Here is a 72,089-nt window from a genome sequence, read left to right as displayed (position 1 = left end):
AAACCAGGGTACCAGACAGTAACCCAGGGTACCAGACAGTAAACCAGGGTACCAGACAGTAAACCAGGGTACCAGACAGTAACCCAGGGTACCAGACAGTAAACCAGGGTACCAGACAGTAAACCAGGGTACCAGACAGTAACCCAGGGTACCATGCAGTATCCCAGGGTACCAGACAGTAAACCAGGGTACCAGACAGTAACACAGGGTACCAGACAGTAACCCAGGGTACCAGAGAGTAAACCAGGGTGCCAGACAGTAACCCAGGGTACCAGACAGTAAACCAGGGTACCATGCAGTAACCCAGGGGTACCATGCAGTAACCCAGGGGTACCATGCAGTAACCCAGGGGTACCATGCAGTAACCCAGGGTACCATGCTGTAACTCAGGGTACCATGCAGTAACCCAGGGCACCATACAGTAACCCAGGGCACCACGCAGTAACCCAGGGTACCACGCAGTAATCCAGGGTACCACACAGTAACCCAGGGTACCACACAGTAACCCAGGGTCCCACACAGTATCCCAGGGTACCAGACAGTATCCCAGGGTACCAGACAGTACCCCAGGGTACCAGACAGTACCCTAGGGTACCAGACAGTAACCTAGGGTACCAGACAGTATCCCAGGGTACCAGACAGTAACCCAGGGTACCAGACAGTAACCCAGAGTACCAGACAGTAACCCAGGGTACATTGCAGTATCCCAGGGTACCAGACAGTACCCTAGGGTACCAGACAGTATCCTAGGGTACCAGACAGTAACCCAGGGTACCAGACAGTAACCCATGGTACCAGACAATACCCTAGGGTACCAGACAGTAACCCAGGGTACCAGACAGTAACCCAGGGTACCAGACAGTAACCCAGGGTACCAGACAGTAACCCAGTGTACCAGACAGTAACCCAGGGTACCAGACAGTAACCCAGGGTACCGGACAGTAACCCAGGGTACCGGACATTAACCCAGGGTACCAGACAGTAACCCAGGGTACCAGACAGTACCCCAGGGTACCAGACAGTAACCCAGGGTACCATACAGTAACCCAGGGTACCAGACAGTAAACCAGGGTACCAGACAGTAACCCAGGGTACCAGACAGTATCCCAGGGTACCAGACCGTACCCTAGGGTACAGACAGTACCCTAGGGTACCAGACAGTAACCCAGGGTACCAGACAGTAACCCAGGGTACCAGACAGTAACCCAGGGTACCAGATAGTAACCCAGGGTACCATGCAGTATCCCAGGGTACCAGACAGTACCCTAGGGTACCAGACAGTAACCCAGGGTACCAGACAGTAACCCAGGGTACCAGACAGTAACCCAGGGTACCAGACAGTAACCCAGCGTACCAGACAGTAACCCAGGGTACCAGACAGTAACCCAGGGTACCAGACAGTACCCCAGGGTACCAGACAGTAACCCAGGGTACCATACAGTAACCCAGGGTACCAGACTGTAAACCAGGGTACCAGACAGTAACCCAGTTTACCAGACAGTAACCCAGGGTACCAGACAATAAAGCAGGGTACCAGACAGTAACCCAGGGTACCAGACAGTAAACCAGGGTACCAGACAGTAACCCAGGGTACCAGACAGTAACCCAGGGTACCAGACAGTAAACCAGGGTACCAGACAGTAACCCAGGGTACCAGACAGTAAACCAGGGTACCAGACAGTAAACCAGGGTACCAGACAGTAACCCAGGGTACCAGACAGTAAACCAGGGTACCAGACAGTAAACCAGGGTACCAGACAGTAACCCAGGGTACCATGCAGTATCCCAGGGTACCAGACAGTAAACCAGGGTACCAGACAGTAACACAGGGTACCAGACAGTAACCCAGGGTACCAGAGAGTAAACCAGGGTACCAGACAGTAACCCAGGGTACCAGACAGTAAACCAGGGTACCATGCAGTAACCCAGGGGTACCATGCAGTAACCCAGGGGTACCATGCAGTAACCCAGGGGTACCATGCAGTAACCCAGGGTACCATGCTGTAACTCAGGGTACCATGCAGTAACCCAGGGCACCATACAGTAACCCAGGGCACCACGCAGTAACCCAGGGTACCACGCAGTAATCCAGGGTACCACACAGTAACCCAGGGTACCACACAGTATCCCAGGGTCCCACACAGTATCCCAGGGTACCAGACAGTATCCCAGGGTACCAGACAGTACCCCAGGGTACCAGACAGTACCCTAGGGTACCAGACAGTAACCTAGGGTACCAGACAGTATCCCAGGGTACCAGACAGTACCCCAGGGTACCAGACAGTACCCTAGGGTACCAGACAGTATCCCAGGGTACCAGACAGTACCCCAGGGTACCAGACAGTACCCTAGGGTACCAGACAGTAACCTAGGGTACCAGACAGTATCCCAGGGTACCAGACAGTAACCCAGGGTACCAGACAGTAACCCAGGGTACCAGACAGTAACCCAGGGTACATTGCAGTATCCCAGGGTACCAGACAGTACCCTAGGGTACCAGACAGTATCCTAGGGTACCAGACAGTAACCCAGGGTACCAGACAGTAACCCATGGTACCAGACAATACCCTAGGGTACCAGACAGTAACCCAGGGTACCAGACAGTAACCCAGGGTACCAGACAGTAACCCAGGGTACCAGACAGTAACCCAGTGTACCAGACAGTAACCCAGGGTACCAGACAGTAACCCAGGGTACCGGACAGTAACCCAGGGTACCGGACATTAACCCAGGGTACCAGACAGTAACCCAGGGTACCAGACAGTACCCCAGGGTACCAGACAGTAACCCAGGGTACCATACAGTAACCCAGGGTACCAGACAGTAAACCAGGGTACCAGACAGTAACCCAGGGTACCAGACAGTATCCCAGGGTACCAGACAGTACCCTAGGGTACAGACAGTACCCTAGGGTACCAGACAGTAACCCAGGGTACCAGACAGTAACCCAGGGTACCAGACAGTAACCCAGGGTACCAGACAGTAACCCAGGGTACCAGACAGTAACCCAGGGTACCAGACAGTAACCCAGGGTACCAGACAGTACCCCAGGGTACCAGACAGTAACCCAGGGTACCATACAGTAACCCAGGGTACCAGACTGTAAACCAGGGTACCAGACAGTAACCCAGTTTACCAGACAGTAACCCAGGGTACCAGACAATAAAGCAGGGTACCAGACAGTAACCCAGGGTACCAGACAGTAAATCAGGGTACCAGACAGTAACCCAGGGTACCAGACAGTAACCCAGGGTACCAGACAGTAAACCAGGGTACCAGACAGTAACCCAGGGTACCAGACAGTAACCCAGGGTACCAGACAGTAACCCAGGGTACCAGACAGTACCCCAGGGTACCAGACAGTAACCCAGGGTACCATACAGTAACCCAGGGTACCAGACTGTAAACCAGGGTACCAGACAGTAACCCAGTTTACCAGACAGTAACCCAGGGTACCAGACAATAAAGCAGGGTACCAGACAGTAACCCAGGGTACCAGACAGTAAATCAGGGTACCAGACAGTAACCCAGGGTACCAGACAGTAACCCAGGGTACCAGACAGTAAACCAGGGTACCAGACAGTAACCCAGGGTACCAGACAGTAAACCAGGGTACCAGACAGTAAACCAGGGTACCAGACAGTAACCCAGGGTACCAGACAGTAAACCAGGGTACCAGACAGTAAACCAGGGTACCAGACAGTAAACCAGGGTACCAGACAGTAACCCAGGGTACCATGCAGTATCCCAGGGTACCAGACAGTAAACCAGGGTACCAGACAGTAACACAGGGTACCAGACAGTAACCCAGGGTACCAGAGAGTAAACCAGGGTACCAGACAGTAACCCAGGGTACCAGACAGTAAACCAGGGTACCATGCAGTAACCCAGGGGTACCATGCAGTAACCCAGGGGTACCATGCAGTAACCCAGGGGTACCATGCAGTAACCCAGGGTACCATGCTGTAACTCAGGGTACCATGCAGTAACCCAGGGCACCATACAGTAACCCAGGGCACCACGCAGTAACCCAGGGTACCACGCAGTAATCCAGGGTACCACACAGTAACCCAGGGTACCACACAGTAACCCAGGGTCCCACACAGTATCCCAGGGTACCAGACAGTATCCCAGGGTACCAGACAGTACCCCAGGGTACCAGACAGTACCCTAGGGTACCAGACAGTAACCTAGGGTACCAGACAGTATCCCAGGGTACCAGACAGTAACCCAGGGTACCAGACAGTAACCCAGGGTACCAGACAGTAACCCAGGGTACATTGCAGTATCCCAGGGTACCAGACAGTACCCTAGGGTACCAGACAGTATCCTAGGGTACCAGACAGTAACCCAGGGTACCAGACAGTAACCCATGGTACCAGACAATACCCTAGGGTACCAGACAGTAACCCAGGGTACCAGACAGTAACCCAGGGTACCAGACAGTAACCCAGGGTACCAGACAGTAACCCAGTGTACCAGACAGTAACCCAGGGTACCAGACAGTAACCCAGGGTACCGGACAGTAACCCAGGGTACCGGACATTAACCCAGGGTACCAGACAGTAACCCAGGGTACCAGACAGTACCCCAGGGTACCAGACAGTAACCCAGGGTACCATACAGTAACCCAGGGTACCAGACAGTAAACCAGGGTACCAGACAGTAACCCAGGGTACCAGACAGTAACCCAGGGTACCAGACAGTAAACCAGGGTAACAGACAGTAACCCAGGGTACCAGACAGTAACCCAGGGTACCAGACAATAAACCAGGGTACCAGACAGTAACCCAGGGTACCAGACAGTAACCCAGGGTACCAGACAGTAAACCAGGGTACCAGACAGTAAACCAGGGTACCAGACAGTAACCCAGGGGACCATGCAGTATCCCAGGGTACCAGACAGTAAACCAGGGTACCAGACAGTACCCCAGGGTACCAGACAGTAACCCAGGGTACCAGACAGTAAACCAGGGTACCAGACAGTAACCCAGGGTACCTGACAGTAACCCAGGGTATCAGACAGTAAACCAGGGTACCACACAGTAACCCAGGGTACCAGACAGTAACCCAGGGTACCACACAGTAACCCAGGGTATCAGACAGTAAACCAGGGTACCAGACAGTAACCCAGGGTACCAGACAGTAAACTAGGGTACCAGACAGTAACCCAGGGTACCAGACAGTAACCCAGGGTACCAGACAGTAACCCAGGGTACCAGACAGTAAACCAGGGTACCAGACAGTAACCCAGGGTACCAGACAGTAACCCAGGGTACCAGACAGTAACCCAGGGTAGAATCCACTAAGTAGAAACTGCTAGAACCCACTCAGTAAAACACCTAAACTATTGGGACCGACTAAAGAGCCTAAATCTGTACTCCTTGAGCGCAGGCGGGAGAGATATATAATAATTTACACGTGGAAAATATTAGAGGGGCTGGTCTCAAACCTGCACACAGAAATAACATCACATGAGACCAGAAGACATGGCAGGATGTGCCGAATACCCCCGTTGAAAAGCGGAGGTGCAACAGGTACTCTGAGAGAGAACTCTATCAACATCAGAGGCCCGAGACTGTTCAACACGCTTCCGCTACACATAAGGGGCATAACTGGCCGACCCCTCACAGTGTTCAAGAGAGAACTATCAACATCAGAGGCCCGAGACTGTTCAACACGCTTCCGCTACACATAAGGGGCATAACTGGCCGACCCCTCACAGTGTTCAAGAGAGAGTAACCCAGGGTACCACACAGTAACCCAGGGTACCACACAGTAACCCAGGGTACCACACAGTAACCCAGGGTACCACACAGTAACATTTGGTACAAAACAGTAACCCAGGGTACCACACAGTAACCCAGGGTACCACACAGTAACCCAGGGTACCACACAGTAACCCAGGTACCACACAGTAACATTTGGTACAAAATAGTAACCCAGGGTACCACACAGTAGAACAGTATAGACTCATTCCTCTCAATGTTTGCTGACGACGCCAAAATTATGAGAAGGATTAAGACAGAGGATAACAGCTTGAGGCTTCAAGAAGACCTGGACAAGCTGCAGGAATGGTCGAACAAATGGCTGTTAGAGTTTAACCCTAGCAAATGTAATGTAATGAAGATAGGGGTAAGAACATAAGAACATAAGAACAAAGGTAACTGCAGAAGGCCTATTGGCCCATACGAGGCAGCTCCTATTCTATAACCACCCAATCCCACTCATATACTTGTCCAACCCGCGCTTGAAACAATCGAGGGACCCCACCTCCACCACGTTACGCGGCAATTGGTTCCACAAATCTACAACCCTGTTACTGAACCAGTATTTACCCAAGTCTTTCCTAAATCTAAACTTATCCAATTTATACCCATTGTTTCGTGTTCTGTCCTGTGTTGATACTTTTAATACCCTATTAATATCCCCCTTGTTATGTCCATTCACCCACTTGTAAACCTCTATCATGTCGCCCCTAACTCTTCGCCTTTCCAGTGAATGCAACTTAAGCTTTGTTAATCTTTCTTCATATGAAAGATTTCTAATTTGGGGAATTAACTTAGTCATCCTACGCTGGACACGTTCAAGTGAATTTATATCCATTCTATAATATGGCGACCAAAACTGAACTGCATAATCTAAATGGGGCCTAACTAGAGCAAGATATAGCTTGAGAACCACACCAGGTGTCTTGTTACTAACGCTGCGATTAATAAATCCAAGTGTCCGATTTGCCTTATTACGAACATTTATGCATTGATCCTTTTGTTTTAAATTCTTACTAATCATAACTCCCAGATCCCTTTCGCAATCCGACTTCGCAATCACAACACCATCTAGCTCGTATCTTGTAACTCTATCATCATTACCTAACCTCAGAACTTTACATTTATCAGCATTAAACTGCATCTGCCAATCCTTTGACCATTTCAAAACCCTATCTAGATCAACTTGAAGTGATAGTGAGTCCTCCTCCGAATTAATTTCCCTACCGATTTTCGTATCATCGGCAAATTTGCAAATGTTGCTACTCAAACCTGAATCTAAATCATTTATATATATTATAAACAACAGAGGTCCCAGGACAGAGCCTTGAGGCACTCCACTTACAACATTTTCCCACTCTGACTTGATTCCATTTATACTAACTCTCTGTTTCCTTTGGTATAGCCATGCCCTAATCCAGCTTAATATAGCACCCCCAATACCATGAGACTCTATTTTTTTAATCAGTCTTTCATGTGGGTAGGAAGCAGGAGACCAGATACAAGGTACCATTTGGGAGATGAAATACTTCAAGAGTCAGAGAGAGAGAAAGACCTGGGGGTTGATATCACGCCAGACCTGTCCCCTGAAGCTCATATCAAGAGGATAACAGCAGCAGCATATGCCAGGTTGGCTAACATAAGAACGGCCTTTAGAAACTTGTGTAAGGGATCTTTCAGAACATTATATACCACATATGTCAGGCCAATCCTAGAATATGCGGCTCCAGCATGGAGTCCATATCTAGTCAAGCATAAGACTAAACTGGAAAAGGTTCAAAGGTTTACCACCAGACTAGTACCCGAGCTGAGAGGTATGAGCTACGAGGAGAGACTACGGGAATTACACCTCACTTCCTTGGAAGACAGAAGAGTTAGGGGGGACATGATCACCACATTCAAGATTCTCAAGGGAATCGACAGGGTTGATAAAGACAGGCTGTTTAACACAAAGGGCACACACACTAGGGAACACAGGTGGAAACTGAGTGCCCAAATGAGCCACAGAGATATTAGAAAGGACTTTTTTAGTGTCAGAGTGGTTGACAAATGGAATGCATTAGGAAGCGATGTGCTGGAGGCTGACTCCATACGCAGTTTCAAGTGTTGATATGATAAGAGCCCAATAGGCTCAGGAACCTGTACACCTGTTGATTGACGGTTGAGAGGCGGGACCAAAGAGCCAGAGCTCAACCCCAGCAAGCACAACTAGGTGAGTACAGTAACCCAGGGTACCACACAGTAACCCAGGGTACCACACAGTAACTCCGGGTACCACACAGTAACCCAGGGTACCACACAGTAACCCAGGGTACCAAACAGTAACCCAGGGTACCACACAGTAACCCAGGGTACCATACAGTAACCCAGGAAAACCACACAGTAACCCAGGGGTACCACACAGTAACCCAGGGTACCACACACTAACCCAGGGTACCACACACTAACCCAAGGTACCACATAGTAACCCAGGGAACCACACAGTAACCCAGGGTACCACACAGTAACCCAGGGTACCACACAGTAACCCAGGGTACCACACAGTAACCCAGGGTACCTCACAGTAACCCAGGGGTACCACACACTAACCCAGGGTACCACACACTAACCCAGGGTACCACACACTAACCCAGGGTACCACACACTAACCCAAGGTACCACACAGTAACCCAGGGTACCACACACTAACCCAGGGTACCACACAGTAACCCAGGGTACCACACAGTACCCCAGGGTACCACACAGTACCCCAGGGTACCACACAGTAACCCAGGGTACCACACAGTAACCCAGGGTACCACACAGTAACCCAGGGTACCACACAGTAACCCAGGGTATATCTTGAGGTTATCTTCAGATGATTTCGGGGCTTTAGTGTCCCCGCGGCCCGGTCTTCGACCTGCCCTCCACCCCCATGAAGCATCCCGGGACAGCTGACTAACTCCCAGGTACCTATTTACTGCTAGGAAACAGGGACATCAGGGTGAAAGAAAGTCTGCCCATCATTTCTCCCCGGCGCCCGGGATCTAACCCGGGACCACAGGATCACGCGTCCAGTGTTCTGTCCGGTCAGTCACCGGCTCCCTCAACCCAGGGTTAAGGGAGCTGTGGTACTCTCCCGTGGTACCCTCCCTTTAGGGTACCACAGGACACTGGAACATCATGAAGACATATTACACTGCTGGATACTTGTGACCCAGACTATGTCTGTAGACAACAGGTCTCCAACAGTGACCTCTCGCCTACAACAGTGTCGCCTGCAACACTGTCGCCTACAACAGTGACCAGCACTGTTGGTCTTTCGTCCTGACGCGCGTCTAATGTGAAAATAACGAACCTAGTTACAAAAAAGTTTAACATGTAAAAAATATATTTTCTGAGGTATAACTGAATGTAGATATTCCTCCTTTATTTAAATGTAGATATTCTTCCACTACATATGTAATATCCTTCTGTTAATTTAAATCAGTTTTAAACACGAACTTCAGCAAATTTCCATTTACTTTCTACAATTAAAAAAGATGGGTCTTATTTAGAAAAATTAACACACTTTTACAATAATTACTTAGAAAAAAAAAGAATCCGCAAATACACGAGTTTTTCAACATTTTCGTAAAACATTCATATCTTCTACACACGACACCAATTGCGTTTGATAGAAGGAAAAATGCCATCATGCGATTTTGATGACTTTGAAGGAAAGGTAAACAAAGAACTTATGTTACAATTTTGGCAGGATTAATTTGGCATAAATGTGGATAAAACCTGTCATTCGGGTCTTACCTGGCGTAGTGGTGGCGAGGAAGAGGGCCAACAGAAGGGCATACATGATGCAAACACCAACAGTTGTTTTGCTCCACTTTTTTTTGTTTACGATCAAAGGATTTTCCGATGATGGACACTATAAAGCACTGTCTGCCTCCCGCCACTGACCCCTCTCTCTCTGCGTTAGGTCAACCTGGCCTGGGGTCAGAGAGGGGGTCGTCACTGCTTAGGGGGTCGTCACTGCTTAGGGGGTCGTCACTGCTTAGGGGGGTCAGAGAGGGGGTCGTCACTGCTTAGGGGGTCAGAGAAGGGGTCGTCACTGTTTAGGGGGTCAGAGAGGGAGTCGAGGCGGTCGGGGTTTTTACTATTTAAGGTCAGACTCTGAGTCCTTACTGGCTAGCCACTTTCAACAGGACTTGGTTTCAATAGGACTTGGTTACACCAGGACTGACCACCCACTCGCCGCACCACCTTAAGTAGGAGAAATTTCCTAAGATCCAAACACTCAGTTTTGATATCTAATTAAAGGTCACAATCACTCGCTCTCAAGGGTTTCAGTCGAGTTGATCAATTGTTTCAGAGATCACTATTACTCACGAGTAAACAGGTCAATTCTTGACTACGTAACTACAACAGTCTGTTTACTGAGTACAATAGACAAATACAACACCAGGTAATAAGCTGAGAATGATTATCATCAGTGCTTGCATGCTAAATCACGTTAATTAATTATTCTACTTAACACTTGATCATTACTTTACTAAATTGGTTTTCTCCCTATCAGTAAAATAAAACTTTAAATTGTCGCCATAAGTTTCTGAGGTTAGGCTGTATCTCATCCTCATTGTTACCAGCGAGTCAATAGCCCGCGAGCGTGAGGGGGAAGGAACGCGTTGACGTTTATTAACTACTAGTAATGGTCGTATCACCAGAAGCTGATGGGCTCAGCTGGTCCAGGTACGGAGCGGAGCGCTGTACACCCTCCCACCACGACGGCTGCAGCCACACTGACTCCTGCCTCACCCACACCGCTCCACCTCACACCACCACAACTCATCCTATAAATTCATCATTAAATCCACCTCTCAGAATTTCCTTTCCTCGGAAAAACACAAAAATACAGTTACATACCTACCGAATTCTCTTACGTTTAGGCACCTTGGAATACAGCGGCTCTCGTTAAGTGATATAGAATTTCCTCCACGACCATAGACGAAGGGACAGCCAGCACAAACTGCCCAACTCCAGGCAAAACTATCAATATTGTTAGTATTTTTGAGCAATATTCCCACACGCAGGTTTCATGCAGACGAAGCGACAGTAATATTGCAATATGACACGACGGACCTAACCACAGCGCCTCGCCCAGCCACCAGTGTTCACCGCCACGTTAAATTGGCAGGTGATAGTTAGTTTAGTGGCCGGATCATTTTATATATTCGTCAGACTTTCTGAACTGTCCTTAATACGAAACCTCGACGCGAAATAAAATAATTATATATATATATATATATATATATATATATATATATATATATATATATATATATATATATATATATATATATATATATATATATAGACATACATACATACATACATTACTAGCAGTACCCGGCCACGCGTTGCTGTGGCTCAGCAACGCACATGCGAAGCTGAGCTACAGCAACCTTCCATGTCCCCCAGTCCTCCCCACCGTTCCCCCTTCACCCGTCTCCTCGGCCTCCCAACCATTCCCCACTCCACCATCTTCTCTTCCTTCCCACCATGCCCCACTCTCCTGTTCCTTTGCCTTCCCCACCAGTCTCCATTCGACCATCCCCTCGTCCCCACTATCCCAAGCTCCCCCGTCCCCTCGTCCTCCCCACCATTCCCCACTCCCTCGTCCGATGCCTTCCCGAATGGTTTGATGTTCCCATCAGAAAATTGGGAACATCAAGTGATCTGATGTTCCCATCACTGATATATAAGAAAAACAGTTAAAAAATTAAAAGAAAATATGAAAAAATAAAAAAATAAACTATACTCACGAAAAGAACAGTGTGGTAAACAATACAGCTCAATTCCAACGCAATTCACACAAAATAATTAAATCAAAAAGAAAATAAATCAAAATCTATAAAAATTCTATTTATCAATGTAATCAGAAACATTGAAAAGCAATTGTAACATATTTAGTATAGCATGAGTATATATAGTATATATATATATATATATATATATATGTATATATATATATATATATATATATATATATATATATAGCACCGTGCGGTGCTGTACTCCGTGCGGTTCATAGTCATTTCCCTTCCCTCTACCCTTTTGTACATTCATGCTACAGTATGGATCTTAAGCTACTTTTTGGCGAACATGAAATTGACTCGCGAGAAGGCGTCCAACAGGGTGACCCCCTCGCTCCTCTCCTTTTCTGCTTAGTCATCAAACAAGTCACAGAGGTCCCCTCGGTGCCCTCTCCTATTTCTTTCGTTTGCCGGCTTAAAGAGTCATATCAGCTCTCCCTACTGATTCTCTGAGGTTCAGGGAGTCTAATGATATATGTGGCGACCAGACCGGCTGCCATTTAATGGAAGGAGGTTATATTATAAGTTGTAAATAAAGGAAAATTGGCGCCCTGTTATAAAATGAAACAGTATCCCCTACGGCAGATATGACCTTTTGGAAGGGAGACAAGCCGATCGCGGATTGGCCGACGTAGGTCGCGGGCGACAAATCAGGGCCCGCCATGACGTCACCGAGTGCCCCGGGCGGCGCCAACGTCAGAGTTGTACTGACCGTGGAAGCGACAGGACGCGCCTCGGTCTGCTCTCAAAGATTGGAGGCTCTGCAAGCCTTGTTCAGTGGATTGAGCTGGCCTTCGCTGCCCCTCACAGTCATTGGAGACCCTGCGCTTCTGGGAAGCCAAAGAGGAACCAAGTTCAGTGAGCAGAGAAGTGCCAAACTTGGAAAACAGTCGGCGACGACGCTGGGCGGCGCCGCTGGCTGGACGTTGAGGTCTGAAGGGTGGGCGAGCAAGCCCTGCTGTGACTGGGGTCACATCCACTGAGAATCTTGGAAGGACGACACAGTGCCTAGGACAAGGAGCGACGCCCTGTGGGAGAGGCGAGTGTGGGGAAAAATAGTGATTAGCTCAGCGCCCATCGATGAACCAGGATTGGGGCAGCTGAATCTCAGGGATTGGAACGGCGACGACGCGAAGGCTTCACGACACCTGAGGACCTGTGGAACGTCCTGGATCGTCGAGGATCGACCCCAGGAAGCGTGGGAACCTCACACCATCGAGGGACAGGCGTCGTGAGCCAGGAGTGTAAGGTAGATCAGTTTTCCCTCCCATTACCCCTTGTATGAGTAGGCTAGTTAGGCCACAATATTTACTCGTGTATGTGGCAGCAAGACTTTATTACTTTAATAGTAGAGTAGGCTGCAAGGCAGCTTGTGTCCAGGACTGTCAGAGAGGACAGTGTGTATGGATGGCAGGACAGTGAAGAAGAGGTGCCGACGTGGTGAAGAGGCCCTCCTGTGAGAGTGTGAGACTCCGGTCTTCCTGCCCATTTGAAGGAGTGTTGGAGGTCGTGGAAGAAGAGGCTGACGATCTCCAGACTCATTATCCATATTCCATATTCATGTATTACTTGTGATTGTGTGTGTGTGTTCATGTAATTTGCGTCAGTAAATCCACACATTTTATTACTGTGTTTGAGTGTGCCTCCATTTGTGATATTTCTCTATGAGCATACATTTCTGGCTACAAACGATATATGATACACCCACTGAACTGCATTGCTGGGGTGCAGATATAATAACCCAGCTGGCGACCTTGCTAAGAGGAAGATAGAGAAGACAGGCGGGAAAGGAGTTCCTGCAACCTTTTTTTGTCTGGCAGGCAAGACTCAGGGAGGTTATGTTTATAGGTAAGCCTGAGTCTTCCTTCACTCCCCCACGGGTCTAGGCCGGAACTGTTAACAGCAGTTTCCCCGTGGTTGACTGAAGGGCTTCCAGGGTGAATCAGTGGCACCCCTTTGTGGTGGAAGCAAAGACCTGCGGAGGTGGGCATCGTTGGTCCTATCTTGTGTGACCAAGGAGACTCCGGTGAATCCAGGGAGTCGGAGGGGCTGAGTATTTGGGCCCTTTGAGCCCCTAGCAGTTAAGTGTTAGCAGAGCCCCGGACCGCCCACCCCCACGTGACAATATATATATATATATATATATATATATATATATATATATATATATATATAGCACCGTGCGGTGCTGTACTCCGTGCGGTTCATAGTCATTTCCCTTCCCTCTACCCTTTTGTACATTCATGCTACAGTATGGATCTTAAGCTACTTTTTGGCGAACATGAAATTGACTCGCGAGAAGGCGTCCAACAGGGTGACCCCCTCGCTCCTCTCCTTTTCTGCTTAGTCATCAAACAAGTCACAGAGGTCCTGTCCAGCGAGCTTAACATCTGGTTCTTGGATGATGGTACCCTAGCTGGTTCCCAAGACTCCCTCCTGGAGGACATCAGAAAAATCCAGGAGCAAGGTGCAGTTTTAGGCCTCACCCTGAACCCTTCTAAATGTGAAATAATATGTTCCAACCAGGGCATCGTAGAGAAAATAGAGGGTCTTCTGCCAAATATCCATAAAACTAAACCTGAAGACAGCACACTCCTAGGAGCTCCCCTGGGGTTGAAAGCCATCGATGAGGTCCTTGATAAGAAAATCGCCGACCTTAAGAGGATGGATGGGAGGATTGAGGATATTGATGCTCATGATGCACTCTACCTCATCACCAGATGTCTGTCCCTCCCCAGGTTAACCTACTTTCTGAGGTGTTCACCATCTTACAGTAGCCAAAAACTAAGTGAGTATGACCGGTTACTGAAATCAATGCTAGAAAAAGCCCTTAACCTCTCTCTCGATGACCTACAGTGGAAACAAGCCTCTCTTCCCGTAAGACTTGGGGGCCTCGGAGTTCGAACAGCAACGCAAATCGTTGTTCCAGCCTTCCTGTCCTCCTTATCAGCATCCGACGACCTTGTGAAGGAAATTCTACCTGCCCACTTACATCAGCTGGCAGGTGTACATGATCCCAATTTTACACGCTGTGCCACAGAGTGGGCCTCTCGTGCAGGCCAATCACCTCAACCACCATCCCCAAAATCCCACAAGCAATCCAGCTGGGATGGTCCCATTGTAGACCAAGTTGCTGCAGAGTGCCTGGGTGCTGCAACAACACAACACGACATTGCTCGCCTCACAGCAGTAGCAGCACCACATGCAGGGGATTTCCTGTTAGCAACCCCAATGTCGGCAACTGGCACGCGTCTCACACCACACGCCCTCTGAATTGCTGTGGCCCTCCGCCTTGCTGCCCCAATCCACACCAGATATAGGTGTATTTGCGGCGAGGTGGTGGCTGACAGGTACGGTCACCATGGCCTACTCTGCCAAAGCACAGGGGGATGGCACTCGAGGCACAGTGAAGTTAACGACATCATCAAGAGGAGCCTCACTACTGCTGGATGCCCAGCTGAAAGAGAGCCCCGTTACCTAACGCCCCGTAACTCTGATGCTCTTATTGGTCGCCCGGATGGTATCACAGTGAACCCCTGGAAGAATGGCAAGCAGTTGGTATGGGACTACACGTGCGTATCAACCCTGGCTAACACCTACATTAACCTCAGTGTTGCACAACCAGGTGGCGCTGCCACCCACAGGGAAGCAGCCAAATCCCGTAAGTATAGAGAACTGGATCACCACTACAATTTTGTCCCCATTGCTTCTGAGACGCTCGGCGCCTGGGGTAAAAGTGCTACCAGTTTTTTGAAGGAACTGGGTTCTAGGCTCATTGAAACAACAAGGGACCCGAGAGCTGCAAGCTTTCTTTTCCAGCGCCTCAGTGTGGCGATACAGAGGGGAAATGCGCACTGCATCCAGGGTTCCTGCCCGCCATCTGAGGAGCTGGAGGAACTCGACAACCTATGACAACCATCTTTGTAACCCATATGTAACTCCTTTTTTGTAACAAAGTTCAAATAAAGTAAATATATATGTGTACATACAAAAGAATGGGGGTGGTAGGAGAAGATAATATTAGTGTTCAGTGAGAGACCACAAGGTCTCCTCTGAATACTTTTTATTTTCTTCTCCGAGGCTATGGGTCCCCACATTGGCACCAGAGGTGGTACCCTCACAAAAAAAAAAAATATATATATATATATATATATATATATATATATATTTATATATATATATATATATATATATATATATATATATATATATATATATATATATATATATATATATATATATATATATATATGTCGTACCTAATAGCCAGAATGCACTTCTCAGCCTACTATGCAAGGCCCGATTTGCCTAATACGCCAAGTTTTCCTGAATTAATATATTTTCTCAAATTTTGTTCTTATGAAATGATAAAGCTACCCATTTCATTATGTATGAGGTCAATTTTTTTTTATTAGAGTTAAAATTAACGTAGATATATGACCGAACCTAACCATCCCTACCTAACCTAACCTAACCTATCTTTATAGGTTAGGTTCGGTTAGGTGGCAGAAAAAGTTAGGTTAGGTCAGGTTAGGTAGGTTAGGTAGTCGAAAAACAAATAATTCATGAAAACTTGGCTTATTAGGCAAATTGGGCCTTGCATAGTAGGCTGAGAAGTGCGCTCTGGCTACTAGGTACGACATATATATATATATATATATATATATATATATATATATATATATATATATATATATATATATATATATATATATATATATATAAATATATATATATATATATATATATATATATATATATATATATATATATATATATATATATATATATATATATATATATATATATATATATATGCAAACAAGCCTGAATGGTCCCCAGGACTATATACAACTGAAAACTCACACCCCAGAAGTGACTCGAACCCATACTGCCAGGAGCAACGCAACTGGAATGTACAGGGACGCCTTAATCCGCTTGACCATCACGACCGGACATAAGGAAGTGATAGCCGAAGCTATTTAAACCACTTCCCCGCCGGCACTTGGATGGTAATCTTGGGCATAGCATTTTATCAAATCACCTCATTCTTTGGGGCACACGTGAGGAACACAAATGCAAACAAGCCTGAATGGTCCCCAGGACTATATACAACTGAAAACTCACACCCCAGAAGTGACTCGAACCCATACTGCCAGGAGCACTCTGCTGGCGTACAGAATACCTTCAGTGCATGACAGTGTCAAGCCGCCACTGGGCGCTAAAGCTGCACAATTATTCACTGTTGGCTTTTATTCACTAACAATCATCATGAGTCTTTTCTTGTATTTCCTGTCTTATTCCTCCTTACTAAGCATATGTTTTGGTCGTGTGTGGACCAAAACATTTGCTGGCGTACAGCGGTTAAGCACTGAAGGTTGATTGTGGCTATGACACAACCCAACACTGTTGGCTACGACACAACCCAACACTGTTGGCTACGACACAACCCAACACTGTTGGCTACGACACAACCCTACACTGTTGGCTACGACACAACCCTACACTGTTGGCTACGACACAACCCAACACTGTTGGCTACGACACAACCCAACACTGTTGGCTACGACACAACCCAACACTGTTGGCTACGACACAACCCAACACTGTTGGCTACGACACCACCCAACACTGTTGGCTTCGACACAACCCAACACTGTTGGCTTCGACACAACCCAACACTGTTGGCTACGACACAACCCAACACTGTTGGCTACGACACAACCCAACACTGTTGGCTACGACACAACCCAACACTGTTGGCTACGACACAACCCAACACTGTTGGCTACGACACAACCCAACACTGTTGGCTACGACACAACCCAACACTGTTGGCTACGACACAACCCAACACTGTTGGCTACGACACAACCCAACACTGTTGGCTACGACACAACCCAACACTGTTGGCTACGACACAACCCAACACTGTTGGCTACGACACAACCCAACACTGTTGGCTACGACACAACCCAACACTGTTGGCTACGACACAACCCAACACTGTTGGCTACGACACAACCCAACACTGTTGGCTACGACACAACCCAACACTGTTGGCTACGACACAACCCAACACTGTTGGCTACGACACAACCCAACACTGTTGGCTACGACACAACCCAACACTGTTGGCTACGACACAACCCAACACTGTTGGCTACGACACAACCCAACACTGTTGGCTTCGACACAACCCAACACTGTTGGCTACGACACAACCCAACACTGTTGGCTACGACACAACCCAACACTGTTGGCTACGACACAACCCAACACTGTTGGCTACGACACAACTTAACACTGTTGGCTACGACACAACCCTACACTGTTGGCTACGACACAACCCAACACTGTTGGCTACGACACAACCCTACACTTTTGGTTACGACACAACCCAACACTGTTGGCTACGACACAACCCAACACTGTTGGCTACGACACAACCCAACACTGTTGGTTACGACACAACCCAACACTGTTGGCTACGACACAACCCTACACTGTTGGTTACGACACAATCCTACACTGTTGGTTACGACACAACCCTACACTGTTGGTTACGACACAACCCAACACTGTTGGCTACGACACAACCCAACACTGTTGGCTACGACACAACTTAACACTGTTGGCTACGACACAACCCTACACTGTTGGTTACGACACAACCCTACACTGTTGGTTACGACACAACCCAACACTGTTGGCTACGACACAACCCAACACTGTTGGCTACGACACAACTTAACACTGTTGGCTACGACACAACCCTACACTTTTGGTTACGACACAACCCAACACTGTTGGCTACGACACAACCCAACACTGTTGGCTACGACACAACCCAACACTGTTGGTTACGACACAACCCAACACTGTTGGCTACGACACAACCCTACACTGTTGGTTACGACACAACCCTACACTGTTGGTTACGACACAACCCAACACTGTTGGCTACGACACAACCCTACACTGTTGGTTACGACACAACCCAACACTGTTGGCTACGACACAACCCAACACTGTTGGCTACGACACAACTTAACACTGTTGGCTACGACACAACCCTACACTGTTGGTTACGACACAACCCTACACTGTTGGTTACGACACAACCCAACACTGTTGGCTACGACACAACCCAACACTGTTGGCTACGACACAACTTAACACTCTTGGCTACGACACAACCCTACACTGTTGGTTACGACACAACCCTACACTGTTGGTTACGACACAACCCAACACTGTTGGCTACGACACAACCCTACACTGTTGGTTACGACACAACCCAACACTGTTGGCTACGACACAACCCAACACTGTTGGCTACGACACAACTTAACACTGTTGGCTACGACACAACCCAACACTGTTGGTTACGACACAACCCTACACTGTTGGTTACGACACAACCCAACACTGTTGGCTACGACACAACCCTACACTGTTGGCTACGACACAACCCAACACTGTTGGCTACGACACAACCCTACACTGTTGACTACGACACAACCCAACACTGTTGGGTTGTGTCGTAGCACCACCCAGCACCTTCCTGGACCTCCTAGCCCCTCCCTGGACCTCCCAGCACCTCCCTGGACCTCCCAGCACCTCCCTGGATCTCCCAGCCCCTCTCTGGACCTTCCCGGACCTCCCAGCCCCTCCCTGGACCTCCCAGCACCTTCCTGGACCTCCCAGCCCCTCTCTGGACCTCCCAGCACCTCCCCGGACCTCATAGCACCTCACTGGACCTCCCAGCACCTCCCCGGACCTCATAGCACCTCACTGGACCTCCCAGCACCTCCCTGGACCTCCCAGTACCTCCCTGGACCTTCCGGCACCTTCCTGGACCTCCCAGCACCTCCCTGGACCTCCCAGCACCTCCCAGTACCTCTACGGACCTCACAGCATCTCCTTGGATCTCCCAGCACCTCCCAGTACCTTCCCGGACCTCTCAGCATCTTCCAGCACCTCCCCGGACCTCCCAGTAACTTCCTGGACCTCCCAGCATCTCTCCGGAACCCCCAAGCACCTCCCTGGACCTCGCTGGTCCTCCCAGAACCTCCCCAGACCACCCAGCACCTCCCTGGACCTCATAGCACCTCCCTGGACCCCCCAGCACCTTCCAGGACCTCGCTGGCCCTCCCAGCACCTCTCAGCACACCTCCCTGGACCTCCAGTTCTTCAGCACATAATATAGTTCTAAATCCCCAACACTAAATATGATCAGTATTGTCTCTAGTATTGTCTACAGTATTACCCACAGTATTACCTTCAGTATTACCTTGATCACCTTCAATATTATCTTCAACACCTTCAGTATTATCTTCAACACCTTTAGTATTATCTTCAACACCTTCAGTATTACCTTCAACACCTTTAGTATTATCTTCAACACCTTTAGTATTATCTTCAACACCTTCAGTATTATCTTCAACACCTTCAGTATTATCTTCAACACCTTCAGTATTATCTTCAACACCTTCAGTATTATCTTCATCACCTTCAGTATTATCTTCAACACCTTCAGTATTATCTTCAACACCTTCAGTATTATCTTCATCACCTTCAGTATTATCTTCAACACCTTCAGTATTATCTTCACCTGATAATTCCTTCATTTCCCCTGACGGTTCCCTTCCCATACCTTTATCCATTTTGTCCCCAACTATAATATTTCTAAGATATAAATAGGTGCTCAGTAAACCAGTACAAGGATTATTATTTCTTATCTTGCCAGGGCTGTCAGCAAGGAGACAAGATGGCGGCACACAACCGGAACAGGACAAACCAAAGAATCGAAAACAAGACATTTTTTGACTATTTCGAATTCCAGCAACAGCTGCAAGAGCTGGACAATGGAGTAGTTGTCTATCCCAACTCTATTGTGACATACATCATTCCTCCCAACACCAATATACAGAAACTTCGGGCACATGTAAAGCAAGAAATTGTTTAGGCCAAAAATATAAAAAACTGTGCTAATAGGAACTCCGTTATTGATTCTTTGCGGCAAGTTTCAACGTATTTAGAAAATTGTAAGGAGTTCTCGCAAAAAAATGGTGTAGCCATGTTTTTTACAAATCATTTTCGTAACGAGAATGTTGGGATTGACGGCCCCCTGGAGTGTGTGATGGAGCCACCCTTCAAAATTAGGTCGACAATTTATAGATGTAGCAACAAAATATGCACCGAGCCCCTGTGGAAGCAGGCCAAAAACTCACAGGGAAATCTCATATATATCATCATTGATGCCAGCGATATTTTGATCGCACTGGTAAGTGTCCACGAAGAAAAAGTTCTTTACCACAAGAACAACAACGCTCCCTCCAAGCACGGCCGAGGGGGGCAATCCGCCTCCAGGTTCGAGAGAATAAGGACTGAAAAGGTTTAACAGTTTACGAAGAACTGTGTTGACCGGTTCACAGAAGTGTTGACGCAACACGAGGACACTGACGTTGTGCTAGGAGGCGTCGGCCAAGTTAAGGACACGTTCCTTCAAATGATAAACAAGACCCAAAAACAGAAAATAAAACTAACTCTTTCCTTAGGGAAAAATGGCGTCGAAGGACTGCACGAAGCAATCCAAAAGTCTCAACCCCTCTTGAAAAACATCGGCGGAGACACAAACACAAAGCTGATCGAAGAGATCTTCGCACACCTAAAGCAGGGGGAGGACGACATGGTGTGTCTGGGTCAACAGGCCGTCACTGCAGCAGTGACCTGTGGCGCAGCCCGCGTCCTGCTTATCTGGGATGGCCTCCCTCTTAACACTGATCTAATAAACAGTTGTTTCGAGTTCCGTACTGAAGTGAAAATATTCCGGAACACAACCAGCGATACGGACACTCTGGTTAAGACCTTCGGAGGACTGGCAGCAATCAATAGGTTCCCTTACACTCCATTGGAAGCCCTCCTCAGCGAGATGAACCTGGACCACTGAGTCCATGAAGGAAACGAGGAGCTCCGTGCCTACCCCGGATAGTGAGGAGCTCCGTGCCCACGAGCTCCGTGCCCACCCCGGATAGTGACGAACTCCGAGCCCTCCTGAGGAGAATTGACCTGTGACATTTATATGTTTTTAATTTATATTAATTTATATGGAATATATATTATACGTTAATTTATATTTATTTCAAAAACAAATTGTATTAGTTAAAGTGAACTGTATTTCTTAAAATTCAATAAACATTATTGACCACATAGGTAATTTAAATAACTGTCTTCAACTCATACACTGATGCTTGGTAACTAGTTAATTCTTCTTCCTCTTCTCCTACACCTGTCACAGGTCTCTCACAAATAATAGCAGGAATCCTATATGACAGCTATATCAGAGGAAATATTGGTATATTGATCATGAGAAAAAGACCAAGGAATATTTACCATATATCAGAGGAAATATTGGTATATTGATCATGAGATAAAGACCAAGGAATATTTACCATATATCAGAGGAAATATTGGTATATTGATCATGAGATAATGACCAAGGAATATTTACCTTTGTCTTGTCACTGTTACATTGATGGTGCTGTGTATAGTGAAGATGGTTACAGTGATGATGGTGTGTGTAGTGTAGATGGTTACAGTGATGATGTGTGTGTGTGTGTAGTGTAGATGGTTACAGTGATGGTGGTGTGAGTAGTGTAGATGGTTACAGTGATGGTGGTGTGTGTAGTGTAGATGGTTACAGTGATGAAGGTGGTGTGTGTAGTGTAGATGGTTACAGTGACGATGGTGTGTGTAGTGTAGATGGTTACAGTGATGGTGGTGTCTGTAGTGTAGATGGTTACAGTGATGGTGGTGTGTGTAGTGTAGATGGTTACAATGATGATGGTGTGTGTAGTGTAGATGGTTACAGTGATGATGGTGTGTGTAGTGTAGATGGTTACAGTGATGATGGTGTGTGTAGTGTAGATGGTTACAGTGATGATGGTGTGTGTAGTGTAGATGGTTACAGTGATGGTGGTGTGTGTAGTGTAGATGGTTACAGTGATGGTGGTGTGTGTAGTGTAGATGGTTACAGTGATGGTGGTGCGTAGTGTAGATGGTTACAGTGATGGTGGTGTCTGTAGTGTAGATGGTTACAGTGATGGTGGTGTGTGTAGTGTAGATGGTTACAGTGATGGTGGTGCATAGTGTAGATGGTTACAGTGATAGTGGTGTGTGTAGTGTAGATGGTTACAGTGATGAAGGTGGTGTGTGTAGTGTAGATGGTTACAGTGATGATGGTGTGTGTAGTGTATATGGTTACAGTGATGGTGGTGTGTGTAGTGTAGATGGTTACAGTGATGATGGTGGTGTGTAGTGAAGATGGTTACAGTGATGATGGTGGTGTGTAGTGTAGATGGTTACAGTGATGATGGTGGTGTGTGTGGTGTAGATGGTTACAGTGATGATGGTGGTGTGTGTAGAGTAGATGGTTACAGTGATGATGGTGGTGTGTGTGGTTAGATGGTTACAGTGTTGATGGTGGTGTGTGTGGTGTAGATGGTTACAGTGATGATGGTGGTGTGTGTAGTGTAGATGGTTACAGTGATGATGGTGGTGTGTAGTGTAGATGGTTACAGTGATGATGGTGGTGTGTGTGGTGTAGATGGTTACAGTGATGATGGTGGTGTGTGTAGTGTAGATGGTTACAGTGATGGTGTGTGTAGTGTAGATGGTTACAGTGATAAAGGTGGTGTGTGTAGTGTAGATGGTTACAGTGACGAAGGTGCTGTGTATGGTGTAGATGGTTACAGTGATGAAGGTGCTGTGTATGGTGTAGATGGTTACAGTGATGAAGGTGGTGTGTAGTATAGATAGTTACAGTGATGATGGTGGTGTGTGTAGTGTAGATGGTTACAGTGATGGTGCTGTGTATAGTGTAGATGGTTACAGTGATGGTAGTGTGTGTGGTGTAGATGGTTACAGTGATGGTGGTGTGTAGTGTAGATGGTTACAGTGATGATGGTGGTGTGTGTAGTGTAGATGGTTACAGTGATGGTGTGTGTAGTGTAGATGGTTACAGTGATAAAGGTGGTGTGTGTAGTGTAGATGGTTACAGTGACGAAGGTGCTGTGTATGGTGTAGATGGTTACAGTGATGAAGGTGCTGTGTATGGTGTAGATGGTTACAGTGATGAAGGTGGTGTGTAGTATAGATAGTTACAGTGATGATGGTGGTGTGTGTAGTGTAGATGGTTACAGTGATGGTGCTGTGTATAGTGTAGATGGTTACAGTGATGGTAGTGTGTGTGGTGTAGATGGTTACAGTGATGGTGGTGTGTAGTGTAGATGGTTACAGTGATGATAGTGGTGTGTGTAGTGTAGATGGTTACAGTGATGGTGTCTGTAGTGTAGATGGTTACAGTGACGAAGGTGTTGTGTATGGTGTAGATGTTTACAGTGATGAAGGTGCTGTGTATGGTGTAGATGGTTACAGTGATGAAGGTGCTGTGTATGGTGTAGATGGTTACAGTGATGATGGTGGTGTGTGTAGTGTAGATGGTTACAGTGATAGTGGTGTGTGTAGTATAGATGGTTACAGTGATGGTGGTGTGTGTAGTATAGATGGTTACAGTGATGGTGGTGTGTGTAGTGTAGATGGTTACAGTGATGATGGTGGTGTGTGTAGTGTAGATGGTTACAGTGATGATAGTGGTGTGTGTAGTGTAGATGGTTACAGTGATGATGGTGTGTGTAGTGTAGATGGTTACAGTGATGGTGGTGGTGTGTAGTATAGATGGTTACAGTGATGGTGGTGTGTGTAGTATAGATGGTTACAGTGATGGTGGTGTGTGTAGTGTAGATGGTTACAGTGATGGTGGTGTGTGTAGTGTAGATGGTTACAGTGATGGTGGTGTGTGTAGTGTAGATGGTTACAGTGATGAAGGTGTGTGCAGTGTAGATGGTTACAGTGATGGTGGTGTGTGTAGTGTAGATGGTTACAGTGATGATGGTGGTGTGTGTAGTGTAGATGGTTACAGTGATGGTGGTGTGTGTAGTGTAGATGGTTACAGTGATGGTGGTGTGTGTAGTGTAGATGGTTACAGTGATGATGGTGGTGTGTGTAGTGTAGATGGTTACAGTGATGATAGTGGTGTGTGTAGTGTAGATGGTTACAGTGATGATGGTGTGTGTAGTGTAGATGGTTACAGTGATGGTGCTGTGTGTAGTGTAGATGGTTACAGTGATGATGGTGTGTGTAGTGTAGATGGTTACAGTGATGGTGGTGTGTGTAGTGTAGATGGTTACAGTGATGGTGGTGTGTGTAGTGTAGATGGTTACAGTGATGGTGGTGCGTAGTGTAGATGGTTACAGTGATGGTGGTGTCTGTAGTGTAGATGGTTACAGTGATGGTGGTGTGTGTAGTGTAGATGGTTACAGTGATGTTGGTGCATAGTGTAGAAGGTTACAGTGATAGTGGTGTGTGTAGTGTAGATGGTTACAGTGATGAAGGTGGTGTGTGTAGTGTAGATGGTTACAGTGATGATGGTGTGTGTAGTGTATATGGTTACAGTGATGGTGGTGTGTGTAGTGTAGATGGTTACAGTGATGATGGTGGTGTGTAGTGAAGATGGTTACAGTGATGATGGTGGTGTGTAGTGTAGATGGTTACAGTGATGATGGTGGTGTGTGTGGTGTAGATGGTTACAGTGATGATGGTGGTGTGTGTAGAGTAGATGGTTACAGTGATGATGGTGGTGTGTGTGGTGTAGATGGTTACAGTGTTGATGGTGGTGTGTGTGGTGTAGATGGTTACAGTGATGATGGTGGTGTGTGTAGTGTAGATGGTTACAGTGATGATGGTGGTGTGTAGTGTAGATGGTTACAGTGATGATGGTGGTGTGTGTGGTGTAGATGGTTACAGTGATGATGGTGGTGTGCGTAGTGTAGATGGTTACAGTGATGGTGTGTGTAGTGTAGATGGTTACAGTGATAAAGGTGGTGTGTGTAGTGTAGATGGTTACAGTGACGAAGGTGCTGTGTATGGTGTAGATGGATACAGTGATGAAGGTGCTGTGTATGGTGTAGATGGTTACAGTGATGAAGGTGGTGTGTAGTATAGATAGTTACAGTGATGATGGTGGTGTGTGTAGTGTAGATGGTTACAGTGATGGTGCTGTGTATAGTGTAGATGGTTACAGTGATGGTGGTGTGTGTGGTGTAGATGGTTACAGTGATGGTGGTGTGTAGTGTAGATGGTTACAGTGATGATGGTGGTGTGTGTAGTGTAGATGGTTACAGTGATGGTGTCTGTAGTGTAGATGGTTACAGTGACGAAGGTGTTGTGTATGGTGTAGATGTTTACAGTGATGAAGGTGCTGTGTATGGTGTAGATGGTTACAGTGATGAAGGTGCTGTGTATGGTGTAGATGGTTACAGTGATGATGGTGGTGTGTGTAGTGTAGATGGTTACAGTGATAGTGGTGTGTGTGGTGTAGATGGTTACAGTGATGGTGGTGTGTGTGGTGTAGATGGTTACATTGATGGTGGTGGTGTGTAGTATAGATGGTTACAGTGATGGTGGTGTGTGTAGTATAGATGGTTACAGTGATGGTGGTGTGTGTAGTGTAGATGGTTACAGTGATGGTGGTGTGTGTAGTGTAGATGGTTACAGTGATGGTGGTGTGTGTAGTGTAGATGGTTACAGTGATGAAGGTGTGTGCAGTGTAGATGGTTACAGTGATGGTGGTGTGTGTAGTGTAGATGGTTACAGTGATGATGGTGGTGTGTGTAGTGTAGATGGTTACAGTGATGGTGGTGTGTGTAGTGTAGATGGTTACAGTGATGGTGGTGTGTGTAGTGTAGATGGTTACAGTGATGATGGTGGTGTGTGTAGTGTAGATGGTTACAGTGATGATAGTGGTGTGTGTAGTGTAGATGGTTACAGTGATGATGGTGTGTGTAGTGTAGATGGTTACAGTGATGGTGGTGTGTGTAGTGTAGATGGTTACTGTGATGGTGGTGTGTGTAGTGTAGATGGTTACAGTGATGATGGTGGTGTGTAGTGTACATGGTTACAGTGATGATGGTGTGTGTAGTGTAGATGGTTACAGTGATGAAGGTGGTGTGTAGTATAGATGGTTACAGTGATGAAGGTAGTGTGTAGTATAGATGGTTACAGTGATGATGGTGGTGTGTGCAGTGTAGATGGTTACAGTGATGATGGTGGTGTGTAGTGTAGATGGTTACAGTGATGATGGTGGTGTGTAGTGTAGATGGTTACAGTGATGATGGTGTGTAGTGTAGATGGTTAGAGTAATGATGGTGGTGAGTGTAGTGTAGATGGTTACAGTGATGGTGGTGTGTAGTGTAGATGGTTACAGAGATGATGGACGTGGTGTGTAGTGTAGATGGTTACAGTGATGAAGGTGGTGTGTGTAGTGTAGATGGTTACAGTGATGATGGTGTGTGTAGTGTAGATGGTTACAGTGATGGTGGTGTGTGTAGTGTAGATGGTTACAGTGATGATGGTGTGTGTAGTGTAGATGGTTACAGTGATGGTGGTGTGTGTAGTGTAGATGGTTACAGTGATGATGTTGTGTGTAGTGTAGATGGTTACAGTGATGATGGTGGTGTGTGTAATGTAGATGGTTACAGTGATGATGGTGTGTGTAGTGTAGATAGTTACAGTGATGAAGGTGGTGTGTGTAGTGTAGATGGCTACAGTGATGATGGTGGTGTGTGTAGTGTAGATGGTTACAGTGATGGTGGTGTGTGTAGTGTAGATGCTTACAATGATGATGGTGTGTGCAGTGTAGATGGTTACAGTGATGATGGTGGTGTGTGTAGTGTAGATGGTTACAGTGATGGTGTGTGTAGTGTAGATGGTTACAGTGATGGTGATGTGTGTAGTTTAGATGGTTACAGTGATGGTGTGTGTAGTGTAGATGGTTACAGTGATGGTGGTGTGTGTAGTGTAGATGGTTACAGTTATGGTGTGTGTAGTGTAGATGGTTACAGTGATGGTGTGTGTAGTGTAGATGGTTACAGTGATGGTGGTGTGTGTGTAGTGTAGATGGTTACAGTGATGATGGAGGTATGTGTAGTGTAGATGGTTACAGTGATGGTGGTGTGTAGTGTAGATGGTTACAGTGATGATGTGTGTGTGTGTAGTGTAGATGGTTACAGTGATGGTGTGTGTAGTGTAGATGGTTACAGTGATGGTGTGTGTAGTGTAGATGGTTACAGTGATGGTGGTGTGTGTGTAGTGTAGATGGTTACAGTGATGATGGAGGTATGTGTAGTGTAGATGATTACAGTGATGATGGTGTGTGTAGTGTAGATGGTTACAGTGATGATGGTGTGTGTAGTGTAGAGGGTTAAAGTGATGGTAGTGTGTGTAGTGTAGATGGTTATAGTGATGATGGTGGTGTGTAGTGTAGATGGTTACAGTGATGGTGGTGTGTGTAGTGTAGATGGTTACAGTGATGAAGGTGGTGTGTGTAGTGTAGATGGTTACAGTGATGATGGTGTGTGTAGTGTAGATGGTTACAGTGATGGTGGTGTGTGTAGTGTAGATGGTTACAGTGATGATGGTGTGTAGTGTAGATGGTTACAGTGATGATGGTGGTGTGTAGTGTAGATAGTTACAGTGATGATGGTGGTGTGTGTAGTGTAGATAGTTACAGTGATGATGGTGGTGTGTGTAGTATAGATGGTTACAGTGATGATGGTGGTGTGTAGTGTAGATGGTTACAGTGATGATGGTGTGTGTAGTGTAGATGGTCACAGTGATGATGGTGGTGTGTAGTGTAGATGGTTACAGAGATGATGGTGGTGTGTGTAGTGTAGATGGTTACAGTGATGAAGGTGGTGTGTAGTGTAGATGGTTACAGTGATGATGGTGTGTGTAGTGTAGATGGTTACAGTGATGATGGTGCTGTGTATAGTGAAGATGGTTACAGTGATGATGGTGTGTGTAGTGTAGATGGTTACAGTGATGATGTGTGTGTGTGTGTAGTGTAGATGGTTACAGTGATGGTGGTGTGAGTAGTGTAGATGGTTACAGTGATGGTGGTGTGTGTAGTGTAGATGGTTACAGTGATGGTGGTGCGTAGTGTAGATGGTTACAGTGATGGTGGTGCATAGTGTAGATGGTTACAGTGATAGTGGTGTGTGTAGTGTAGATGGTTACAGTGATGAAGGTGGTGTGTGTAGTGTAGATGGTTACAGTGATGGTGGTGTCTGTAGTGTAGATGGTTACAGTGATGGTGGTGTGTGTAGTGTAGATGGTTACAATGATGATGGTGTGTGTAGTGTAGATGGTTACAGTGATGATGGTGTGTGTAGTGTAGATGGTTACAGTGATGATGGTGTGTGTAGTGTAGATGGTTACAGTGATGACGGTGTGTGTAGTGTAGATGGTTACAGTGATGGTGGTGTGTGTAGTGTAGATGGTTACAGTGATGGTGGTGTGTGTAGTGTAGATGGTTACAGTGATGGTGGTGCGTAGTGTAGATGGTTACAGTGACGGTGGTGCATAGTGTAGATGGTTACAGTGATAGTGGTGTGTGTAGTGTAGATGGTTACAGTGATGAAGGTGGTGTGTGTAGTGTAGATGGTTACAGTGATGATGGTGTGTGTAGTGTATATGGTTACAGTGATGGTGGTGTGTGTAGTGTAGATGGTTACAGTGATGATGGTGGTGTGTAGTGAAGATGGTTACAGTGATGATGGTGGTGTGTAGTGTAGATGGTTACAGTGATGATGGTGGTGTGTGTGTTGTAGATGGTTACAGTGATGATGGTGGTGTGTGTAGAGTAGATGGTTACAGTGATGATGGTGGTGTGTGTGGTGTAGATGGTTACAGTGTTGATGGTGGTGTGTGTGGTGTAGATGGTTACAGTGATGATGGTGGTGTGTGTAGTGTAGATGGTTACAGTGATGATGGTGGTGTGTAGTGTAGATGGTTACAGTGATGATGGTGGTGTGTGTGGTGTAGATGGTTACAGTGATGATGGTGGTGTGTGTAGTGTAGATGGTTACAGTGATGGTGTGTGTAGTGTAGATGGTTACAGTGATAAAGGTGGTGTGTGTAATGTAGATGGTTACAGTGACGAAGGTGCTGTGTATGGTGTAGATGGTTACAGTGATGAAGGTGCTGTGTATGGTGTAGATGGTTACAGTGATGAAGGTGGTGTGTAGTATAGATGGTTACAGTGATGATGGTGGTGTGTGTAGTGTAGATGGTTACAGTGATGGTGCTGTGTATAGTGCAGATGGTTACAGTGATGGTGGTGTGTGTGGTGTAGATGGTTACAGTGATGGTGGTGTGTGTGGTGTAGATGGTTACAGTGATGGTGGTGTGTAGTGTAGATGGTTACAGTGATGATGGTGGTGTGTGTAGTGTAGATGGTTACAGTGATGGTGTCTGTAGTGTAGATGGTTACAGTGACGAAGGTGCTGTGTATGGTGTAGATGTTTACAGTGATGAAGGTGCTGTGTATGGTGTAGATGGTTACAGTGATGAAGGTGCTGTGTGTGGTGTAGATGGTTACAGTGATGATGGTTGTGTGTGTAGTGTAGATGGTTACAGTGATAGTGGTGTGTGTGGTGTAGATGGTTACAGTGATGGTGGTGTGTGTGGTGTAGATGGTTACAGTGATGGTGGTGGTGTGTAGTATAGATGGTTACAGTGATGGTGGTGTGTGTAGTATAGATGGTTACAGTGATGGTGGTGTGTGTAGTGTAGATGGTTACAGTGATGGTGGTGTGTGTAGTGTAGATGGTTACAGTGATGGTGGTGTGTGTAGTGTAGATGGTTACAGTGATGAAGGTGTGTGCAGTGTAGATGGTTACAGTGATGGTGGTGTGTGTAGTGTAGATGGTTACAGTGATGATGGTGGTGTGTGTAGTGTAGATGGTTACAGTGATGGTGGTGTGTGTAGTGTAGATAGTTACAGTGATGGTGGTGTGTGTAGTGTAGATGGTTACAGTGATGATGGTGGTGTGTGTAGTGTAGATGGTTACAGTGATGATGGTGGTGTGTGTAGTGTAGATGGTTACAGTGATGATGGTGTGTGTAGTGTAGATGGTTACAGTGATGGTGGTGTGTGTAGTGTAGATGGTTACTGTGATGGTGGTGTGTGTAGTGTAGATGGTTACAGTGATGATGGTGGTGTGTAGTGTAGATGGTTACAGTGATGATGGTGTGTGTAGTGTAGATGGTTACAGTGATGAAGGTGGTGTGTAGTATAGATGGTTACAGTGATGAAGGTAGTGTGTAGTATAGATGGTTACAGTGATGATGGTGGTGTGTGTAGTGTAGATGGTTACAGTGATGATGGTGGTGTGTAGTGTAGATGGTTACAGTGATGATGGTGGTGTGTAGTGTACATGGTTACAGTGATGATGGTGTGTAGTGTAGATGGTTACAGTAATGATGGTGGTGTGTGTAGTGTAGATGGTTACAGTGATGGTGGTGTGTAGTGTAGATGGTTACAGTGATGATGGAGGTGGTGTGTAGTGTAGATGGTTACAGTGATGAAGGTGGTGTGTGTAGTGTAGATGGTTACAGTGATGATGGTGTGTGTAGTGTAGATGGTTACAGTGATGGTGGTGTGTGTAGTGTAGATGTTTACAGTGATGATGGTGTGTGTAGTGTAGATGGTTACAGTGATGATGGTGTGTATAGTGTAGATGGTTGCAGTGATGAAGGTGGTGTGTGTAGTGTAGATGGTTACAGTGATGGTGGTGTGTGTAGTGTAGATGGTTACAGTGATGATGTTGTGTGTAGTGTAGATGGTTACAGTGATGATGGTGGTGTGTGTAATGTAGATGGTTACAGTGATGATGGTGTGTGTAGTGTAGATGGTTACAGTGATGAAGGTGGTGTGTGTAGTGTAGATGGCTACAGTGATGATGGTGGTGTGTGTAGTGTAGATGGTTACAGTGATGGTGGTGTGTGTAGTGTAGATGGTTACAATGATGATGGTGTGTGTAGTGTAGATGGTTACAGTGATGATGGTGGTGTGTGTAGTGTAGATGGTTACAGTGATGGTGTGTGTAGTGTAGATGGTTACAGTGATGGTGGTGTGTGTAGTTTAGATGGTTACAGTGATGGTGTGTGTAGTGTAGATGGTTACAGTGATGGTGGTGTGTGTAGTGTAGATGGTTACAGTGATGGTGTGTGTAGTGTAGATGGTTACAGTGATGGTGTGTGTAGTGTAGATGGTTACAGTGATGGTGGTGTGTGTGTAGTGTAGATGGTTACAGTGATGATGGTGGTATGTGTAGTGTAGATGGTTACAGTGATGGTGGTGTGTAGTGTAGATGGTTACAGTGATGATGTGTGTGTGTAGTGTAGATGGTTACAGTGATGGTGGTGTGTGTAGTGTAGATGATTACAGTGATGATGGTGTGTGTAGTGTAGATGGTTACAGTGATGATGGTGTGTGTAGTGTAGAGGGTTAAAGTGATGGTAGTGTGTGTAGTGTAGATGGTTATAGTGATGATGGTGGTGTGTAGTGTAGATGGTTACAGTGATGGTGGTGTGTGTAGTGTAGATGGTTACAGTGATGAAGGTGGTGTGTGTAGTGTAGATGGTTACAGTGATGATGGTGTGTGTAGTGTAGATGGTTACAGTGATGGTGGTGTGTGTAGTGTAGATGGTTACAGTGATGATGGTGTGTAGTGTAGATGGTTACAGTGATGATGGTGGTGTGTAGTGTAGATGGTTACAGAGATGATGGTGGTGTGTGTAGTGTAGATGGTTACAGTGATGAAGGTGGTGTGTAGTGTAGATGGTTACAGTGATGATGGTGTGTGTAGTGTAGATGGTTACAGTGATGATGGTGCTGTGTATAGTGAAGATGGTTACAGTGATGATGGTGTGTGTAGTGTAGATGGTTACAGTGATGATGTGTGTGTGTGTGTGTAGTGTAGATGGTTACAGTGATGGTGGTGTGAGTAGTGTAGATGGTTACAGTGATGGTGGTGTGTGTAGTGTAGATGGTTACAGTGATGAAGGTGGTGTGTGTAGTGTAGATGGTTACAGTGACGATGGTGTGTGTAGTGTAGATGGTTACAGTGATGGTGGTGTCTGTAGTGTAGATGGTTACAGTGATGGTGGTGTGTGTAGTGTAGATGGTTACAATGATGATGGTGTGTGTAGTGTAGATGGTTACAGTGATGATGGTGTGTGTAGTGTAGATGGTTACAGTGATGATGGTGTGTGTAGTGTAGATGGTTACAGTGATGATGGTGTGTGTAGTGTAGATGGTTACAGTGATGGTGGTGTGTGTAGTGTAGATGGTTACAGTGATGGTGGTATGTGTAGTGTAGATGGTTACAGTGATGGTGGTGTGTAGTGTAGATGGTTACAGTGATGATGTGTGTGTGTGTAGTGTAGATGGTTACAGTGATGGTGGTGTGTGTAGTGTAGATGATTACAGTGATGATGGTGTGTGTAGTGTAGATGGTTACAGTGATGATGGTGTGTGTAGTGTAGAGGGTTAAAGTGATGGTAGTGTGTGTAGTGTAGATGGTTATAGTGATGATGGTGGTGTGTAGTGTAGATGGTTACAGTGATGGTGGTGTGTGTAGTGTAGATGGTTACAGTGATGGTGGTGTGTGTAGTGTAGATGGTTACAGTGATGAAGGTGGTGTGTGTAGTGTAGATGGTTACAGTGATGATGGTGTGTGTAGTGTAGATGGTTACAGTGATGGTGGTGTGTGTAGTGTAGATGGTTACAGTGATGATGGTGTGTGTAGTGTAGATGGTTACAGTGATGGTGGTGTGTGTAGTGTAGATGGTTACAGTGATGGTGCTGTGTATAGTGCAGATGGTTACAGTGATGGTGGTGTGTGTGGTGTAGATGGTTACAGTGATGGTGGTGTGTGTGGTGTAGATGGTTACAGTGATGGTGGTGTGTAGTGTAGATGGTTACAGTGATGATGGTGGTGTGTGTAGTGTAGATGGTTACAGTGATGGTGTCTGTAGTGTAGATGGTTACAGTGACGAAGGTGCTGTGTATGGTGTAGATGTTTACAGTAATGAAGGTGCTGTGTATGGTGTAGATGGTTACAGTGATGAAGGTGCTGCGTGTGGTGTAGATGGTTACAGTGATGATGGTTGTGTGTGTAGTGTAGATGGTTACAGTGATAGTGGTGTGTGTGGTGTAGATGGTTACAGTGATGGTGGTGTGTGTGGTGTAGATGGTTACAGTGATGGTGGTGGTGTGTAGTATAGATGGTTACAGTGATGGTGGTGTGTGTGTAGTATAGATGGTTACAGTGATGGTGGTGTGTGTAGTGTAGATGGTTACAGTGATGGTGGTGTGTGTAGTGTAGATGGTTACAGTGATGGTGGTGTGAGTAGTGTAGATGGTTACAGTGATGGTGGTGTGTGTAGTGTAGATGGTTACAGTGATGAAGGTGGTGTGTGTAGTGTAGATGGTTACAGTGACGATGGTGTGTGTAGTGTAGATGGTTACAGTGATGGTGGTGTCTGTAGTGTAGATGGTTACAGTGATGGTGGTGTGTGTAGTGTAGATGGTTACAATGATGATGGTGTGTGTAGTGTAGATGGTTACAGTGATGATGGTGTGTGTAGTGTAGATGGTTACAGTGATGATGGTGTGTGTAGTGTAGATGGTTACAGTGATGATGGTGTGTGTAGTGTAGATGGTTACAGTGATGGTGGTGTGTGTAGTGTAGATGGTTACAGTGATGGTGGTATGTGTAGTGTAGATGGTTACAGTGATGGTGGTGTGTAGTGTAGATGGTTACAGTGATGATGTGTGTGTGTGTAGTGTAGATGGTTACAGTGATGGTGGTGTGTGTAGTGTAGATGATTACAGTGATGATGGTGTGTGTAGTGTAGATGGTTACAGTGATGATGGTGTGTGTAGTGTAGAGGGTTAAAGTGATGGTAGTGTGTGTAGTGTAGATGGTTATAGTGATGATGGTGGTGTGTAGTGTAGATGGTTACAGTGATGGTGGTGTGTGTAGTGTAGATGGTTACAGTGATGGTGGTGTGTGTAGTGTAGATGGTTACAGTGATGAAGGTGGTGTGTGTAGTGTAGATGGTTACAGTGATGATGGTGTGTGTAGTGTAGATGGTTACAGTGATGGTGGTGTGTGTAGTGTAGATGGTTACAGTGATGATGGTGTGTGTAGTGTAGATGGTTACAGTGATGGTGGTGTGTGTAGTGTAGATGGTTACAGTGATGGTGCTGTGTATAGTGCAGATGGTTACAGTGATGGTGGTGTGTGTGGTGTAGATGGTTACAGTGATGGTGGTGTGTGTGGTGTAGATGGTTACAGTGATGGTGGTGTGTAGTGTAGATGGTTACAGTGATGATGGTGGTGTGTGTAGTGTAGATGGTTACAGTGATGGTGTCTGTAGTGTAGATGGTTACAGTGACGAAGGTGCTGTGTATGGTGTAGATGTTTACAGTAATGAAGGTGCTGTGTATGGTGTAGATGGTTACAGTGATGAAGGTGCTGCGTGTGGTGTAGATGGTTACAGTGATGATGGTTGTGTGTGTAGTGTAGATGGTTACAGTGATAGTGGTGTGTGTGGTGTAGATGGTTACAGTGATGGTGGTGTGTGTGGTGTAGATGGTTACAGTGATGGTGGTGGTGTGTAGTATAGATGGTTACAGTGATGGTGGTGTGTGTGTAGTATAGATGGTTACAGTGATGGTGGTGTGTGTAGTGTAGATGGTTACAGTGATGGTGGTGTGTGTAGTGTAGATGGTTACAGTGATGGTGGTGGTGTGTGTAGTGTAGATGGTTACAGTGATGGTGTGTGTAGTGTAGATGGTTACAGTGATAAAGGTGGTGTGTGTAGTGTAGATGGTTACAGTGACGAAGGTGCTGTGTATGGTGTAGATGGTTACAGTGATGAAGGTGCTGTGTATGGTGTAGATGGTTACAGTGATGAAGGTGGTGTGTAGTATAGATGGTTACAGTGATGATGGTGGTGTGTGTAGTGTAGATGGTTACAGTGATGGTGCTGTGTATAGTGCAGATGGTTACAGTGATGGTGGTGTGTGTGGTGTAGATGGTTACAGTGATGGTGGTGTGTGTGGTGTAGATGGTTACAGTGATGGTGGTGTGTAGTGTAGATGGTTACAGTGATGATGGTGGTGTGTGTAGTGTAGATGGTTACAGTGATGGTGTCTGTAGTGTAGATGGTTACAGTGACGAAGGTGCTGTGTATGGTGTAGATGTTTACAGTGATGAAGGTGCTGTGTATGGTGTAGATGGTTACAGTGATGAAGGTGCTGTGTGTGGTGTAGATGGTTACAGTGATGATGGTTGTGTGTGTAGTGTAGATGGTTACAGTGATAGCGGTGTGTGTGGTGTAGATGGTTACAGTGATGGTGGTGTGTGTGGTGTAGATGGTTACAGTGATGGTGGTGGTGTGTAGTATAGATGGTTACAGTGATGGTGGTGTGTGTAGTATAGATGGTTACAGTGATGGTGGTGTGTGTAGTGTAGATGGTTACAGTGATGGTGGTGTGTGTAGTGTAGATGGTTACAGTGATGGTGGTGTGTGTAGTGTAGATGGTTACAGTGATGAAGGTGTGTGCAGTGTAGATGGTTACAGTGATGGTGGTGTGTGTAGTGTAGATGGTTACAGTGATGATGGTGGTGTGTGTAGTGTAGATGGTTACAGTGATGGTGGTGTGTGTAGTGTAGATAGTTACAGTGATGGTGGTGTGTGTAGTGTAGATGGTTACAGTGATGATGGTGGTGTGTGTAGTGTAGATGGTTACAGTGATGATGGTGGTGTGTGTAGTGTAGATGGTTACAGTGATGATGGTGTGTGTAGTGTAGATGGTTACAGTGATGGTGGTGTGTGTAGTGTAGATGGTTACTGTGATGGTGGTGTGTGTAGTGTAGATGGTTACAGTGATGATGGTGGTGTGTAGTGTAGATGGTTACAGTGATGATGGTGTGTGTAGTGTAGATGGTTACAGTGATGAAGGTGGTGTGTAGTATAGATGGTTACAGTGATGAAGGTAGTGTGTAGTATAGATGGTTACAGTGATGATGGTGGTGTGTGTAGTGTAGATGGTTACAGTGATGATGGTGGTGTGTAGTGTAGATGGTTACAGTGATGATGGTGGTGTGTAGTGTACATGGTTACAGTGATGATGGTGTGTAGTGTAGATGGTTACAGTAATGATGGTGGTGTGTGTAGTGTAGATGGTTACAGTGATGGTGGTGTGTAGTGTAGATGGTTACAGTGATGATGGAGGTGGTGTGTAGTGTAGATGGTTACAGTGATGAAGGTGGTGTGTGTAGTGTAGATGGTTACAGTGATGATGGTGTGTGTAGTGTAGATGGTTACAGTGATGGTGGTGTGTGTAGTGTAGATGGTTACAGTGATGATGGTGTGTGTAGTGTAGATGGTTACAGTGATGATGGTGTGTATAGTGTAGATGGTTGCAGTGATGAAGGTGGTGTGTGTAGTGTAGATGGTTACAGTGATGGTGGTGTGTGTAGTGTAGATGGTTACAGTGATGATGTTGTGTGTAGTGTAGATGGTTACAGTGATGATGGTGGTGTGTGTAATGTAGATGGTTACAGTGATGATGGTGTGTGTAGTGTAGATGGTTACAGTGATGAAGGTGGTGTGTGTAGTGTAGATGGCTACAGTGATGATGGTGGTGTGTGTAGTGTAGATGGTTACAGTGATGGTGGTGTGTGTAGTGTAGATGGTTACAATGATGATGGTGTGTGTAGTGTAGATGGTTACAGTGATGATGGTGGTGTGTGTAGTGTAGATGGTTACAGTGATGGTGTGTGTAGTGTAGATGGTTACAGTGATGGTGGTGTGTGTAGTTTAGATGGTTACAGTGATGGTGTGTGTAGTGTAGATGGTTACAGTGATGGTGGTGTGTGTAGTGTAGATGGTTACAGTGATGGTGTGTGTAGTGTAGATGGTTACAGTGATGGTGTGTGTAGTGTAGATGGTTACAGTGATGGTGGTGTGTGTGTAGTGTAGATGGTTACAGTGATGATGGTGGTATGTGTAGTGTAGATGGTTACAGTGATGGTGGTGTGTAGTGTAGATGGTTACAGTGATGATGTGTGTGTGTAGTGTAGATGGTTACAGTGATGGTGGTGTGTGTAGTGTAGATGATTACAGTGATGATGGTGTGTGTAGTGTAGATGGTTACAGTGATGATGGTGTGTGTAGTGTAGAGGGTTAAAGTGATGGTAGTGTGTGTAGTGTAGATGGTTATAGTGATGATGGTGGTGTGTAGTGTAGATGGTTACAGTGATGGCGGTGTGTGTAGTGTAGATGGTTACAGTGATGAAGGTGGTGTGTGTAGTGTAGATGGTTACAGTGATGATGGTGTGTGTAGTGTAGATGGTTACAGTGATGGTGGTGTGTGTAGTGTAGATGGTTACAGTGATGATGGTGTGTAGTGTAGATGGTTACAGTGATGATGGTGGTGTGTAGTGTAGATGGTTACAGAGATGATGGTGGTGTGTGTAGTGTAGATGGTTACAGTGATGAAGGTGGTGTGTAGTGTAGATGGTTACAGTGATGATGGTGTGTGTAGTGTAGATGGTTACAGTGATGATGGTGCTGTGTATAGTGAAGATGGTTACAGTGATGATGGTGTGTGTAGTGTAGATGGTTACAGTGATGATGTGTGTGTGTGTGTAGTGTAGATGGTTACAGTGATGGTGGTGTGAGTAGTGTAGATGGTTACAGTGATGGTGGTGTGTGTAGTGTAGATGGTTACAGTGATGAAGGTGGTGTGTGTAGTGTAGATGGTTACAGTGACGATGGTGTGTGTAGTGTAGATGGTTACAGTGATGGTGGTGTCTGTAGTGTAGATGGTTACAGTGATGGTGGTGTGTGTAGTGTAGATGGTTACAATGATGATGGTGTGTGTAGTGTAGATGGTTACAGTGATGATGGTGTGTGTAGTGTAGATGGTTACAGTGATGATGGTGTGTGTAGTGTAGATGGTTACAGTGATGATGGTGTGTGTAGTGTAGATGGTTACAGTGATGGTGGTGTGTGTAGTGTAGATGGTTACAGTGATGGTGGTATGTGTAGTGTAGATGGTTACAGTGATGGTGGTGTGTAGTGTAGATGGTTACAGTGATGATGTGTGTGTGTGTAGTGTAGATGGTTACAGTGATGGTGGTGTGTGTAGTGTAGATGATTACAGTGATGATGGTGTGTGTAGTGTAGATGGTTACAGTGATGATGGTGTGTGTAGTGTAGAGGGTTAAAGTGATGGTAGTGTGTGTAGTGTAGATGGTTATAGTGATGATGGTGGTGTGTAGTGTAGATGGTTACAGTGATGGTGGTGTGTGTAGTGTAGATGGTTACAGTGATGAAGGTGGTGTGTGTAGTGTAGATGGTTACAGTGATGATGGTGTGTGTAGTGTAGATGGTTACAGTGATGGTGGTGTGTGTAGTGTAGATGGTTACAGTGATGATGGTGTGTGTAGTGTAGATGGTTACAGTGATGGTGGTGTGTGTAGTGTAGATGGTTACAGTGATGGTGCTGTGTATAGTGCAGATGGTTACAGTGATGGTGGTGTGTGTGGTGTAGATGGTTACAGTGATGGTGGTGTGTGTGGTGTAGATGGTTACAGTGATGGTGGTGTGTAGTGTAGATGGTTACAGTGATGATGGTGGTGTGTGTAGTGTAGATGGTTACAGTGATGGTGTCTGTAGTGTAGATGGTTACAGTGACGAAGGTGCTGTGTATGGTGTAGATGTTTACAGTAATGAAGGTGCTGTGTATGGTGTAGATGGTTACAGTGATGAAGGTGCTGCGTGTGGTGTAGATGGTTACAGTGATGATGGTTGTGTGTGTAGTGTAGATGGTTACAGTGATAGTGGTGTGTGTGGTGTAGATGGTTACAGTGATGGTGGTGTGTGTGGTGTAGATGGTTACAGTGATGGTGGTGGTGTGTAGTATAGATGGTTACAGTGATGGTGGTGTGTGTGTAGTATAGATGGTTACAGTGATGGTGGTGTGTGTAGTGTAGATGGTTACAGTGATGGTGGTGTGTGTAGTGTAGATGGTTACAGTGATGGTGGTGTGTGTAGTGTAGATGGTTACAGTGATGAAGGTGTGTGCAGTGTAGATGGTTACAGTGATGGTGGTGTGTGTAGTGTAGATGGTTACAGTGATGATGGTGGTGTGTGTAGTGTAGATGGTTACAGTGATGGTGGTGTGTGTAGTGTAGATAGTTACAGTGATGGTGGTGTGTGTAGTGTAGATGGTTACAGTGATGATGGTGGTGTGTGTAGTGTAGATGGTTACAGTGATGAAGGTAGTGTGTAGTATAGATGGTTACAGTGATGATGGTGGTGTGTGTAGTGTAGATGGTTACAGTGATGATGGTGGTGTGTAGTGTAGATGGTTACAGTGATGATGGTGGTGTGTAGTGTACATGGTTACAGTGATGATGGTGTGTAGTGTAGATGGTTACAGTAATGATGGTGGTGTGTGTAGTGTAGATGGTTACAGTGATGGTGGTGTGTAGTGTAGATGGTTACAGTGATGATGGAGGTGGTGTGTAGTGTAGATGGTTACAGTGATGAAGGTGGTGTGTGTAGTGTAGATGGTTACAGTGATGATGGTGGGTGTAGTGTAGATGGTTACAGTGATGGTGGTGTGTGTAGTGTAGATGGTTACAGTGATGATGGTGTGTGTAGTGTAGATGGTTACAGTGATGGTGGTGTGTGTAGTGTAGATGGTTACAGTGATGATGGTGTGTATAGTGTAGATGGTTGCAGTGATGAAGGTGGTGTGTGTAGTGTAGATGGTTACAGTGATGGTGGTGTGTGTAGTGTAGATGGTTACAGTGATGATGTTGTGTGTAGTGTAGATGGTTACAGTGATGATGGTGGTGTGTGTAATGTAGATGGTTACAGTGATGATGGTGTGTGTAGTGTAGATGGTTACAGTGATGAAGGTGGTGTGTGTAGTGTAGATGGCTACAGTGATGATGGTGGTGTGTGTAGTGTAGATGGTTACAGTGATGGTGGTGTGTGTAGTGTAGATGGTTACAATGATGATGGTGTGTGTAGTGTAGATGGTTACAGTGATGATGGTGGTGTGTGTAGTGTAGATGGTTACAGTGATGGTGTGTGTAGTGTAGATGGTTACAGTGATGGTGGTGTGTGTAGTTTAGATGGTTACAGTGATGGTGTGTGTAGTGTAGATGGTTACAGTGATGGTGGTGTGTGTAGTGTAGATGGTTACAGTGATGGTGTGTGTAGTGTAGATGGTTACAGTGATGGTGTGTGTAGTGTAGATGGTTACAGTGATGGTGGTGTGTGTGTAGTGTAGATGGTTACAGTGATGATGGTGGTATGTGTAGTGTAGATGGTTACAGTGATGGTGGTGTGTAGTGTAGATGGTTACAGTGATGATGTGTGTGTGTGTAGTGTAGATGGTTACAGTGATGGTGGTGTGTGTAGTGTAGATGATTACAGTGATGATGGTGTGTGTAGTGTAGATGGTTACAGTGATGATGGTGTGTGTAGTGTAGAGGGTTAAAGTGATGGTAGTGTGTGTAGTGTAGATGGTTATAGTGATGATGGTGGTGTGTAGTGTAGATGGTTACAGTGATGGTGGTGTGTGTAGTGTAGATGGTTACAGTGATGAAGGTGGTGTGTGTAGTGTAGATGGTTACAGTGATGATGGTGTGTGTAGTGTAGATAGTTACAGTGATGGTGGTGTGTGTAGTGTAGATGGTTACAGTGATGATGGTGTGTAGTGTAGATGGTTACAGTGATGATGGTGGTGTGTAGTGTAGATGGTTACAGAGATGATGGTGGTGTGTGTAGTGTAGATGGTTACAGTGATGAAGGTGGTGTGTAGTGTAGATGGTTACAGTGATGATGGTGTGTGTAGTGTAGATGGTTACAGTGATGATGGTGCTGTGTATAGTGAAGATGGTTACAGTGATGATGGTGTGTGTAGTGTAGATGGTTACAGTGATGATGGTGTGTGTAGTGTAGATGGTTACAGTGATGATGTGTGTGTGTGTGTGTAGTGTAGATGGTTACAGTGATGGTGGTGTGTGTAGTGTAGATGGTTACAGTGATGAAGGTGTGTGCAGTGTAGATGGTTACAGTGATGGTGGTGTGTGTAGTGTAGATGGTTACAGTGATGATGGTGGTGTGTGTAGTGTAGATGGTTACAGTGATGGTGGTGTGTGTAGTGTAGATAGTTACAGTGATGGTGGTGTGTGTAGTGTAGATGGTTACAGTGATGATGGTGGTGTGTGTAGTGTAGATGGTTACAGTGATGAAGGTAGTGTGTAGTATAGATGGTTACAGTGATGATGGTGGTGTGTGTAGTGTAGATGGTTACAGTGATGATGGTGGTGTGTAGTGTAGATGGTTACAGTGATGATGGTGGTGTGTAGTGTACATGGTTACAGTGATGATGGTGTGTAGTGTAGATGGTTACAGTAATGATGGTGGTGTGTGTAGTGTAGATGGTTACAGTGATGGTGGTGTGTAGTGTAGATGGTTACAGTGATGATGGAGGTGGTGTGTAGTGTAGATGGTTACAGTGATGAAGGTGGTGTGTGTAGTGTAGATGGTTACAGTGATGATATTGTGTGTAGTGTAGATGGTTACAGTGATGGTGGTGTGTGTAGTGTAGATGGTTACAGTGATGATGGTGTGTGTAGTGTAGATGGTTACAGTGATGGTGGTGTGTAGTGTAGATGGTTACAGTGATGATGGAGGTGGTGTGTAGTGTAGATGGTTACAGTGATGAAGGTGGTGTGTGTAGTGTAGATGGTTACAGTGATGATGGTGTGTATAGTGTAGATGGTTTCAGTGATGAAGGTGGTGTGTGTAGTGTAGATGGTTACAGTGATGGTGGTGTGTGTAGTGTAGATGGTTACAGTGATGATGTTGTGTGTAGTGTAGATGGTTACAGTGATGATGGTGGTGTGTGTAATGTAGATGGTTACAGTGATGATGGTGTGTGTAGTGTAGATGGTTACAGTGATGAAGGTGGTGTGTGTAGTGTAGATGGCTACAGTGATGATGGTGGTGTGTGTAGTGTAGATGGTTACAGTGATGGTGGTGTGTGTAGTGTAGATGGTTACAATGATGATGGTGTGTGTAGTGTAGATGGTTACAGTGATGATGGTGGTGTGTGTAGTGTAGATGGTTACAGTGATGGTGTGTGTAGTGTAGATGGTTACAGTGATGGTGGTGTGTGTAGTTTAGATGGTTACAGTGATGGTGTGTGTAGTGTAGATGGTTACAGTGATGGTGGTGTGTGTAGTGTAGATGGTTACAGTGATGGTGTGTGTAGTGTAGATGGTTACAGTGATGGTGTGTGTAGTGTAGATGGTTACAGTGATGGTGGTGTGTGTGTAGTGTAGATGGTTACAGTGATGATGGTGGTATGTGTAGTGTAGATGGTTACAGTGATGGTGGTGTGTAGTGTAGATGGTTACAGTGATGATGTGTGTGTGTGTAGTGTAGATGGTTACAGTGATGGTGGTGTGTGTAGTGTAGATGATTACAGTGATGATGGTGTGTGTAGTGTAGATGGTTACAGTGATGATGGTGTGTGTAGTGTAGAGGGTTAAAGTGATGGTAGTGTGTGTAGTGTAGATGGTTATAGTGATGATGGTGGTGTGTAGTGTAGATGGTTACAGTGATGGTGGTGTGTGTAGTGTAGATGGTTACAGTGATGAAGGTGGTGTGTGTAGTGTAGATGGTTACAGTGATGATGGTGTGTGTAGTGTAGATGGTTACAGTGATGGTGGTGTGTGTAGTGTAGATGGTTACAGTGATGATGGTGTGTAGTGTAGATGGTTACAGTGATGATGGTGGTGTGTAGTGTAGATGGTTACAGAGATGATGGTGGTGTGTGTAGTGTAGATGGTTACAGTGATGAAGGTGGTGTGTAGTGTAGATGGTTACAGTGATGATGGTGTGTGTAGTGTAGATGGTTACAGTGATGATGGTGCTGTGTATAGTGAAGATGGTTACAGTGATGATGGTGTGTGTAGTGTAGATGGTTACAGTGATGATGTGTGTGTGTGTGTGTAGTGTAGATGGTTACAGTGATGGTGGTGTGAGTAGTGTAGATGGTTACAGTGATGGTGGTGTGTGTAGTGTAGATGGTTACAGTGATGAAGGTGGTGTGTGTAGTGTAGATGGTTACAGTGACGATGGTGTGTGTAGTGTAGATGGTTACAGTGATGGTGGTGTCTGTAGTGTAGATGGTTACAGTGATGGTGGTGTGTGTAGTGTAGATGGTTACAATGATGATGGTGTGTGTAGTGTAGATGGTTACAGTGATGATGGTGTGTGTAGTGTAGATGGTTACAGTGATGATGGTGTGTGTAGTGTTGATGGTTACAGTGATGATGGTGTGTGTAGTGTAGATGGTTACAGTGATGGTGGTGTGTGTAGTGTAGATGGTTACAGTGATGGTGGTATGTGTAGTGTAGATGGTTACAGTGATGGTGGTGTGTAGTGTAGATGGTTACAGTGATGATGTGTGTGTGTGTAGTGTAGATGGTTACAGTGATGGTGGTGTGTGTAGTGTCGATGATTACAGTGATGATGGTGTGTGTAGTGTAGATGGTTACAGTGATGATGGTGTGTGTAGTGTAGAGGGTTAAAGTGATGGTAGTGTGTGTAGTGTAGATGGTTATAGTGATGATGGTGGTGTGTAGTGTAGATGGTTACAGTGATGGTGGTGTGTGTAGTGTAGATGGTTACAGTGATGAAGGTGGTGTGTGTAGTGTAGATGGTTACAGTGATGATGGTGTGTGTAGTGTAGATGGTTACAGTGATGGTGGTGTGTGTAGTGTAGATGGTTACAGTGATGATGGTGTGTAGTGTAGATGGTTACAGTGATGATGGTGGTGTGTAGTGTAGATAGTTACAGTGATGATGGTGGTGTGTGTAGTGTAGATAGTTACAGTGATGATGGTGGTGTGTGTAGTATAGATGGTTACAGTGATGATGGTGGTGTGTAGTGTAGATGGTTACAGAGATGATGGTGGTGTGTGTAGTGTAGATGGTTACAGTGATGAAGGTGGTGTGTAGTGTAGATGGTTACAGTGATGATGGTGTGTGTAGTGTAGATGGTTACAGTGATGATGGTGCTGTGTATAGTGAAGATGGTTACAGTGATGATGGTGTGTGTAGTGTAGATGGTTACAGTGATGATGTGTGTGTGTGTAGTGTAGATGGTTACAGTGATGGTGGTGTGAGTAGTGTAGATGGTTGCAGTGATGGTGGTGTGTGTAGTGTAGATGGTTACAGTGATGGTGGTGTGTAGTGTAGATGGTTACAGTGATGATGGAGGTGGTGTGTAGTGTAGATGGTTACAGTGATGAAGGTGGTGTGTGTAGTGTAGATGGTTACAGTGATGATGGTGTGTGTAGTGTAGATGGTTACAGTGATGGTGGTGTGTGTAGTGTAGATGGTTACAGTGATGATGGTGTGTGTAGTGTAGATGGTTACAGTGATGGTGGTGTGTGTAGTGTAGATGGTTACAGTGATGATGGTGTGTATAGTGTAGATGGTTTCAGTGATGAAGGTGGTGTGTGTAGTGTAGATGGTTACAGTGATGGTGGTGTGTGTAGTGTAGATGGTTACAGTGATGATGTTGTGTGTAGTGTAGATGGTTACAGTGATGATGGTGGTGTGTGTAATGTAGATGGTTACAGTGATGATGGTGTGTGTAGTGTAGATGGTTACAGTGATGAAGGTGGTGTGTGTAGTGTAGATGGCTACAGTGATGATGGTGGTGTGTGTAGTGTAGATGGTTACAGTGATGGTGGTGTGTGTAGTGTAGATGGTTACAATGATGATGGTGTGTGTAGTGTAGATGGTTACAGTGATGATGTTGGTGTGTGTAGTGTAGATGGTTACAGTGATGGTGTGTGTAGTGTAGATGGTTACAGTGATGGTGGTGTGTGTAGTTTAGATGGTTACAGTGATGGTGTGTGTAGTGTAGATGGTTACAGTGATGGTGGTGTGTGTAGTGTAGATGGTTACAGTGATGGTGTGTGTAGTGTAGATGGTTACAGTGATGGTGTGTGTAGTGTAGATGGTTACAGTGATGGTGGTGTGTGTGTAGTGTAGATGGTTACAGTGATGATGGTGGTATGTGTAGTGTAGATGGTTACAGTGATGGTGGTGTGTAGTGTAGATGGTTACAGTGATGATGTGTGTGTGTGTAGTGTAGATGGTTACAGTGATGGTGGTGTGTGTAGTGTAGATGATTACAGTGATGATGGTGTGTGTAGTGTAGATGGTTACAGTGATGATGGTGTGCGTAGTGTAGAGGGTTAAAGTGATGGTAGTGTGTGTAGTGTAGATGGTTATAGTGATGATGGTGGTGTGTAGTGTAGATGGTTACAGTGATGGTGGTGTGTGTAGTGTAGATGGTTACAGTGATGAAGGTGGTGTGTGTAGTGTAGATGGTTAGAGTGATGATGGTGTGTGTAGTGTAGATGGTTACAGTGATGGTGGTGTGTGTAGTGTAGATGGTTACAGTGATGATGGTGTGTAGTGTAGATGGTTACAGTGATGATGGTGGTGTGTAGTGTAGATGGTTACAGAGATGATGGTGGTGTGTGTAGTGTAGATGGTTACAGTGATGAAGGTGGTGTGTAGTGTAGATGGTTACAGTGATGATGGTGTGTGTAGTGTAGATGGTTACAGTGATGATGGTGCTGTGTATAGTGAAGATGGTTACAGTGATGATGGTGTGTGTAGTGTAGATGGTTACAGTGATGATGTGTGTGTGTGTGTAGTGTAGATGGTTACAGTGATGGTGGTGTGAGTAGTGTAGATGGTTACAGTGATGGTGGTGTGTGTAGTGTAGATGGTTACAGTGATGAAGGTGGTGTGTGTAGTGTAGATGGTTACAGTGACGATGGTGTGTGTAGTGTAGATGGTTACAGTGATGGTGGTGTCTGTAGTGTAGATGGTTACAGTGATGGTGGTGTGTGTAGTGTAGATGGTTACAATGATGATGGTGTGTGTAGTGTAGATGGTTACAGTGATGATGGTGTGTGTAGTGTAGATGGTTACAGTGATGATGGTGTGTGTAGCGTTGATGGTTACAGTGATGATGGTGTGTGTAGTGTAGATGGTTACAGTGATGGTGGTGTGTGTAGTGTAGATGGTTACAGTGATGGTGGTATGTGTAGTGTAGATGGTTACAGTGATGGTGGTGTGTAGTGTAGATGGTTACAGTGATGATGTGTGTGTGTGTAGTGTAGATGGTTACAGTGATGGTGGTGTGTGTAGTGTCGATGATTACAGTGATGATGGTGTGTGTAGTGTAGATGGTTACAGTGATGATGGTGTGTGTAGTGTAGAGGGTTAAAGTGATGGTAGTGTGTGTAGTGTAGATGGTTATAGTGATGATGGTGGTGTGTAGTGTAGATGGTTACAGTGATGGTGGTGTGTGTAGTGTAGATGGTTACAGTGATGAAGGTGGTGTGTGTAGTGTAGATGGTTACAGTGATGATGGTGTGTGTAGTGTAGATGGTTACAGTGATGGTGGTGTGTGTAGTGTAGATGGTTACAGTGATGATGGTGTGTAGTGTAGATGGTTACAGTGATGATGGTCGTGTGTAGTGTAGATAGTTACAGTGATGATGGTGGTGTGTGTAGTGTAGATAGTTACAGTGATGATGGTGGTGTGTGTAGTATAGATGGTTACAGTGATGATGGTGGTGTGTAGTGTAGATGGTTACAGAGATGATGGTGGTGTGTGTAGTGTAGATGGTTACAGTGATGAAGGTGGTGTGTAGTGTAGATGGTTACAGTGATGATGGTGTGTGTAGTGTAGATGGTTACAGTGATGATGGTGCTGTGTATAGTGAAGATGGTTACAGTGATGATGGTGTGTGTAGTGTAGATGGTTACAGTGATGATGTGTGTGTGTGTAGTGTAGATGGTTACAGTGATGGTGGTGTGAGTAGTGTAGATGGTTACAGTGATGGTGGTGTGTGTAGTGTAGATGGTTACAGTGATGAAGGTGGTGTGTGTAGTGTAGATGGTTACAGTGACGATGGTGTGTGTAGTGTAGATGGTTACAGTGATGGTGGTGTCTGTAGTGTAGATGGTTACAGTGATGGTGGTGTATGTAGTGTAGATGGTTACAATGATGATGGTGTGTGTAGTGTAGATGGTTACAGTGATGATGGTGTGTGTAGTGTAGATGGTTACAGTGATGATGGTGTGTGTAGTGTAGATGGTTACAGTGATGATGGTGTGTGTAGTGTAGATGGTTACAGTGATGGTGGTGTGTGTAGTGTAGATGGTTACAGTGATGGTGGTGTGTGTAGTGTAGATGGTTACAGTGATGGTGGTGCGTAGTGTAGATGGTTACAGTGATGGTGGTGTAACCATCTGTAGTGTAGATGGTTACAGTGATGGTGGTGTGCGTAGTGTAGATGGTTACAGTGATGGTGGTGCATAGTGTAGATGGTTACAGTGATGGTGGTGTGTGTAGTGTAGATGGTTACAGTGATGGTGGTGCATAGTGTAGATGGTTACAGTGATAGTGGTGTGTGTAGTGTAGATAGTTACAGTGATGAAGGTGGTGTGTGTTGTGTAGATGGTTACAGTGATGATGGTGTGTGTAGTGTAGATGGTTAAAGTGATGGTGGTGTGTGTAGTGTAGATGGTTACAGTGATGATGGTGTGTGTAGTGTAGATGGTTACAGTGATGGTGGTGTGTGTAGTGTAGATGGTTACAGTGATGATGGTGTGTATAGTGTAGATGGTTGCAGTGATGAAGGTGGTGTGTGTAGTGTAGATGGTTACAGTGATGGTGGTGTGTGTAGTGTAGATGGTTACAGTGATGATGTTGTTTGTAGTGTAGATGGTTACAGTGATGATGGTGGTGTGTGTAATGTAGATGGTTACAGTGATGATGGTGTGTGTAGTGTAGATGGTTACAGTGATGAAGGTGGTGTGTGTAGTGTAGATGGCTACAGTGATGATGGTGGTGTGTGTAGTGTAGATGGTTACAGTGATGGTGGTGTGTGTAGTGTAGATGGTTACAATGATGATGGTGTGTGTAGTGTAGATGGTTACAGTGATGATGGTGGTGTGTGTAGTGTAGATGGTTACAGTGATGGTGTGTGTAGTGTAGATGGTTACAGTGATGGTGGTGTGTGTAGTTTAGATGGTTACAGTGATGGTGTGTGTAGTGTAGATGGTTACAGTGATGGTGGTGTGTGTAGTGTAGATGGTTACAGTGATGGTGTGTGTAGTGTAGATGGTTACAGTGATGGTGTGTGTAGTGTAGATGGTTACAGTGATGGTGGTGTGTGTGTAGTGTAGATGGTTACAGTGATGATGGTGGTATGTGTAGTGTAGATGGTTACAGTGATGGTGGTGTGTAGTGTAGATGGTTACAGTGATGATGTGTGTGTGTAGTGTAGATGGTTACAGTGATGGTGGTGTGTGTAGTGTAGATGATTACAGTGATGATGGTGTGTGTAGTGTAGATGGTTACAGTGATGATGGTGTGTGTAGTGTAGAGGGTTAAAGTGATGGTAGTGTGTGTAGTGTAGATGGTTATAGTGATGATGGTGGTGTGTAGTGTAGATGGTTACAGTGATGGTGGTGTGTGTAGTGTAGATGGTTACAGTGATGAAGGTGGTGTGTGTAGTGTAGATGGTTACAGTGATGATGGTGTGTGTAGTGTAGATGGTTACAGTGATGGTGGTGTGTGTAGTGTAGATGGTTACAGTGATGATGGTGTGTAGTGTAGATGGTTACAGTGATGATGGTGGTGTGTAGTGTAGATGGTTACAGAGATGATGGTGGTGTGTGTAGTGTAGATGGTTACAGTGATGAAGGTGGTGTGTAGTGTAGATGGTTACAGTGATGATGGTGTGTGTAGTGTAGATGGTTACAGTGATGATGGTGCTGTGTATAGTGAAGATGGTTACAGTGATGATGGTGTGTGTAGTGTAGATGTTTACAGTGATGATGTGTGTGTGTGTGTGTAGTGTAGATGGTTACAGTGATGGTGGTGTGAATAGTGTAGATGGTTACAGTGATGGTGGTGTGTGTAGTGTAGATGGTTACAGTGATGAAGGTGGTGTGTGTAGTGTAGATGGTTACAGTGACGATGGTGTGTGTAGTGTAGATGGTTACAGAGATGGTGGTGTCTGTAGTGTAGATGGTTACAGTGATGGTGGTGTGTGTAGTGTAGATGGTTACAATGATGATGGTGTGTGTAGTGTAGATGGTTACAGTGATGATGGTGTGTGTAGTGTAGATGGTTACAGTGATGATGGTGTGTGTAGTGTTGATGGTTACAGTGATGATGGTGTGTGTAGTGTAGATGGTTACAGTGATGGTGGTGTGTGTAGTGTAGATGGTTACAGTGATGGTGGTATGTGTAGTGTAGATGGTTACAGTGATGATGGTGCTGTGTATAGTGAAGATGGTTACAGTGATGATGGTGTGTGTAGTGTAGATGGTTAGAGTGATGATGTGTGTGTGTGTGTGTAGTGTAGATGGTTACAGTGATGGTGGTGTGAGTAGTGTAGATGGTTACAGTGATGGTGGTGTGTGTAGTGTAGATGGTTACAGTGATGAAGGTGGTGTGTGTAGTGTAGATGGTTACAGTGACGATGGTGTGTGTAGTGTAGATGGTTACAGTGATGGTGGTGTCTGTAGTGTAGATGGTTACAGTGATGGTGGTGTGTGTAGTGTAGATGGTTACAATGATGATGGTGTGTGTAGTGTAGATGGTTACAGTGATGATGGTGTGTGTAGTGTAGATGGTTACAGTGATGATGGTGTGTGTAGTGTTGATGGTTACAGTGATGATGGTGTGTGTAGTGTAGATGGTTACAGTGATGGTGGTGTGTGTAGTGTAGATGGTTACAGTGATGGTGGTATGTGTAGTGTAGATGGTTACAGTGATGGTGGTGTGTAGTGTAGATGGTTACAGTGATGATGTGTGTGTGTGTAGTTTAGATGGTTACAGTGATGGTGGTGTGTGTAGTGTCGATGATTACAGTGATGATGGTGTGTGTAGTGTAGATGGTTACAGTGATGATGGTGTGTGTAGTGTAGAGGGTTAAAGTGATGGTAGTGTGTGTAGTGTAGATGGTTATAGTGATGATGGTGGTGTGTAGTGTAGATGGTTACAGTGATGGTGGTGTGTGTAGTGTAGATGGTTACAGTGATGAAGGTGGTGTGTGTAGTGTAGATGGTTACAGTGATGATGGTGTGTGTAGTGTAGATGGTTACAGTGATGGTGGTGTGTGTAGTGTAGATGGTTACAGTGATGATGGTGTGTAGTGTAGATGGTTACAGTGATGATGGTGGTGTGTAGTGTAGATAGTTACAGTGATGATGGTGGTGTGTGTAGTGTAGATAGTTACAGTGATGATGGTGGTGTGTGTAGTATAGATGGTTACAGTGATGATGGTGGTGTGTAGTGTAGATGGTTACAGAGATGATGGTGGTGTGTGTAGTGTAGATGGTTACAGTGATGAAGGTGGTGTGTAGTGTAGATGGTTACAGTGATGATGGTGTGTGTAGTGTAGATGGTTACAGTGATGATGGTGCTGTGTATAGTGAAGATGGTTACAGTGATGATGGTGTGTGTAGTGTAGATGGTTACAGTGATGATGTGTGTGTGTGTAGTGTAGATGGTTACAGTGATGGTGGTGTGAGTAGTGTAGATGGTTACAGTGATGGTGGTGTGTGTAGTGTAGATGGTTACAGTGATGAAGGTGGTGTGTGTAGTGTAGATGGTTACAGTGACGATGGTGTGTGTAGTGTAGATGGTTACAGTGATGGTGGTGTCTGTAGTGTAGATGGTTACAGTGATGGTGGTGTATGTAGTGTAGATGGTTACAATGATGATGGTGTGTGTAGTGTAGATGGTTACAGTGATGATGGTGTGTGTAGTGTAGATGGTTACAGTGATGATGGTGTGTGTAGTGTAGATGGTTACAGTGATGATGGTGTGTGTAGTGTAGATGGTTACAGTGATGGTGGTGTGTGTAGTGTAGATGGTTACAGTGATGATGGTGTGTGTAGTGTAGATGGTTACAGTGATGGTGGTGCGTAGTGTAGATGGTTACAGTGATGGTGGTGTAACCATCTGTAGTGTAGATGGTTACAGTGATGGTGGTGTGTGTAGTGTAGATGGTTACAGTGATGGTGGTGCATAGTGTAGATGGTTACAGTGATGGTGGTGTGTGTAGTGTAGATGGTTACAGTGATGGTGGTGCATAGTGTAGATGGTTACAGTGATAGTGGTGTGTGTAGTGTAGATAGTTACAGTGATGAAGGTGGTGTGTGTTGTGTAGATGGTTACAGTGATGATGGTGTGTGTAGTGTAGATGGTTACAGTGATGGTGGTGTGTGTAGTGTAGATGGTTACAGTGATGATGGTGTGTGTAGTGTAGATGGTTACAGTGATGGTGGTGTGTGTAGTGTAGATGGTTACAGTGATGATGGTGTGTATAGTGTAGATGGTTGCAGTGATGAAGGTGGTGTGTGTAGTGTAGATGGTTACAGTGATGGTGGTGTGTGTAGTGTAGATGGTTACAGTGATGATGTTGTGTGTAGTGTAGATGGTTACAGTGATGATGGTGGTGTGTGTAATGTAGATGGTTACAGTGATGATGGTGTGTGTAGTGTAGATGGTTACAGTGATGAAGGTGGTGTGTGTAGTGTAGATGGCTACAGTGATGATGGTGGTGTGTGTAGTGTAGATGGTTACAGTGATGGTGGTGTGTGTAGTGTAGATGGTTACAATGATGATGGTGTGTGTAATGTAGATGGTTACAGTGATGATGGTGGTGTGTGTAGTGTAGATGGTTACAGTGATGGTGTGTGTAGTGTAGATGGTTACAGTGATGGTGGTGTGTGTAGTTTAGATGGTTACAGTGATGGTGTGTGTAGTGTAGATGGTTACAGTGATGGTGGTGTGTGTAGTGTAGATGGTTACAGTGATGGTGTGTGTAGTGTAGATGGTTACAGTGATGGTGTGTGTAGTGTAGATGGTTACAGTGATGGTGGTGTGTGTGTAGTGTAGATGGTTACAGTGATGATGGTGGTATGTGTAGTGTAGATGGTTACAGTGATGGTGGTGTGTAGTGTAGATGGTTACAGTGATGATGTGTGTGTGTGTAGTGTAGATGGTTACAGTGATGGTGGTGTGTGTAGTGTAGATGATTACAGTGATGATGGTGTGTGTAGTGTAGATGGTTACAGTGATGATGGTGTGTGTAGTGTAGAGGGTTAAAGTGATGGTAGTGTGTGTAGTGTAGATGGTTATAGTGATGATGGTGGTGTGTAGTGTAGATGGTTACAGTGATGGTGGTGTGTGTAGTGTAGATGGTTACAGTGATGAAGGTGGTGTGTGTAGTGTAGATGGTTACAGTGATGATGGTGTGTGTAGTGTAGATGGTTACAGTGATGGTGGTGTGTGTAGTGTAGATGGTTACAGTGATGATGGTGTGTAGTGTAGATGATTACAGTGATGATGGTGGTGTGTAGTGTAGATGGTTACAGAGATGATGGTGGTGTGTGTAGTGTAGATGGTTACAGTGATGAAGGTGGTGTGTAGTGTAGATGGTTACAGTGATGATGGTGTGTGTAGTGTAGATGGTTACAGTGATGATGGTGCTGTGTATAGTGAAGATGGTTACAGTGATGATGGTGTGTGTAGTGTAGATGGTTACAGTGATGATGTGTGTGTGTGTGTGTAGTGTAGATGGTTACAGTGATGGTGGTGTGAGTAGTGTAGATGGTTACAGTGATGGTGGTGTGTGTAGTGTAGATGGTTACAGTGATGAAGGTGGTGTGTGTAGTGTAGATGGTTACAGTGACGATGGTGTGTGTAGTGTAGATGGTTACAGTGATGGTGGTGTCTGTAGTGTAGATGGTTACAGTTATGGTGGTGTGTGTAGTGTAGATGGTTACAATGATGCTGGTGTGTGTAGTGTAGATGGTTACAGTGATGATGGTGTGTGTAGTGTAGATGGTTACAGTGATGATGGTGTGTGTAGTGTTGATGGTTACAGTGATGATGGTGTGTGTAGTGTAGATGGTTACAGTGATGGTGGTGTGTGTAGTGTAGATGGTTACAGTGATGGTGGTATGTGTAGTGTAGATGGTTACAGTGATGGTGGTGTGTAGTGTAGATGGTTACAGTGATGATGTGTGTGTGTGTAGTGTAGATGGTTACAGTGATGGTGGTGTGTGTAGTGTCGATGATTACAGTGATGATGGTGTGTGTAGTGTAGATGGTTACAGTGATGATGGTGTGTGTAGTGTAGAGGGTTAAAGTGATGGTAGTGTGTGTAGTGTAGATGGTTATAGTGATGATGGTGGTGTGTAGTGTAGATGGTTACAGTGATGGTGGTGTGTGTAGTGTAGATGGTTACAGTGATGAAGGTGGTGTGTGTAGTGTAGATGGTTACAGTGATGATGGTGTGTGTAGTGTAGATGGTTACAGTGATGGTGGTGTGTGTAGTGTAGATGGTTACAGTGATGATGGTGTGTAGTGTAGATGGTTACAGTGATGATGGTGGTGTGTAGTGTAGATAGTTACAGTGATGATGGTGGTGTGTGTAGTGTAGATAGTTACAGTGATGATGGTGGTGTGTGTAGTATAGATGGTTACAGTGATGATGGTGGTGTGTAGTGTAGATGGTTACAGAGATGATGGTGGTGTGTGTAGTGTAGATGGTTACAGTGATGAAGGTGGTGTGTAGTGTAGATGGTTACAGTGATGATGGTGTGTGTAGTGTAGATGGTTACAGTGATGATGGTGCTGTGTATAGTGAAGATGGTTACAGTGATGATGGTGTGTGTAGTGTAGATGGTTACAGTGATGGTGGTGTGAGTAGTGTAGATGGTTACAGTGACGATGGTGTGTGTAGTGTAGATGGTTACAGTGATGGTGGTGTCTGTAGTGTAGATGGTTACAGTGATGGTGGTGTATGTAGTGTAGATGGTTACAATGATGATGGTGTGTGTAGTGTAGATGGTTACAGTGATGATAGTGTGTGTAGTGTAGATGGTTACAGTGATGATGGTGTGTGTAGTGTAGATGGTTACAGTGATGATGGTGTGTGTAGTGTAGATGGTTACAGTGATGGTGGTGTGTGTAGTGTAGATGGTTACAGTGATGGTGGTGTGTGTAGTGTAGATGGTTACAGTGATGGTGGTGCGTAGTGTAGATGGTTACAGTGATGGTGGTGTAACCATCTGTAGTGTAGATGGTTACAGTGATGGTGGTGTGTGTAGTGTAGATGGTTACAGTGATGGTGGTGCATAGTGTAGATGGTTACAGTGATGGTGGTGTGTGTAGTGTAGATGGTTACAGTGATGGTGGTGCATAGTGTAGATGGTTACAGTGATAGTGGTGTGTGTAGTGTAGATAGTTACAGTGATGAAGGTGGTGTGTGTTGTGTAGATGGTTACAGTGATAATGGTGTGTGTAGTGTATATGGTTACAGTGATGGTGGTGTGTGTAGTGTAGATGGTTACAGTGATGATGGTGGTGTGTAGTGAAGATGGTTACAGTGATGATGGTGGTGTGTAGTGTAGATGGTTACAGTGATGATGGTGGTGTGTGTGGTGTAGATGGTTACGGTGATGATGGTGGTGTGTGTAGAGTAGATGGTTACAGTGATGATGGTGGTGTGTGTGGTGTAGATGGTTACAGTGTTGATGGTGGTGTGTGTGGTGTAGATGGTTACAGTGATGATGGTGGTGTGTGTAGTGTAGATTGTTACAGTGATGATGGTGGTGTGTAGTGTAGATGGTTACAGTGATGATGGTGGTGTGTGTGGTGTAGATGGTTACAGTGATGATGGTGGTGTGTGTAGTGTAGATGGTTACAGTGATGGTGTGTGTAGTGTAGATGGTTACAGTGATAAAGGTGGTGTGTGTAGTGTAGATGGTTACAGTGACGAAGGTGCTGTGTATGGTGTAGATGGTTACAGTGATGAAGGTGCTGTGTATGGTGTAGATGGTTACAGTGATGAAGGTGGTGTGTAGTATAGATGGTTACAGTGATGATGGTGGTGTGTGTAGTGTAGATGGTTACAGTGATGGTGCTGTGTATAGTGTAGATGGTAACAGTGATGGTGGTGTGTGTGGTGTAGATGGTTACAGTGATGGTGGTGTGTAGTGTAGATGGTTACAGTAATGATGGTAGTGTGTGTAGTGTAGATGGTTACAGTGATGGTGGTGTGTAGTGTAGATGGTTACAGTGATGATGGAGGTGGTGTGTAGTGTAGATGGTTACAGTGATGAAGGTGGTGTGTGTAGTGTAGATGGTTACAGTGATGATGGTGTGTGTAGTGTAGATGGTTACAGTGATGGTGGTGTGTGTAGTGTAGATGGTTACAGTGATGATGGTGTGTGTAGTGTAGATGGTTACAGTGATGGTGGTGTGTGTAGTGTAGATGGTTACAGTGATGATGGTGTGTATAGTGTAGATGGTTGCAGTGATGAAGGTGGTGTGTGTAGTGTAGATGGTTACAGTGATGGTGGTGTGTGTAGTGTAGATGGTTACAGTGATGATGTTGTGTGTAGTGTAGATGGTTACAGTGATGATGGTGGTGTGTGTAATGTAGATGGTTACAGTGATGATGGTGTGTGTAGTGTAGATGGTTACAGTGATGAAGGTGGTGTGTGTAGTGTAGATGGCTACAGTGATGATGGTGGTGTGTGTAGTGTAGATGGTTACAGTGATGGTGGTGTGTGTAGTGTAGATGCTTACAATGATGATGGTGTGTGCAGTGTAGATGGTTACAGTGATGATGGTGGTGTGTGTAGTGTAGATGGTTACAGTGATGGTGTGTGTAGTGTAGATGGTTACAGTGATGGTGGTGTGTGTAGTGTAGATGGTTACAGTGATGGTGTGTGTAGTGTAGATGGTTACAGTGATGGTGTGTGTAGTGTAGATGGTTACAGTGATGGTGGTGTGTGTGTAGTGTAGATGGTTACAGTGATGATGGTGGTATGTGTAGTGTAGATGGTTACAGTGATGGTGGTGTGTAGTGTAGATGGTTACAGTGATGATGTGTGTGTGTGTAGTGTAGATGGTTACAGTGATGGTGGTGTGTGTAGTGTAGATGATTACATTGATGATGGTGTGTGTAGTGTAGATGGTTACAGTGATGATGGTGTGTGTAGTGTAGAGGGTTAAAGTGATGGTAGTGTGTGTAGTGTAGATGGTTATAGTGATGATGGTGGTGTGTAGTGTAGATGGTTACAGTGATGATGGTGTGTGTAGTGTAGATGGTTACAGTGATGAAGGTGGTGTGTGTAGTGTAGATGGTTACAGTGATGATGGTGTGTGTAGTGTAGATGGTTACAGTGATGGTGGTGTGTGTAGTGTAGATGGTTACAGTGATGATGGTGTGTAGTGTAGATGGTTACAGTGATGATGGTGGTGTGTAGTGTAAATGGTTACAGAGATGATGGTGGTGTGTGTAGTGTAGATGGTTACAGTGATGAAGGTGGTGTGTAGTGTAGATGGTTACAGTGATGATGGTGTGTGTAGTGTAGATGGTTACAGTGATGATGGTGCTGTGTATAGTGAAGATGGTTACAGTGATGATGGTGTGTGTAGTGTAGATGGTTACAGTGATGATGTGTGTGTGTGTGTGTGTAGTGTAGATGGTTACAGTGATGGTGGTGTGAGTAGTGTAGATGGTTACAGTGATGGTGGTGTGTGTAGTGTAGATGGTTACAGTGATGAAGGTGGTGTGTGTAGTGTAGATGGTTACAGTGACGATGGTGTGTGTAGTGTAGATGGTTACAGTGATGGTGGTGTCTGTAGTGTAGATGGTTACAGTGATGGTGGTGTGTGTAGTGTAGATGGTTACAATGATGATGGTGTGTGTAGTGTAGATGGTTACAGTGATGATGGTGTGTGTAGTGTAGATGGTTACAGTGATGATGGTGTGTGTAGTGTAGATGGTTACAGTGATGATGGTGTGTGTAGTGTAGATGGTTACAGTGATGGTGGTGTGTGTAGTGTAGATGGTTACAGTGATGGTGGTATGTGTAGTGTAGATGGTTACAGTGATGGTGGTGTGTAGTGTAGATGGTTACAGTGATGATGTGTGTGTGTGTAGTGTAGATGGTTACAGTGATGGTGGTGTGTGTAGTGTAGATGATTACAGTGATGATGGTGTGTGTAGTGTAGATGGTTACAATGATGATGGTGCTGTGTATAGTGAAGATGGTTACAGTGATGATGGTGTGTGTAGTGTAGATGGTTACAGTGATGATGGTGGTATGTGTAGTGTAGATGGTTACAGTGATGGTGGTGTGTAGTGTAGATGGTTACAGTGATGATGTGTGTGTGTGTAGTGTAGATGGTTACAGTGATGGTGGTGTGTGTAGTGTAGATGATTACAGTGATGATGGTGTGTGTAGTGTAGATGGTTACAGTGATGATGGTGTGTGTAGTGTAGAGGGTTAAAGTGATGGTAGTGTGTGTAGTGTAGATGGTTATAGTGATGATGGTGGTGTGTAGTGTAGATGGTTACAGTGATGGTGGTGTGTGTAGTGTAGATGGTTACAGTGATGAAGGTGGTGTGTGTAGTGTAGATGGTTACAGTGATGGTGGTGTGTGTAGTGTAGATGGTTACAGTGATGGTGGTGCGTAGTGTAGATGGTTACAGTGATGGTGGTGTAACCATCTGTAGTGTAGATGGTTACAGTGATGGTGGTGTGTGTAGTGTAGATGGTTACAGTGATGGTGGTGCATAGTGTAGATGGTTACAGTGATGGTGGTGTGTGTAGTGTAGATGGTTACAGTGATGGTGGTGCATAGTGTAGATGGTTACAGTGATAGTTGTGTGTGTAGTGTAGATAGTTACAGTGATGAAGGTGGTGTGTGTTGTGTAGATGGTTACAGTGATGATGGTGTGTGTAGTGTATATGGTTACAGTGATGGTGGTGTGTGTAGTGTAGATGGTTACAGTGATGATGGTGGTGTGTAGTGAAGATGGTTACAGTGATGATGGTGGTGTGTAGTGTAGATGGTTACAGTGATGATGGTGGTGTGTGTGGTGTAGATGGTTACAGTGATGATGGTGGTGTGTGTAGAGTAGATGGTTACAGTGATGATGGTGGTGTGTGTGGTGTAGATGGTTACAGTGATGATGGTGGTGTGTGTAGTGTAGATGGTTACAGTGATGGTGTGTGTAGTGTAGATGGTTACAGTGATAAAGGTGGTGTGTGTAGTGTAGATGGTTACAGTGACGAAGGTGCTGTGTATGGTGTAGATGGTTACAGTGATGAAGGTGCTGTGTATGGTGTAGATGGTTACAGTGATGAAGGTGGTGTGTAGTATAGATGGTTACAGTGATGATGGTGGTGTGTGTAGTGTAGATGGTTACAGTGATGGTGCTGTGTATAGTGTAGATGGTAACAGTGATGGTGGTGTGTGTGGTGTAGATGGTTACAGTGATGGTGGTGTGTAGTGTAGATGGTTACAGTAATGATGGTGGTGTGTGTAGTGTAGATGGTTACAGTGATGGTGGTGTGTAGTGTAGATGGTTACAGTGATGATGGAGGTGGTGTGTAGTGTAGATGGTTACAGTGATGAAGGTGGTGTGTGTAGTGTAGATGGTTACAGTGATGATGGTGTGTGTAGTGTAGATGGTTACAGTGATGGTGGTGTGTGTAGTGTAGATGGTTACAGTGATGATGGTGTGTGTAGTGTAGATGGTTACAGTGATGGTGGTGTGTGTAGTGTAGATGGTTACAGTGATGATGGTGTGTATAGTGTAGATGGTTGCAGTGATGAAGGTGGTGTGTGTAGTGTAGATGGTTACAGTGATGGTGGTGTGTGTAGTGTAGATGGTTACAGTGATGATGTTGTGTGTAGTGTAGATGGTTACAGTGATGATGGTGGTGTGTGTAATGTAGATGGTTACAGTGATGATGGTGTGTGTAGTGTAGATGGTTACAGTGATGAAGGTGGTGTGTGTAGTGTAGATGGCTACAGTGATGATGGTGGTGTGTGTAGTGTAGATGGTTACAGTGATGGTGGTGTGTGTAGTGTAGATGCTTACAATGATGATGGTGTGTGCAGTGTAGATGGTTACAGTGATGATGGTGGTGTGTGTAGTGTAGATGGTTACAGTGATGGTGTGTGTAGTGTAGATGGTTACAGTGATGGTGGTGTGTGTAGTGTAGATGGTTACAGTGATGGTGTGTGTAGTGTAGATGGTTACAGTGATGGTGTGTGTAGTGTAGATGGTTACAGTGATGGTGGTGTGTGTGTAGTGTAGATGGTTACAGTGATGATGGTGGTATGTGTAGTGTAGATGGTTACAGTGATGGTGGTGTGTAGTGTAGATGGTTACAGTGATGATGTGTGTGTGTAGTGTAGATGGTTACAGTGATGGTGGTGTGTGTAGTGTAGATGATTACAGTGATGATGGTGTGTGTAGTGTAGATGGTTACAGTGATGATGGTGTGTGTAGTGTAGAGGGTTAAAGTGATGGTAGTGTGTGTAGTGTAGATGGTTATAGTGATGATGGTGGTGTGTAGTGTAGATGGTTACAGTGATGGTGGTGTGTGTAGTGTAGATGGTTACAGTGATGAAGGTGGTGTGTGTAGTGTAGATGGTTACAGTGATGATGGTGTGTGTAGTGTAGATGGTTACAGTGATGGTGGTGTGTGTAGTGTAGATGGTTAGAGTGATGATGGTGTGTAGTGTAGATGGTTACAGTGATGATGGTGGTGTGTAGTGTAGATGGTTACAGAGATGATGGTGGTGTGTGTAGTGTAGATGGTTACAGTGATGAAGGTGGTGTGTAGTGTAGATGGTTACAGTGATGATGGTGTGTGTAGTGTAGATGGTTACAGTGATGATGGTGCTGTGTATAGTGTAGATGGTTACAGTGATGATGTGTGTGTGTGTGTGTAGTGTAGATGGTTACAGTGATGGTGGTGTGAGTAGTGTAGATGGTTACAGTGATGGTGGTGTGTGTAGTGTAGATGGTTACAGTGATGAAGGTGGTGTGTGTAGTGTAGATGGTTACAGTGACGATGGTGTGTGTAGTGTAGATGGTTACAGTGATGGTGGTGTCTGTAGTGTAGATGGTTACAGTTATGGTGGTGTGTGTAGTGTAGATGGTTACAATGATGCTGGTGTGTGTAGTGTAGATGGTTACAGTGATGATGGTGTGTGTAGTGTAGATGGTTACAGTGATGATGGTGTGTGTAGTGTTGATGGTTACAGTGATGATGGTGTGTGTAGTGTAGATGGTTACAGTGATGGTGGTGTGTGTAGTGTAGATGGTTACAGTGATGGTGGTATGTGTAGTGTAGATGGTTACAGTGATGGTGGTGTGTAGTGTAGATGGTTACAGTGATGATGTGTGTGTGTGTAGTGTAGATGGTTACAGTGATGGTGGTGTGTGTAGTGTCGATGATTACAGTGATGATGGTGTGTGTAGTGTAGATGGTTACAGTGATGATGGTGTGTGTAGTGTAGAGGGTTAAAGTGATGGTAGTGTGTGTAGTGTAGATGGTTATAGTGATGATGGTGGTGTGTAGTGTAGATGGTTACAGTGATGGTGGTGTGTGTAGTGTAGATGGTTACAGTGATGAAGGTGGTGTGTGTAGTGTAGATGGTTACAGTGATGATGGTGTGTGTAGTGTAGATGGTTACAGTGATGGTGGTGTGTGTAGTGTAGATGGTTACAGTGATGATGGTGTGTAGTGTAGATGGTTACAGTGATGATGGTGGTGTGTAGTGTAGATAGTTACAGTGATGATGGTGGTGTGTGTAGTGTAGATAGTTACAGTGATGATGGTGGTGTGTGTAGTATAGATGGTTACAGTGATGATGGTGGTGTGTAGTGTAGATGGTTACAGAGATGATGGTGGTGTGTGTAGTGTAGATGGTTACAGTGATGAAGGTGGTGTGTAGTGTAGATGGTTACAGTGATGATGGTGTGTGTAGTGTAGATGGTTACAGTGATGATGGTGCTGTGTATAGTGAAGATGGTTACAGTGATGATGGTGTGTGTAGTGTAGATGGTTACAGTGATGGTGGTGTGAGTAGTGTAGATGGTTACAGTGACGATGGTGTGTGTAGTGTAGATGGTTACAGTGATGGTGGTGTCTGTAGTGTAGATGGTTACAGTGATGGTGGTGTATGTAGTGTAGATGGTTACAATGATGATGGTGTGTGTAGTGTAGATGGTTACAGTGATGATAGTGTGTGTAGTGTAGATGGTTACAGTGATGATGGTGTGTGTAGTGTAGATGGTTACAGTGATGATGGTGTGTGTAGTGTAGATGGTTACAGTGATGGTGGTGTGTGTAGTGTAGATGGTTACAGTGATGGTGGTGTGTGTAGTGTAGATGGTTACAGTGATGGTGGTGCGTAGTGTAGATGGTTACAGTGATGGTGGTGTAACCATCTGTAGTGTAGATGGTTACAGTGATGGTGGTGTGTGTAGTGTAGATGGTTACAGTGATGGTGGTGCATAGTGTAGATGGTTACAGTGATGGTGGTGTGTGTAGTGTAGATGGTTACAGTGATGGTGGTGCATAGTGTAGATGGTTACAGTGATAGTGGTGTGTGTAGTGTAGATAGTTACAGTGATGAAGGTGGTGTGTGTTGTGTAGATGGTTACAGTGATGATGGTGGTGTGTGTAGTGTAGATGGTTACAGTGATGGTGTGTGTAGTGTAGATGGTTACAGTGATAAAGGTGGTGTGTGTAGTGTAGATGGTTACAGTGACGAAGGTGCTGTGTATGGTGTAGATGGTTACAGTGATGAAGGTGCTGTGTATGGTGTAGATGGTTACAGTGATGAAGGTGGTGTGTAGTATAGATGGTTACAGTGATGATGGTGGTGTGTGTAGTGTAGATGGTTACAGTGATGGTGCTGTGTATAGTGTAGATGGTAACAGTGATGGTGGTGTGTGTGGTGTAGATGGTTACAGTGATGGTGGTGTGTAGTGTAGATGGTTACAGTAATGATGGTGGTGTGTGTAGTGTAGATGGTTACAGTGATGGTGGTGTGTAGTGTAGATGGTTACAGTGATGATGGAGGTGGTGTGTAGTGTAGATGGTTACAGTGATGAAGGTGGTGTGTGTAGTGTAGATGGTTACAGTGATGATGGTGTGTGTAGTGTAGATGGTTACAGTGATGGTGGTGTGTGTAGTGTAGATGGTTACAGTGATGATGGTGTGTGTAGTGTAGATGGTTACAGTGATGGTGGTGTGTGTAGTGTAGATGGTTACAGTGATGATGGTGTGTATAGTGTAGATGGTTGCAGTGATGAAGGTGGTGTGTGTAGTGTAGATGGTTACAGTGATGGTGGTGTGTGTAGTGTAGATGGTTACAGTGATGATGTTGTGTGTAGTGTAGATGGTTACAGTGATGATGGTGGTGTGTGTAATGTAGATGGTTACAGTGATGATGGTGTGTGTAGTGTAGATGGTTACAGTGATGAAGGTGGTGTGTGTAGTGTAGATGGCTACAGTGATGATGGTGGTGTGTGTAGTGTAGATGGTTACAGTGATGGTGGTGTGTGTAGTGTAGATGCTTACAATGATGATGGTGTGTGCAGTGTAGATGGTTACAGTGATGATGGTGGTGTGTGTAGTGTAGATGGTTACAGTGATGGTGTGTGTAGTGTAGATGGTTACAGTGATGGTGGTGTGTGTAGTGTAGATGGTTACAGTGATGGTGTGTGTAGTGTAGATGGTTACAGTGATGGTGTGTGTAGTGTAGATGGTTACAGTGATGGTGGTGTGTGTGTAGTGTAGATGGTTACAGTGATGATGGTGGTATGTGTAGTGTAGATGGTTACAGTGATGGTGGTGTGTAGTGTAGATGGTTACAGTGATGATGTGTGTGTGTAGTGTAGATGGTTACAGTGATGGTGGTGTGTGTAGTGTAGATGATTACAGTGATGATGGTGTGTGTAGTGTAGATGGTTACAGTGATGATGGTGTGTGTAGTGTAGAGGGTTAAAGTGATGGTAGTGTGTGTAGTGTAGATGGTTATAGTGATGATGGTGGTGTGTAGTGTAGATGGTTACAGTGATGGTGGTGTGTGTAGTGTAGATGGTTACAGTGATGAAGGTGGTGTGTGTAGTGTAGATGGTTACAGTGATGATGGTGTGTGTAGTGTAGATGGTTACAGTGATGGTGGTGTGTGTAGTGTAGATGGTTAGAGTGATGATGGTGTGTAGTGTAGATGGTTACAGTGATGATGGTGGTGTGTAGTGTAGATGGTTACAGAGATGATGGTGGTGTGTGTAGTGTAGATGGTTACAGTGATGAAGGTGGTGTGTAGTGTAGATGGTTACAGTGATGATGGTGTGTGTAGTGTAGATGGTTACAGTGATGATGGTGCTGTGTATAGTGTAGATGGTTACAGTGATGATGTGTGTGTGTGTGTGTAGTGTAGATGGTTACAGTGATGGTGGTGTGAGTAGTGTAGATGGTTACAGTGATGGTGGTGTGTGTAGTGTAGATGGTTACAGTGATGAAGGTGGTGTGTGTAGTGTAGATGGTTACAGTGACGATGGTGTGTGTAGTGTAGATGGTTACAGTGATGGTGGTGTCTGTAGTGTAGATGGTTACAGTTATGGTGGTGTGTGTAGTGTAGATGGTTACAATGATGCTGGTGTGTGTAGTGTAGATGGTTACAGTGATGATGGTGTGTGTAGTGTAGATGGTTACAGTGATGATGGTGTGTGTAGTGTTGATGGTTACAGTGATGATGGTGTGTGTAGTGTAGATGGTTACAGTGATGGTGGTGTGTGTAGTGTAGATGGTTACAGTGATGGTGGTATGTGTAGTGTAGATGGTTACAGTGATGGTGGTGTGTAGTGTAGATGGTTACAGTGATGATGTGTGTGTGTGTAGTGTAGATGGTTACAGTGATGGTGGTGTGTGTAGTGTCGATGATTACAGTGATGATGGTGTGTGTAGTGTAGATGGTTACAGTGATGATGGTGTGTGTAGTGTAGAGGGTTAAAGTGATGGTAGTGTGTGTAGTGTAGATGGTTATAGTGATGATGGTGGTGTGTAGTGTAGATGGTTACAGTGATGGTGGTGTGTGTAGTGTAGATGGTTACAGTGATGAAGGTGGTGTGTGTAGTGTAGATGGTTACAGTGATGATGGTGTGTGTAGTGTAGATGGTTACAGTGATGGTGGTGTGTGTAGTGTAGATGGTTACAGTGATGATGGTGTGTAGTGTAGATGGTTACAGTGATGATGGTGGTGTGTAGTGTAGATAGTTACAGTGATGATGGTGGTGTGTGTAGTGTAGATAGTTACAGTGATGATGGTGGTGTGTGTAGTATAGATGGTTACAGTGATGATGGTGGTGTGTAGTGTAGATGGTTACAGAGATGATGGTGGTGTGTGTAGTGTAGATGGTTACAGTGATGAAGGTGGTGTGTAGTGTAGATGGTTACAGTGATGATGGTGTGTGTAGTGTAGATGGTTACAGTGATGATGGTGCTGTGTATAGTGAAGATGGTTACAGTGATGATGGTGTGTGTAGTGTAGATGGTTACAGTGATGATGGTGTGTGTAGTGTAGATGGTTACAGTGATGATGGTGCTGTGTATAGTGTAGATGGTTACAGTGATGATGTGTGTGTGTGTGTGTAGTGTAGATGGTTACAGTGATGGTGGTGTGAGTAGTGTAGATGGTTACAGTGATGGTGGTGTGTGTAGTGTAGATGGTTACAGTGATGAAGGTGGTGTGTGTAGTGTAGATGGTTACAGTGACGATGGTGTGTGTAGTGTAGATGGTTACAGTGATGGTGGTGTCTGTAGTGTAGATGGTTACAGTTATGGTGGTGTGTGTAGTGTAGATGGTTACAATGATGCTGGTGTGTGTAGTGTAGATGGTTACAGTGATGATGGTGTGTGTAGTGTAGATGGTTACAGTGATGATGGTGTGTGTAGTGTTGATGGTTACAGTGATGATGGTGTGTGTAGTGTAGATGGTTACAGTGATGGTGGTGTGTGTAGTGTAGATGGTTACAGTGATGGTGGTATGTGTAGTGTAGATGGTTACAGTGATGGTGGTGTGTAGTGTAGATGGTTACAGTGATGATGTGTGTGTGTGTAGTGTAGATGGTTACAGTGATGGTGGTGTGTGTAGTGTCGATGATTACAGTGATGATGGTGTGTGTAGTGTAGATGGTTACAGTGATGATGGTGTGTGTAGTGTAGAGGGTTAAAGTGATGGTAGTGTGTGTAGTGTAGATGGTTATAGTGATGATGGTGGTGTGTAGTGTAGATGGTTACAGTGATGGTGGTGTGTGTAGTGTAGATGGTTACAGTGATGAAGGTGGTGTGTGTAGTGTAGATGGTTACAGTGATGATGGTGTGTGTAGTGTAGATGGTTACAGTGATGGTGGTGTGTGTAGTGTAGATGGTTACAGTGATGATGGTGTGTAGTGTAGATGGTTACAGTGATGATGGTGGTGTGTAGTGTAGATAGTTACAGTGATGATGGTGGTGTGTGTAGTGTAGATAGTTACAGTGATGATGGTGGTGTGTGTAGTATAGATGGTTACAGTGATGATGGTGGTGTGTAGTGTAGATGGTTACAGAGATGATGGTGGTGTGTGTAGTGTAGATGGTTACAGTGATGAAGGTGGTGTGTAGTGTAGATGGTTACAGTGATGATGGTGTGTGTAGTGTAGATGGTTACAGTGATGATGGTGCTGTGTATAGTGAAGATGGTTACAGTGATGATGGTGTGTGTAGTGTAGATGGTTACAGTGATGGTGGTGTGAGTAGTGTAGATGGTTACAGTGACGATGGTGTGTGTAGTGTAGATGGTTACAGTGATGGTGGTGTCTGTAGTGTAGATGGTTACAGTGATGGTGGTGTATGTAGTGTAGATGGTTACAATGATGATGGTGTGTGTAGTGTAGATGGTTACAGTGATGATAGTGTGTGTAGTGTAGATGGTTACAGTGATGATGGTGTGTGTAGTGTAGATGGTTACAGTGATGATGGTGTGTGTAGTGTAGATGGTTACAGTGATGGTGGTGTGTGTAGTGTAGATGGTTACAGTGATGGTGGTGTGTGTAGTGTAGATGGTTACAGTGATGGTGGTGCGTAGTGTAGATGGTTACAGTGATGGTGGTGTAACCATCTGTAGTGTAGATGGTTACAGTGATGGTGGTGTGTGTAGTGTAGATGGTTACAGTGATGGTGGTGCATAGTGTAGATGGTTACAGTGATGGTGGTGTGTGTAGTGTAGATGGTTACAGTGATGGTGGTGCATAGTGTAGATGGTTACAGTGATAGTGGTGTGTGTAGTGTAGATAGTTACAGTGATGAAGGTGGTGTGTGTTGTGTAGATGGTTACAGTGATAATGGTGTGTGTAGTGTATATGGTTACAGTGATGGTGGTGTGTGTAGTGTAGATGGTTACAGTGATGATGGTGGTGTGTAGTGAAGATGGTTACAGTGATGATGGTGGTGTGTAGTGTAGATGGTTACAGTGATGATGGTGGTGTGTGTGGTGTAGATGGTTACGGTGATGATGGTGGTGTGTGTAGAGTAGATGGTTACAGTGATGATGGTGGTGTGTGTGGTGTAGATGGTTACAGTGTTGATGGTGGTGTGTGTGGTGTAGATGGTTACAGTGATGATGGTGGTGTGTGTAGTGTAGATTGTTACAGTGATGATGGTGGTGTGTAGTGTAGATGGTTACAGTGATGATGGTGGTGTGTGTGGTGTAGATGGTTACAGTGATGATGGTGGTGTGTGTAGTGTAGATGGTTACAGTGATGGTGTGTGTAGTGTAGATGGTTACAGTGATAAAGGTGGTGTGTGTAGTGTAGATGGTTACAGTGACGAAGGTGCTGTGTATGGTGTAGATGGTTACAGTGATGAAGGTGCTGTGTATGGTGTAGATGGTTACAGTGATGAAGGTGGTGTGTAGTATAGATGGTTACAGTGATGATGGTGGTGTGTGTAGTGTAGATGGTTACAGTGATGGTGCTGTGTATAGTGTAGATGGTAACAGTGATGGTGGTGTGTGTGGTGTAGATGGTTACAGTGATGGTGGTGTGTAGTGTAGATGGTTACAGTAATGATGGTAGTGTGTGTAGTGTAGATGGTTACAGTGATGGTGGTGTGTAGTGTAGATGGTTACAGTGATGATGGAGGTGGTGTGTAGTGTAGATGGTTACAGTGATGAAGGTGGTGTGTGTAGTGTAGATGGTTACAGTGATGATGGTGTGTGTAGTGTAGATGGTTACAGTGATGGTGGTGTGTGTAGTGTAGATGGTTACAGTGATGATGGTGTGTGTAGTGTAGATGGTTACAGTGATGGTGGTGTGTGTAGTGTAGATGGTTACAGTGATGATGGTGTGTATAGTGTAGATGGTTGCAGTGATGAAGGTGGTGTGTGTAGTGTAGATGGTTACAGTGATGGTGGTGTGTGTAGTGTAGATGGTTACAGTGATGATGTTGTGTGTAGTGTAGATGGTTACAGTGATGATGGTGGTGTGTGTAATGTAGATGGTTACAGTGATGATGGTGTGTGTAGTGTAGATGGTTACAGTGATGAAGGTGGTGTGTGTAGTGTAGATGGCTACAGTGATGATGGTGGTGTGTGTAGTGTAGATGGTTACAGTGATGGTGGTGTGTGTAGTGTAGATGCTTACAATGATGATGGTGTGTGCAGTGTAGATGGTTACAGTGATGATGGTGGTGTGTGTAGTGTAGATGGTTACAGTGATGGTGTGTGTAGTGTAGATGGTTACAGTGATGGTGGTGTGTGTAGTGTAGATGGTTACAGTGATGGTGTGTGTAGTGTAGATGGTTACAGTGATGGTGTGTGTAGTGTAGATGGTTACAGTGATGGTGGTGTGTGTGTAGTGTAGATGGTTACAGTGATGATGGTGGTATGTGTAGTGTAGATGGTTACAGTGATGGTGGTGTGTAGTGTAGATGGTTACAGTGATGATGTGTGTGTGTGTAGTGTAGATGGTTACAGTGATGGTGGTGTGTGTAGTGTAGATGATTACATTGATGATGGTGTGTGTAGTGTAGATGGTTACAGTGATGATGGTGTGTGTAGTGTAGAGGGTTAAAGTGATGGTAGTGTGTGTAGTGTAGATGGTTATAGTGATGATGGTGGTGTGTAGTGTAGATGGTTACAGTGATGGTGGTGTGTGTAGTGTAGATGGTTACAGTGATGAAGGTGGTGTGTGTAGTGTAGATGGTTACAGTGATGATGGTGTGTGTAGTGTAGATGGTTACAGTGATGGTGGTGTGTGTAGTGTAGATGGTTACAGTGATGATGGTGTGTAGTGTAGATGGTTACAGTGATGATGGTGGTGTGTAGTGTAAATGGTTACAGAGATGATGGTGGTGTGTGTAGTGTAGATGGTTACAGTGATGAAGGTGGTGTGTAGTGTAGATGGTTACAGTGATGATGGTGTGTGTAGTGTAGATGGTTACAGTGATGATGGTGCTGTGTATAGTGAAGATGGTTACAGTGATGATGGTGTGTGTAGTGTAGATGGTTACAGTGATGATGTGTGTGTGTGTGTGTGTAGTGTAGATGGTTACAGTGATGGTGGTGTGAGTAGTGTAGATGGTTACAGTGATGGTGGTGTGTGTAGTGTAGATGGTTACAGTGATGAAGGTGGTGTGTGTAGTGTAGATGGTTACAGTGACGATGGTGTGTGTAGTGTAGATGGTTACAGTGATGGTGGTGTCTGTAGTGTAGATGGTTACAGTGATGGTGGTGTGTGTAGTGTAGATGGTTACAATGATGATGGTGTGTGTAGTGTAGATGGTTACAGTGATGATGGTGTGTGTAGTGTAGATGGTTACAGTGATGATGGTGTGTGTAGTGTAGATGGTTACAGTGATGATGGTGTGTGTAGTGTAGATGGTTACAGTGATGGTGGTGTGTGTAGTGTAGATGGTTACAGTGATGGTGGTATGTGTAGTGTAGATGGTTACAGTGATGGTGGTGTGTAGTGTAGATGGTTACTGTGATGATGTGTGTGTGTGTAGTGTAGATGGTTACAGTGATGGTGGTGTGTGTAGTGTAGATGATTACAGTGATGATGGTGTGTGTAGTGTAGATGGTTACAATGATGATGGTGCTGTGTATAGTGAAGATGGTTACAGTGATGATGGTGTGTGTAGTGTAGATGGTTACAGTGATGATGGTGGTATGTGTAGTGTAGATGGTTACAGTGATGGTGGTGTGTAGTGTAGATGGTTACAGTGATGATGTGTGTGTGTGTAGTGTAGATGGTTACAGTGATGGTGGTGTGTGTAGTGTAGATGATTACAGTGATGATGGTGTGTGTAGTGTAGATGGTTACAGTGATGATGGTGTGTGTAGTGTAGAGGGTTAAAGTGATGGTAGTGTGTGTAGTGTAGATGGTTATGGTGATGATGGTGGTGTGTAGTGTAGATGGTTACAGTGATGGTGGTGTGTGTAGTGTAGATGGTTACAGTGATGAAGGTGGTGTGTGTAGTGTAGATGGTTACAGTGATGGTGGTGTGTGTAGTGTAGATGGTTACAGTGATGGTGGTGCGTAGTGTAGATGGTTACAGTGATGGTGGTGTAACCATCTGTAGTGTAGATGGTTACAGTGATGGTGGTGTGTGTAGTGTAGATGGTTACAGTGATGGTGGTGCATAGTGTAGATGGTTACAGTGATGGTGGTGTGTGTAGTGTAGATGGTTACAGTGATGGTGGTGCATAGTGTAGATGGTTACAGTGATAGTTGTGTGTGTAGTGTAGATAGTTACAGTGATGAAGGTGGTGTGTGTTGTGTAGATGGTTACAGTGATGATGGTGTGTGTAGTGTATATGGTTACAGTGATGGTGGTGTGTGTAGTGTAGATGGTTACAGTGATGATGGTGGTGTGTAGTGAAGATGGTTACAGTGATGATGGTGGTGTGTAGTGTAGATGGTTACAGTGATGATGGTGGTGTGTGTGGTGTAGATGGTTACAGTGATGATGGTGGTGTGTGTAGAGTAGATGGTTACAGTGATGATGGTGGTGTGTGTGGTGTAGATGGTTACAGTGATGATGGTGGTGTGTGTAGTGTAGATGGTTACAGTGATGGTGTGTGTAGTGTAGATGGTTACAGTGATAAAGGTGGTGTGTGTAGTGTAGATGGTTACAGTGACGAAGGTGCTGTGTATGGTGTAGATGGTTACAGTGATGAAGGTGCTGTGTATGGTGTAGATGGTTACAGTGATGAAGGTGGTGTGTAGTATAGATGGTTACAGTGATGATGGTGGTGTGTGTAGTGTAGATGGTTACAGTGATGGTGCTGTGTATAGTGTAGATGGTAACAGTGATGGTGGTGTGTGTGGTGTAGATGGTTACAGTGATGGTGGTGTGTAGTGTAGATGGTTACAGTAATGATGGTGGTGTGTGTAGTGTAGATGGTTACAGTGATGGTGGTGTGTAGTGTAGATGGTTACAGTGATGATGGAGGTGGTGTGTAGTGTAGATGGTTACAGTGATGAAGGTGGTGTGTGTAGTGTAGATGGTTACAGTGATGATGGTGTGTGTAGTGTAGATGGTTACAGTGATGGTGGTGTGTGTAGTGTAGATGGTTACAGTGATGATGGTGTGTGTAGTGTAGATGGTTACAGTGATGGTGGTGTGTGTAGTGTAGATGGTTACAGTGATGATGGTGTGTATAGTGTAGATGGTTGCAGTGATGAAGGTGGTGTGTGTAGTGTAGATGGTTACAGTGATGGTGGTGTGTGTAGTGTAGATGGTTACAGTGATGATGTTGTGTGTAGTGTAGATGGTTACAGTGATGATGGTGGTGTGTGTAATGTAGATGGTTACAGTGATGATGGTGTGTGTAGTGTAGATGGTTACAGTGATGAAGGTGGTGTGTGTAGTGTAGATGGCTACAGTGATGATGGTGGTGTGTGTAGTGTAGATGGTTACAGTGATGGTGGTGTGTGTAGTGTAGATGCTTACAATGATGATGGTGTGTGCAGTGTAGATGGTTACAGTGATGATGGTGGTGTGTGTAGTGTAGATGGTTACAGTGATGGTGTGTGTAGTGTAGATGGTTACAGTGATGGTGGTGTGTGTAGTGTAGATGGTTACAGTGATGGTGTGTGTAGTGTAGATGGTTACAGTGATGGTGTGTGTAGTGTAGATGGTTACAGTGATGGTGGTGTGTGTGTAGTGTAGATGGTTACAGTGATGATGGTGGTATGTGTAGTGTAGATGGTTACAGTGATGGTGGTGTGTAGTGTAGATGGTTACAGTGATGATGTGTGTGTGTAGTGTAGATGGTTACAGTGATGGTGGTGTGTGTAGTGTAGATGATTACAGTGATGATGGTGTGTGTAGTGTAGATGGTTACAGTGATGATGGTGTGTGTAGTGTAGAGGGTTAAAGTGATGGTAGTGTGTGTAGTGTAGATGGTTATAGTGATGATGGTGGTGTGTAGTGTAGATGGTTACAGTGATGGTGG

Source organism: Procambarus clarkii, chromosome 60 (genome assembly GCF_040958095.1).
Source record: "Procambarus clarkii isolate CNS0578487 chromosome 60, FALCON_Pclarkii_2.0, whole genome shotgun sequence".
Lineage (NCBI taxonomy): Eukaryota > Metazoa > Arthropoda > Malacostraca > Decapoda > Cambaridae > Procambarus > Procambarus clarkii.
This window is presented reverse-complemented; position numbering follows the sequence as displayed.